General features: G+C 31.7%; 2 protein-coding genes across 2 annotated transcripts; one reads left to right on the top strand and one right to left on the bottom strand.

The window, feature by feature from the left end:
* Positions 1 to 36,506: 36,506 nt before the first annotated feature.
* On the top strand, positions 36,507 to 40,022 carry LOC139866278 (trihelix transcription factor GT-4-like). Its single transcript, XM_071854470.1, has 5 exons — positions 36,507 to 37,157; positions 37,253 to 37,291; positions 38,344 to 38,475; positions 39,158 to 39,382; positions 39,574 to 40,022. Exons 1-5 carry the CDS (start codon positions 36,551 to 36,553, stop codon positions 39,780 to 39,782), a joined length of 1,212 nt encoding a protein of 403 aa, XP_071710571.1. The 5' UTR covers positions 36,507 to 36,550; the 3' UTR covers positions 39,783 to 40,022.
* A 1,998-nt stretch (positions 40,023 to 42,020) lies between these two features.
* Positions 42,021 to 45,339, bottom strand: LOC139866621 (prohibitin-3, mitochondrial-like). Its single transcript, XM_071854910.1, has 2 exons — positions 44,436 to 45,339; positions 42,021 to 42,228 (listed from the first exon to the last, which is right to left on the bottom strand). Exon 1 carries the CDS (start codon positions 45,280 to 45,282, stop codon positions 44,440 to 44,442), a length of 843 nt encoding a protein of 280 aa, XP_071711011.1. The 5' UTR covers positions 45,283 to 45,339; the 3' UTR covers positions 42,021 to 42,228; positions 44,436 to 44,439.
* Between the last annotated feature and the right edge of the window lie 26,750 nt (positions 45,340 to 72,089).

The following is a 72,089-nucleotide window of genomic DNA, read 5'->3' as shown; positions in this document are numbered from 1 at the left end:
TGGACTTTTTCAAGTCTAAAATTCATGAACTTGATTTTTGAAAGATAATGCCATTTGAGACTTGTTTGATTGTTAGTAATGATTATTTTGACATGTTATTTGAGTTGAATGCTTATGAACTTGGCGAAAATTTTCGTATATGCTTATTTGAAAAAGTATAGATTTGATAAAAATGTGAAAATAAGCTTAAGTTTGATATAAATTGATAATGTCATTGTAATTATTTTGATTGATGATTTTGCTGACACTAATGCATATTTGGATGCACAAAAATTGTGTTTGATGTGTTTTGCAGAATGAAAGGGGTGAATCTTCATCCCAAGCCCGCAATGCTCCTGCTGAGAATTTGGAACAACAGGAGGTGGATAACTACTACAAGCAGGATGTACCTCATCCAGTCATGACCTTTTCTGATATGCACTTGGAAGAGTTGCACCCGAACCTGAGATTTGACAGACTTTGGATAGATTATCCAAAATATCAACGGGGTTTGCATACTCTTCATTCTAAGGTTGTTGAGGTACCGAGGGTCATAGAATGGGGACCCTTAGAAGCTGTAGAATTGGCCGGGCCAATTAGGGAATTACTTGTACAGAGGTATGGTAATTCTTCTTTTAATGACTGGATATGTTTATTCACCATACGTAGACCTGTATATAAAGTATGGTGTGAAGAATTGTTATGTAGTATAGAGTTGAATGATCGGGTAGCTAGTTTAACCGATCGTTCTTTTATTAGATTTTTGTTAGGCGGTTCGATGCGCCACATGTCTTTACTGGACATGGCTCAGGCTTTACGTATATATACGCCTGAGGAGTTAGCGTCTGCCGATTGTAGAGGATTGATACTAAACGGTAGAAAGATAGATGAGAATTTTGATACACACGGTGTGTGGAGTCAAATGACAAGCCATCACCGTTTCAAAGGGGGAAATTACTCTTATTTGGATATAGATAGAGCCGAATTAAGAGTGATACATAGGTTTTTAGCTAATTCGATTACACAAAGGGGTAAGAACAAAGAAAAAGTAAATGAACAGGATTTGTTTTACCATATGTGTATTCGAGACCCACAAAGCGCTGTAAATATACCATATTGTGTGGGTTATTATTTATCAGCTATGGTTCGGGGGATGCGACCACATAGCATAATAGGAGGTGGTATTTTTATTACTTTGATTGGTGAATATCTCGGTGTGGATATAAGTCGGGGGGGATTATTACTAGAAGAGCCGGAACCCCGCGATACTATAGGTTTAAATGTATACCATGGTGCAAAAGTTTTGAAGAGGCGAAATAACGCCGCAGTACGATACCATGGTAGACATCCACAGGTGGAGAGAAACCAGCAGCAAGGTAATGTAGGAGGGGGGAATGAGATGCAAGAAATGCATAGGTTTATAGCTTCTCAGGAATACGAAAATGCTAGACAGAGAGCATTTGAAGACTGGCAAGTTCATCAGAACCAGATCATAGCTCATTGCCAACATATAGGTAGAAACTATATTCCTACACCGAAACCCGTCTTCCCTCCTTGGTCTATAGAGATGCAGCCACCATATCCTACATATGACCCTGCCGAAGCATTCTATAGCACTTATGGTTATGCCTGGAACCCCTATTGGTACCAATATCATCCTTAGTTTACTTTTTATTTTTTTTATTTTGTAATTTGTAATTATTGATACGTTTAATACTTTTGTTAATATTGTAATCATTTTTATAATTATCTAACTTTTATTCTTAGATTTTAATAATTTTTGAATGTGGGGTAATATACCAAACTTCAAAAATATGTATATATGTTTGCAGTTTATCTTATGTACACAACAGGGTAAAACAACGCATTTTCAAAGACTGGCATTAAGTTCAGCAAAAGCAACTAATTTTGACGACAAGATGCAAAATATATGTGAAATAACAACAAGACGGAATGAACAAATGATGTGCACCATTTATCATTCAGCAAACAAACGCCAATATATTTGGAAACTTTGGTAAAATTTAATCATTTTCACACAAATCACCCTCAATAATTTAAATTGTTACTGATTTCTTGCAAATGAGGGCATTGCAAGATCTTAAGTGTGGGAAGGGGTTAAATTCTTTCGGATTTTAAAATTTTTATATTAAACACTTGGTTACCATTAAAAATACTAGTAAAGCAGTAGTTGTATTAGAATCTAGTGCTCTCTGATAAAAAAGAACAGCCCTAGTCTTATATACTGACTACCCAATTCTAGTAAAAAATTTTAAAATTTTCAATTAAATGAATTCAAAATCATGTTTATACATATTTATGAACGATAAAACTAGGTTTTAACACCGAAATTATTGTTACCTCGGAAAGGACATAAATTAAGAAACAAACTAAAATGTTAAAATTCATTTAAAATGGAATAGAGGACGATAAAAAGGAAAATAAAAGCCAAGTGTGGGAAAATTTACCAAGTTATTTTAAACATATGTCACATATATCTGTAACAAATAACTGAAAATACTTTTGCTTTGGACTAAACTAAACTGTTTTACCCGATGAAAGAAAAGAAGAGATGGATCTACACGATGAATCAATTCCATCATTAAAAGGAAGTAAAGTCTTCCGAAAAAGACACGCGCTTCTTGATTTAGGTCATGAAATTGTCGTCCAGACCAGCTGTAGGTTGACGAAAAATCTAGAAAAGTCATCACTAAAATCAGCAGGAAATCCACGGACCTCAGCATTAAACAGGGTCGCCAAGTGGTCAGATTTATCCTAACCATGAGAAGGATTTATCTCGTACAATGGGGGGGCACCATGCAAATTAGCTGGATAAGACTAATGAATCAGATCCCCAGAAAGGATAATCTCCTTAAAGATTAAAAATCAGCTTTTAAGACTGATATTACTCAATCCTAGAGATTGACCTTAAAGATTGAGAATTACAAACTCATGGAATTCGATGATATCTAAACTCGAGCTTAAACGAGAAAATATTTTGATCAAAATTATAAACCGATTTGTTTTCTGAAAACCCTATTTTCAATGCGTTCATTACCATTGAACGTAAAATCCTAGGAATTCACCTGGAATTCATTAGGTCACCTGAACTAAATCGGGTGTCAACCGTAAGAACGGTGGTTGCATAGCATGGTCAAAGACAGGACCTTGTGCCATACCGAAAAATTATAAGGGTGAGCTTTACTATTGCTCCTACCAAGGATAGTAATTGCATCCGACACGTTATAGACCATAATCAAAAGCATGTCACGGGACATTGCCTTAACAGTTGCTTGTTCAACGCTTTCCTTTACAACCGGACGGTAGTTTGCCGAAAGGTAATATACGGAACAAGTAAACTGGACGTGTTGCTTTCCAAATACAAGGTTAGCAAATGGGTGACACAAAACAGCAAGTTTTGAGCTAAAAATTTTCAAATCTAAAACCCACCAAACCCACAAAAATATTTTGCAAACACCGGTAAAGGGTTATTCCGGAAAACTTATCTAGGGTAAAAACTAGATTTAATTTTCAAAAGATCAAATGTTTTCATAAAGATCCAATTTCCTTAATGGATCTAAATTTTTATAGTCATGTGGGACTGTAAACCATATCGTTACTACCATTGTTTATACCGCCGTATAGAAATCACTGATGTACAAAGTGTGAAGAATAAAGAAGTGATTCTAGTATTTCAAGACGATATTGCTTGAGGACAAGCAACGCTCAAGTGTGGGAATGTTTGATAATGCTAAAAACGAACATATATTTCATAGCATTATTCCTCAAGAAAGACAAGCTTTTAGTTGCAATTGTTCTATTTACAAGTGATATTCGATTAAATAATAAAAGGTGAAGACAAAAGACAGATTCGACGAATTGAAGACGCAAACGACCAAAAAGCTCAAAAGAACAAAAGACAATCAAAGAGGTTCCAATTATTGATAAGAAACGTCTCGAAATTACAAAAGTACAAGATTCAAAACGCAAAGTACAAGATATTAAATTGTACGCGAGGACGTTCGAAAATCCGGAACCGGGACCAGAGTCAACTCTTAACGCTCGACGCAACGGACTAAAAATTACAAGTTAACTATGTATATAAATATAATATAATATATAATTAATTATATTAATTATATATATATTATATTTATAAATAAAAAACTGTCGGCAGAGAAAAACTCCAAGGACTGAGCTGTAAAAGTAACCTCCGCGACTCGCGGAGTTTGAAGAGGTTTTCACCGCGAGTCGCGGAGCCCCAAATTTCAACTCTGGCTATAAAGCAAACCGAATTCTGATCATTTTTCATATTCTATTTCTCTCATCTCTCTATATATACGATATATATATATATATATAATTTATATTTTAATTTTAATTTTAATTATAATTCTAATAATAAGGGTATGTTAGCGAATGTTGTAAGGGTGTAAGTCGAAATTCTGTCCGTGTAACGCTACGCTATTTTTAATCATTGTAAGTTATGTTCAACCTTTTTATATTAATGTCTCGTAGCTAAGTTATTATTATGCTTATTTAAAACGAAGTAATCATGATGTTGGGCTAATTACTAAAATTGGGTAATTGGGCTTTGTACCATAATTGGGGTTTGGACAAAAGAACGACACTTGTGGAAATTAGACTATGGGCTATTAATGGGCTTTATATTTGTTTAACTAAATGATAGTTTGTTAATGTTAATATAAAGATTTACAATTGGGCGTCCCTATAAATTACCATATACACTCGATCGGACACGATGGGCGGGGTATTTATATGTACGAATAATCGTTCATTTAACCGGACACGGGAATGGATTAATAGCCACTAGAATAATTAAAACAGGGGTGAAATTACATTCAAGGGTAATTGGTGTAATTGTTAACAAAGTAGTAAAACCTTGGTTTACACGCAGTCGATAACCTGGTGTATTCATTAAACAAAGTATTAAAACCTTGTTACAATTCGAATCCCCAATTAGTTGGAATATTTAACTTCGGGTATAAGAATAATTTGATGAGGACACTCGCACTTTATATTTATGACTGATGGACTGTTATGGACAAAAACCAGACGGACAGATTAAATAATCCAGGACAAAGGACAATTAACCTATGGGCATAAAACTAAAATCAACACGTCAAACATCATGATTACGGAAGTTTAAATAAGCATAATTCTTTTATTTCATATTTAATTTCCTTTATTTTATATTTAATTGCACTTCTAATTATCGCACTTTTATTTATTGTTATTTAATCGCACTTTTAATTATCGTACTTTTTAATTATCGCAAGTTTATTTTATCGCACTTTTATTATTCGCAATTTCATTATCGTTATTTACTTTACGTTTTAATTTAAGTCTTTTATTTATTTAATATTTTACATTAGGTTTTAACTGCGACTAAAGTCTTAAAATCGACAAACCGGTCATTAAACGGTAAAAACCCCCCTTTATAATAATAATATTACTTATATATATATTTGTATTTTTATAAAAGTAAACTAATATAGCGTTGAGCTTTGTTTAAAGATTTCCCTGTGGAACGAACCGGACTTACTAAAAACTACACTACTGTACGATTAGGTACACTGCCTATAAGTGTTGTAGCAAGGTTTAAGTATATCCATTCTATAAATAAATAAATATCTTGTGTAAAATTGTATCGTATTTAATAGTATTTTCGCACTAAAAATAATACTATTTTATATACACCTCGCATAACATCAGCATCCTAACAACTATCAGTTAGACACACTCATGCAAGACCTGGTTCACTAGGACCAACGCTTTGATACCAACTGTGACGATCGCTCCAAATCCATATGGACGAACACGTCATTCATCGATTTCATTGCGAGGTATTTGACCTCTATATGATACGTTTTGTAAACATTGCATTCTTTTGAAAAGGCACACCATAAATGAATATTTAAATCAAAGGTTTTCGACTTCTGATGATTTCTACATATAGACAATCACTGTAAATAATAGTTTACAATAGTACTTCCATTGACAATGCAGTCAAAATAAGATACATGGTGATGATTTGGTGAATGCAACGTTTCCTTGAAAAATATGCCATGTACGACTCCTTGCACATAGCTTGTCTAACATATAAGCAAACAGTGGAAGACTTCTAGGAACCTGAGAATAAACATGCTAACAAGTGTCAACACAAAGGTTGGTGAGTTCATAGTTTTAGTGTTTCGCATAATCTGTATATAAAGGTGGACCACAAGATTTCAGTTGTTTCATCCAGAAACGTTTATCAAAATATTCTACGAAATTGAGCACCCTGGTAACTAAACTTAACGTATATATAATTTGTACCCTTTGTATAATCATCTTAATAATACACGCAAACCAACGTGTATGCTTCTCAAATAGCATACGTCCATTAAAAGGCTATCGCTCTAGCTCGGACGGGGATATCAAGCCCTATGGATCCATATACCTCTATTCGCGCCAAGTTACTAGTTACCAAAGCTAAGGGATTTTCGGTTCAAACTCGGTGTAGAATTTAGTATGTACTTGTGTCCATTGCATTTAAAATAAATTGCATGTATTCTCAGCCTAAAAATATATTGCAAAAGCAATTAAAAAGGGATTAATGAAACTCACCTTAGCAGCATATAAAGTCGTTCACCAAAATCTGATTGAAACTCGGATTACCAAATAATCTTAGATCTCAACCTAGAGAACATATGTTGGTCAATAAATATCTATCAAGCTAAGTCAGGTCATAGTGTATCACAATCCTAATGCTCGAGATCGACATATAATAGTTATCCAAAGTCGTTTCAAAAAGTCAATTTTGACAATAGTTCAACAAAACGAGACGTGCCTTATATAAGGATTCATTTACTCGGTTGGTAATATTTAAAAGTTCACTTTATCAGTCTCGTAAACAAGTTGTTTAAATCTTAATTGTAGATTCAAAAGCAATTTTAATCAATGTCAAACATAATTCAGTTGATCATATCTTTTAATCCGTTCATCGAAACTATTCGATATCTAAATGAAAAGTTATTGATTTTTCGCCAGATTTCCAAAAACATGTATATCATATACCTTTTACCAGTAATATATGTATTTAATTAGTGATTCATTATAAACTGTTTAACGACAAAATTTAGCATACAAGCATATATAAATATATATACTCGAGCACTAGACATGGATACATAATTAATATATAAAAGATAAGATATAAGTGCTTACGTATCAGTATTGAGATTCAATATTGTAGGAAAGTACGTAGATGTAACGGAGATGATAAACACTAAGTTTGATTCACAAATATACCCCCGAACATTACCCATAACCTCCTTGGCAATAACCCATAATTTCCTTAGCTCTATCCAGCTTGAAAACTATTTTGAAAATGACACGCTCATGACCTCGTCGTAGTATTTTAAGTGATATAATTATTAATAATAATAATACTATTATTAATAATAATAATAATAATAATAATAATAATAATAATAATAATAATAATAATAATAATAATAATAATAATAAGTTAAATAAATAAATAACTTATGGAGTAATATATGTGTAAATAAACTCGAGCAGAAAGTGGACTTTTATAGGCAACTTTTTGGAATCTGATGCCCATGCGATCGCATGGGTTTTTAGTGTATTTTCCATGCGATCGCATGGCCGCCTGATCCAGCTTAAAATGTTTTTGTTTTCTTGTTTGTCGACATATTATTATATAATATATATAATATATATAATTTAAATAATTAGTTATATATTATATTAAATTCATGTGCATAGTTGACTTGTAATTTTCGTTCCGATGACTCGTACGTTGTCACTCGACTTATGTCCCGGTTTCGGTTTCTCGAACGCATTTTCGTACGCTTAGAAAACTCGCAATTTACGTTTTGTGACTCGTACCTTTGTCAAAATATAGTCTTAAATTATCAATAAACTATATCATTCAAAATGTATCTTAAAATTTCGAGTGTTTTGGTCATTTACTTCTATAAATCATTGTCTCACTATTTGTTAATATATATAATAATAAATCGTTTTATGACCAAGTTAATATATATTTTCAACATTCATAAACACGTTTTAAATATACGTCGCAAGTTATTCATAAAATTAATATTCCAACTTATCATATATATTCAAATAAATATTTAAACCAATAAGTTTAATGTAAGGTATCAAACAATTAATACATTGTTACGTTTTCAAATTATAGTATATATATATATATATATATATATATATATATATATATATATATATATATATATATATATATATATATCTCTATACACATATAATTGTTCGCGAATCGTCAAGAACAACCGAAAGGTATTTGAATATATGAAAGTAGTTCAAAAATTTTGAGATTCAACTTCATAGACTTTGCTTATCGTGTCGGAAATGTTAAAGATTAAGTTTAAGTTTGGTCAGAAATTTCCGGGTCATCACACATAGAATATCTATGCATAGTACAGAAGATCCCGTAGATTAAGGAGGAAATTAAGGAAACGTGTCAGACAAAGTCTACAGTAACAGATACGCTAAGATTTGAATTTTGTCTCTACACTATTCATGCAATCAATGCAATAAGAAGTGTCTAGACTAAGAATGATAAGCATGTAATTTCCTAAGGATGATAAGTAGATGATTTTCGACACGAAATGATAAGCAAAACTTTTGACATGCAGACACGGTCGAAGTCTAGACCCACTAATGCATCTAAACAACTATCAGTTAGACACACTAATGTAAGACCTGGTTCGCTAAGACCACCGCTCTGATACCAACTCTAACGACCCGTCCTAATCCATCTGGACGAATACATTAAATTTGGTTATATCGCGAGGTACTTGACCTCTATATGATACATTTTACAAACATTGCATTCGTTTTTAAAAGACAAACTTTCATTACATCGAAAGTTAATGGCATGCATACCATTTCATAATATATCCAACTATAATTGACTTAGTAATCTTGTTGAACTCAACAACTCGAATGCAACGTATTTTGAAATATGCCATGAATGACTCCAAGTAATATCTTTAAAATGAGCAAATGCACAGCGAAGATTTCTTTAATACCTGAGAATAAACATGCTTAAAAGTGTCAACCAAAAGGTTGGTGAGTTCACAGGTTTATCATAAACAATCATTTCCATAATTTTAATAGACCACAAGATTCTCATTTTTCATAAATATCATTACACTCGCAAGTGTATAAAAATCCATTCGTATGATAAACACCTGGTAACTGACATTAACATAATGTATATAAAATATCCCCGCATACTCGCAAGTATGTCATAAATATTGGTAATCGCAATCACCATTTAAATCGAAGTACTAAAGCATTCCAAATTCTAGAATGGGGTTTGTTAGGCCCATAGATCTATCTTTAGAATTCGCGTCAATTAGGGGCCATTTCCCAAATTCTTAGGTTACCAGACTTGAATGGGCGATATTCGGTATAATAATCCAACCATACAATGTAGTTTCACGTACTTGTGTCTATTTCGTCAAACATTTATAAAAACAGCGCATGTATTCTCAGCACACAAATATATATATTGCAAAAGCATTTAAAAAGGGAGCAAATGAAACTCACCTAATGTATTTTGTAGTAAAAATACATATGACGATATTGAACAATACAGGGTTGGCCTCGGATTCACGAACCTATATCATTTATATATACATTAACACATATAATGGGAATCACATAATTTCATTTATTAATATATTATTTATATTTTTGTGGTTATATAGAATTTATACTAAATTTATTTAAAATAAAACGTATACTTATATTATATCTTTATTTATATGTTATATAGAGTTATTCGTTAAAATGCTAGTTTTTGAAAATAAGGATATACTAATAATAATAATAATAATAACTTTATTAATAATGATAATACTGATAATAAATGATAATAATAATCTTTAATAATAATAATAATAAGTTATTTTATTTTTATAATGGAAACAATAATATTGATAATAATACCTAATTCTAATAATGAGTAATAATAATACTAACTATGATAATAAAAAAAATATAATAATTTAACTAATAATGTTATTCTTAATAACATGGTAATTTTAATTAATAATAATGATAATAATACTTTTGTTAATAATACTAATAACATTAATAGTACTAAAACTGATACTAATGTTAATATTTATAATTGTATTATTTTGATAATAGTTATAATAATAATAATAATAATAATAATAATAATAATAATAATAATAATAATAATAATAATAATAATAATCATAATCATAATCATAAGAATAATAATAATACTTAAAATAATAATAATTATATAAATAATACTTATAATGATACCATGATAATAATAATGATAATCATGACAATACTAATTATACTCATAATAATAACATTAATCATAATAATAACAATAATAATAATAATAATAATAATAATAATAATAATAATAATAATAATAATAATAATAATAATAATAATAATAATGATAATGATAATAATAATAATAATTTTTAAAAGTATGAACTACCTTCCAAAGCCTTATCAAAAAGAATTGCACCAAGACAGGTTTGAACCCGAGACCTCTCGCTCCTAAACCAACACACTAACCATCTAGGCTGTTCTGTTTTTCTGTTGTGTAACCCAAAATATATTTATTTAACCCATAATTTCGTATTCTATCTTCTTCTTCCTCAATTAAGTCGACAATACCATGACCCAATCAACTCAGTAATTTACCAAAATGTTTTGAGCCTTGTAATTGATTATGAACGACTTGTGTGATTATTATTAATTTAAAAAAAAATAAAAACGAATCTGTAACTGCAGGGTCTGCAGTCGACTTGAACACTCAAGAACACAAATCGTGATTTAAAAATTGAGACTGTTTTAGACAAAATTTACAACACATATTATGTTTCAAATCATCCTTATAAACTTTCTAAATCCTTGATTTAACTTAAAACCTCAAATTGAATTCTAATTTCTCGATGAACAACTCTGTTGACTTTTGCAAACCAAACTTTGACTTCAAAAATTCGTGATCAAACTGATGAATTGAGGTTTGAGAATTTACAGAGAGTTTGAGTAGGATATGCCAAACAATCCTACATTTATAGAATTTGGATTTGATTTTGAAATTGAACATTTGTAAAAAGGTGTCACGAACAAAGGTGTTGCTTCTGTGCGTTTCTTTTTCAGGCTCTTCCTCAATTTGCAGCATATAATTTATAAAGTGTAATTAGTAATTGTAGTGGAAACATGAATTGATTTTTCAATAAATCGTTTGATTTATGCAGGAATTATGTCTACAGCATAATCTAATCAAGGAGAAGAAGACAGAAGAAAATATATAAAGCAGATAAAGATGGAAATGGATATCGTATATTAATCAGATTTCGTACACTCTTGATTTTGATTTATAACGAATTTTGTTTGATATCAGATGGATTGGAATCAACCTGTAAACGAGAGCAAAACTTAATCACAGCTTGATTGTGATATAAATTACTTGGCGTAAAATTAATTATATGTATCTGTTATATATCTGTAATTTATCTGGCCTATATATCTGTATAGATTTATATATTTGTGTAATTATATACATGTATATAAATTAGTCTTACTTAATAATAATACTCTTTATATAATAGTAATGATAATATGATTATTATTGATAGTGATAAAGTGATAATAATAACTATAAGGTTTATCTCACTAATATTTTTAATAATACTAATACTAACTATAATAATGATAATAATATTAGTGATAACTACAACAATTTATATATATGTATATCAAATTTCATATCTATAGATAACAACATTAATATCACTAGTTTGATTTTTAATATTAACAGTAATAACAGTCTGTTATCACAATTATATTTAATATATTAGTTTTTACATATTATGTATTGTAACTATGTAATATATTATATAATAATGAGTATTAAATTTTTAATAATTATATTTAATATAAATCATAATAACTAAAATTATAATTTTTCTACTAGTTATAATAATAATAATAATATTAACAATGATAATTATAATATTAATAATAACAATAACATAACAATTCAAATGTATAAATTTTAGTTTATAATTTGTAATAATATTAATAGTATTGATAATAATATTTATAATAATAATATAACAACTAGAATTAACTTGCAATTTATATTTTACATATTAATATTACAACTTATTACTTATGTAAGATTTATTGGTTGTATAATATAAAATTTAACATTTATACACTATATATATATAGACTCATTGTGATATCAACTTAATTACTTTGTATATTTCCTTTCTTTTCCAATTCAAATGATTAAATTATATTTTATTAATTTCCATTATCACATAAACTTTTATTTATATTTATATATATACATATTTATCAACAATAATTTGTTCGTGAATCGTCGGTAATGGGCGAATGGTAATTGAATTTATGAACATAGTTTCAAAGTTTTCGAGACTCAACATTATAGACTTTGCTTATCGTGTCGGAAACATATAAAGATCAAGTTTAAATTTGGTCGAAAATTTCCGGGTCGTCACAAAATGAAGGTACTAATGTAAAACTATTATAGAGTGGTAATCGCGTATTATGCCATCTTATAAAGCACAGCGTCTGACAGTTTGTGAAAATAAAATTTTATCTGGATTTCCACTTCGAGAATCGACTAATTACATAGTGACTACCCGCTTTGCCGGTAATCTTGTATAATCACAGGTAACCTCCGGTGATTGAGGTCCTGATATGTCTACATATCATGTTTATACTTTAACTAGTCCGGGTCCGGCTCGCGCGATGCAGCGGGGGCTTTCGTTCTGCGTATTCATATTTAACGTAGCTTTATATATTTACAGAAGGAAAAATGGCCCATGTGTTATGCGCCATTGTTAGCGTCGTTGTTTTTAGCGTTTTTTAAAAAAGTTTCTGTTTCGAACGTAGTTAGTTTCGTTTTGTTGATAAAATTATTTCGATTCTGACGGTGCTGGCGAAAAAATATAACTCTCGGCGAGCAGGAAGATACGGGCTGTCGTTGTTTTTAGCGTTTTTTAAAAAAGTGTCCGTTTCGAACGTACTTTTTATCGTTTTGTTCATAAAATTATTTCGAGTATGACGCTGTTGTCAAAAAAATTTAACTCACGGCGAGCGGGAAGATACGGGCTGTCGTTATGTTTAGCATTTTTTAAAAAGTGTCAGTTTCAAACGTAGTTAGTTTCGTTTTGTTCATAAAATTATTTCGAGTTTAATGGTGTGGTCGGTGGCATTTAACTCGGAGCGAGGAGGAAGTTACGGGCTGTGAAAGGGTTTGGGGGGAGTTTTTTTTTTGTTGACTGAATTTACGTTTTAACTCCCTGGAGTTCAGGGTCGTTTTTGTAAGTTGATTATAGTTGAGGGGGGAGTTTTGCATTTTTTTGGGCTTGAGTTTGGGGTGGTTGTCGTTTTATATGGTGGGGGTGTTCAAAACTACCACAAACCACCACAATTAGTATATGTATAATATAATGACAACACATCGTAGATCGGCTAGTTAGTTGGTTAGAAACACTGTTGCAAAACACCCCGTCTCGAGCCACCTCGACGCTCGTTGCGACAGTTTGGTGATTAGCCCGTCCCGTCTCGAAGAAAACCGTCTAATATGACAGTCAACGGTCAAAATTCGGGTCAAATTTGAAAAAATCAGCTCAAAGTCTCCCAAAATTCGGAAAAGCCAGAAAGTTGGTAAAATCGGTCAAATTTGTCGTATTTTAGTTTGAATTTTATGTATTATATTTACGGGGATATCAATTATGAGTACAAATTAGTAAATTAAACTTTGTGGCTTTAAAATATGTACACATATATACATTTATATACTTATATATTTAAAAAGTCAACTTTGGTCAACGTCCGTCTCGACTGCCGTCTCAAACGTCTCGACCTTTTTAGGACTCAACCGTCTCGACCCCGTCTCATGTCTTTTTGGTTAGAAACGACTCCAAGATAACTCAGATTACACAACAATAAACAATTATGAGATAACTTGATGAAAAATCTTACTCTCTCAATCCTTATTTAACTTCGCTCTCACACAAAGAAATGAATAATTTTAACTACTTACATTAATGATAGTATTACTTTTAGTCGATTAATATAAAACTAGTGAAATGACCCGTGAAATCACGGGTTTATTTAAACGAAATAATTTAATGACATGTTTTAGGTACTAAGTGAATGTAAATGCTAAAGTAATTTATTTTAATGATCTGTTTGACTAAGAAACTTGTCGTTGTTGTTACAAATATATAGAGACATGTATTTTCGCATACATATATAACGTAATTAATTTCATAAAAGAAATCCATATTTGAATATTAATAATATAATAATTATAATTATAATTATTATATTAAAAGTAAATAATAATAATAATAATAAAGTTCGTTCAAAGTTGATTATTGATAAGGCTAAAAAGGAACATATATTTCATAGCATTATTCCCCAAGAAAGACAAGATTTTAGTTGCAATTGTTCCATTTTCAAGTAATAATCAGTTATATTAAATAAGTGCGAAGACAAAAGGCGAAAACGACGAATTGAAGACACAAAGGTCCAAAAAGCTCAAAAGTACAAGATACAATCAAAAAGGTTCAAATTATTGATGAAGAACGTCTAAAAATGACAAGAGTACAAGTTACAAAACGCAAAGTACACGATATAAAATTGTACGAAAGGACGTTCGAAAATCCGGAACCAGGACATGAACCAACTCTCAACGCTCGACGCAACGGTGTAAAAATTACAAGTCAACTATGCACAAGAATAAAATATAATATTTAAATAATTCATAATAAGAATAATATTAAATAATAAAAAGTTGTTAATTGAGCATAGTTCAGGGGTCGTAAATGAAAATTCAATTTCTAATTTCGCCTATAAAAGGCTATGTAACGATCAATTGAAATATACATTTTTCTATCCTAAATCTATATATCGATCCATCTATCTATTATCAATATCTATATTCTATATCTCTATCATAATGTTAACTTAATAAGATATAACAATAATCTTAATTTTAATTTTAAATTATGATAATAATAAGATTTATGATAGAGATCGTTTGAGTGTGTAAGTCGAAATTCTGTCCGTATAACGCTACGCTATTTTTAATCATTGTAAGTTATGTTCAACCTTTTTACATTAATGTCTCGTAGCTAAGTTATTATTATGCTTATTTAAAACGAAGTAATCATGATGTTGGGCTAATTACTAAAATTGGGTAATTGGGCTTTGTACCATAATTAAGGTTTGGGCAAAAGACCGACACTTGTGGAAATTGGACTATTGACTATTAATAGATGGGGGGTATTGTCTAATTGAGTGACAACTCATTGGAGTCTGTCGAACCTATCTTCAAATTAATTATCCTAATAATTAATAATGATTATGGTTGTCCTATTTAGTGACGTTCATATGGAATCTATTATAATCATTTAATTAATTATTCGGGTTGGGTAATTGATTATTCAAACTGATCAAGTGGGTAAATTAATATTCATATCTAATCAAAACAGGGGTAGATTACATACAGTGATAACTGGTGTAATTGTTGACAGAAGTGATAACTGCGTCACAGTTTAAATCCTTAATTAGTTGGAATATTTGACTTCGGGTATAAGGGTAATTTGACAAGGACACTCGCACTTTATATTTATGACCGATGGACTATTATGGATAAAAACCAGATAGGTATCAAATAAACCATGACAAAGGACAATTAATCCGAGTAACAATTAATTAAAATCAAAACGTCAAACATCATGATTACGGAAGTTTAAATAAGCATAATCCTTTTATTTCATATTCTATCGCAATTTTATTTACTGTCATTTTATTTATTGTCATTATTTTACGCACTTTAATTATCGTCATTTATCTTTACGCTTAAAATATAGAATCGACAAACCGGTCATTAAACGGTAAAACCCCCCTTTTATAATAATATTACTACTTATATAATTATATATATTTTGTATAAATATAGTTAAAAATATAGTAAGTATCACCAGCTCCCTGTGGAACGAACCGGACTTACTAAAAACTACACTACTCTACGATTAGGTACACTGCCTATAGTGTTGTAGCAAGGTTTAGGTATATCCCATCCGTAAATTAATAAAACTTGTGTCATATTTTGTAGTATTTCCTAGTAAAAATAATACTATTTCGTACCCTCACGCTACATCATCAAGTTTTTGGCGCCGCTGCCGGGGAGCGCTAAAACGCTATATTTTTAATTATAATAATATTGAAATAAAATATAATAATATAATAATATTGAAATAGAATATAATAATATAATAATATTTTAGAATCAAAATTTGATACGTAAAGTTTTAAAAAGTCGTATTTATTAAATACTTCAGGGGTATATTATGTAACTTATAATTAATAATTTCTATCATGTCGCTTTCATGTGAATAGTAAATTAATTAATTTATTTTCATTTACTATTCATGAATAGTAAATGAATTAAAAAAAAAGTTTTAAAAAAAAATTATAATTATAAAAAAATTATTAATTTGTAAAAAAAAAGCGTTTTTAAAAAAAAAAAAAAATCGTTTTGTTTTAAGAAAAAAAATTTCGTTTTTTTAAAAAAAAAAAAAAAAATTTGTGTAAAAAAAAATCGTTTTTTTTAAGAAAAAAAATTCGTTTTAAAAAAAAATTTGTAAAAAAAACGTTTTTTTTTAAGAAAAAAAAAATTCGTTTTTAAAAAAAAAAAAAAATTTAAAAAAAAAAAATTTTTTTAAAAAATAATAAATAATAATTTTTTTTAAGTTTTATTACCTTTAGATTTTTAGACTATAGTCGCAACTTTTAGTATTAAGTTTATTTTTGGCGTAGTTATTTTTTTTATTTCTAGATTTTTAGGTTTTGCCGTAAAATTCCTTAAGTGTTTATTCCTTAGACTAAGATTTAGGTGCTTTAGAATTTTGCGACGCCATTTTTCGTGCTACTTTCTTATTTTTATTTTTCGACGCCTATTTTTCAACCTTTTTATTTTTCGACACTTTTCGACGCGCAATCTTTTTCTCTCTTATTTCTCGCCATTCTAGTTTTTAGGACTTAGAATTTTTTCTACTTCTTCTCTAAATTTCTTAAAATTACGAAAATTTATTTTAAGTGGTTAAATTGATAGACATCAAAATTTTCTGGTTCGTAGTAATAGTTGGATTTGTACGTGGACCGGGTTATTGGAGCCAAACAGTCCTCAATTATATTGAGACCAAACGAATCCTGCCCCTCTGCTGCATCTTTTGGCTATTCGAAACGTGGGCAAAATCAGAAAAGTCTATTAATTGGATAACTTATATAATTTTTCTTTCCTTTTAAAAACTAATAGGATATTCTGTGAATGCACCGAGTAAAACGTTCACCACCTTTCATACGTTCACCACCTGTAACTCGATCAAGACATCTAGCAAATATTGTCGCCGTTGATTTTTCTTTAGAATCGTCATCTAGTCGAACAAGAACTCCAACTCAAATTTCCGATAATCCATCTTTTGAACCCGACTTCACAATTAAGAACCCGGAGCATATTCAAGGACAATTCCAAGATCTTGAACCACTAATTATTCCTCCTGAGCCACAAACCATTAAATCAGAATCCTCTAGTGATTCGTATTCAACAAATTCAATTATGGAAGTAACGGAACCTCTAAGTATGGAAGATCGAATGAGAGCCACACGCACGGGCCAAGGTCACTCCATTATTAAGCCAGAAGTTAATGCGCCAGATTATGAAATCAAAGGACAAATTCTACACATGGTAACTAACCAATGCCAATTCAGTGGTGCACCGAATGAAGATCCTAACGAACACCTTCGTACGTTTAAAAGAATTTGTACACTATTCAAAATCCGAGAAGTGGAAGATGAGCAGATCTATCTCATGTTGTTTCCCTGGACTTTAAAGGGAGAAGCCAAAGATTGGTTAGAATCGTTACCTGAAGGGGCGATTGACACATGGGATGTTTTAGTTGAAAAATTTCTTAAACAATTCTTTCCGGCATCTAAAGCCGTGAGACTTCAAGGAGAAATTGTTACGTTCACACAAAAGTCAAATGAAACTCTATATGAGGTGTGGACAAGATTTGGAAAGTTGTTGAGAGGATGTCCTCAACACGGTTTAGACACTTATCAAATAGTACAAATATTCTACCAAGGTGTCAACGTTGCTACACGAAAAGACATCGACATAACAGCTGGTGGTTCCATTATGAAGAAAACCGCAACTGAAGCTTACAAAATTATTGATAACACAGCCTCCCACTCTCATGAGTGGCACCAAGAGAAAGATATATATCGTTCATCTAAAGCGGCTAGAGCCGATTCTAGCCATAACTTTGATTCCGTTTCCGCAAAAATAGATGCTTTCGAGAGACGAATGGAAAAGATGAATAAAGATATTCACGCAATACGAATTAGTTGTGAGCAATGCGGTGGACCACACTTAATGAAAGACTGTCACATTGAACAAACGATGGAACAACGTGAGAATGTTGTCTACATGAACCAAAGGCTGGAAAATAGTTATCAGAATAATTATCAACCGCCAAGGCCAAACTTCAATCGAAATCAAAACATTCTTTACAATCCAAAAGGACCCGACAATAACTCGTATAACCAACAAGGTCCGAATAACCAACCAACTCAAAACAACACTTTCAATCAACAAAGACCTGGCTTGTATAAACCACCACAACAAACCGACGAGAAGAAGTCAAATCTGGAAGAAGTGGTATTTAAGCTAGTTGAATCTCAAACACAATTTATTGAAACTCAAACCCAAACGAATGAGAGGTTTGATCAGTCATTTAGAACTCAACAAGCTTCCATTTTGAATCTAGAAAAACAAGTAGGTACTCTTGTTAGATTGATGAGTGAAAGGGAACAAGGAAAGCTACCGAGTAATAATGAAGTAAATCCTCGGAATGAAAATGTTAACATGATATCAACAAATTCTGAAAAACCAATACCAGAAGATGGGAAAGTTTTAGATGTAAGTAACAATGAAGAAGTTACACCACCACCACCACCCGAGTATGTAAAGCCAGTGGTGGCACCATACAGACCACCCATCCCGTTTCCAAGAAAAGGAGTTGAGTATGAGCAAGTAATAGGTAATAAAGTTTGTGATACCTCTGGAAAGAAGAAGAAGAAGAATAAAAAAATGCAAGAAACAAAAACAGTAGAAGTAAACCCGGTGAAGACAGTTCCACCAAATCCTCCACCTAGGGTAGGTGATCCGGGTGAATTTATTGTTCCTTGTCTACTTAGTGACTGTGTCATGTATGATGCACTAGCAGATTTAGGTTCAAGTGTGAGTGTTATGCCTCTTTCATTATATAAGAGATTAGGTGTAGGTGAGTTAACTCCAACGGATATGAGTGTTCGACTCCTTGATCAAACCATTAAGCACCCAGTTGGAATTGCTGACAACCTACCCGTTCAAGTAGGTAATTTAACCTTTCTAGTCGAATTCATTGTCATTGACATAGAAGAGGACTCAAACATTCCTCTAATTTTAGGTCGACCATTCTTAGCGTCCACCGGGGCGTTATTTGATGTAAGAAAGGGTAGAATGACACTTAGTAATGATGAGAAATCGATCACCTTTATGATTCGACAGTCTAAATATCCACAAACCAAAACCGTTGAACCGACAAAAACGATTGGTAAGAACCATGTTGTTTTACCAACTCCAACGGTAATGCTTAACAATAATAGAACGCCTAAGTGTGGGGAAAATGAAGTAACACCTAATGATGACTTGATAATAAAGAACCCCATAGTTGATACGAAATTAAATAACCCCGTTATTAACAGTTCAATGAATAAACTTTTTAAACGGGTTATTGATGCTAAAAGTAAGGGAAACTTTAAGTTATATAACCGGTTAGTATCCAATCTGTCGCCTAAAGAAAAGGTGAAGCTAGTTGAATTTGTGGATATTACGGAAAAAGCTGGTCACTGGCTTAAAGCAAAAGTCACAGATATGCAAGTTGATTATGGTCCAAGAGAAATTGACGATAAAGTTAATCACAATTTCGACACCACATCTACCTAAGTGTGAGGAGATTCAAATATTCTAAAAAGAAAATGCTGTTTGGAGTTAGTTGTTCTGTTCTCGTGTAGTTTCGAGAATGGAATTCGATTGGTCTTTTCCGCTAGCAGACACTAAAGAACTAGTTTTCTCCCCCCATTCTGATTTTTTTTTATTTTGTAGGTTTTATATGAAATTAATATGCTTTTTAAATTTAAGTTTTGTGTGAATTTAAAAACAAAATTTACTTTATTTCATTAAGTAAAAAAATGATTTCTAAAATTCGTCGTGAGTTAAAGACTAGGTCGTTGAGCCGAAATTGCTTTACCCGAGGGCGGGATGAAAAATTTTGTTATCATTATTTTTAATTTTATTGATTTAAAGTATGCCAAAAAATACTATGTTTTATAAATTTTTGAACGTGGGGTTATATACCAAACTTCAAAAATATGTATATATATATGTTTGTATTTTATTATATATAAAACAGGGTAAAACAGCGCACTTTCAAAGACTGTCATTAAGTTCAGCAAAAGGTACTAATTTTGACAACAAGACGCGAAAGATCAAATGTGAAATAACAACAATATGATTGCAAACTCGGTATTTTTAATCACTTTTCTACGTTAATCACCCTCATGAATTTATAATTATAGTCTGATTTCATGCAAATGAGGGCATTGCATGATCTTAAGTGTAGGGAAGGGTTATAAATTCTCTCGGGTTTACACTTAGTTTAATTGCCAAATTTTGTGAAAATTTGAAAAATTTTCAACTAAACGAATTCAAAATCATGTTTATACATATTTATGAACGATGAAAACTAGGTGTTAATATCGAAATTATCGTTACCTCGAAAAGGACATAAATTGAGAAACAACCCAAAACGCTTAAATTCATTTAAAATGGAATTGAAGAGAATAAAAAGGCAAAGAAAGAAACTAAGTGTGGGGAGAATGTACCAAGTTATTTAATTAAAAAACTATATATCACATGTTTCTGTAAAGTTATTGCAGGTGCTTTTGTTTTGGACGATACTAATCAGTTTTACCCGATTTATTATAATACTTTTGAAAGAAAGATGGATCTACACGATGAATCAATTCCATCATTAAAAGGAAGTAAAGTCTTCCGAAAAAGACACGCGCTTCTTGATTTAGGTCATGAAGTTGTCGTCCAGACCAGCTGTAGGTTGACGAAAAATCTAGAAAAGTCATCTCTAATATCAGTAGGAAATCCACGGACCTCAGCATCAAACAGGGTCGCCAAGTGGTCAGATTTATCCTAACCATGAGAAGGATTTATCTCGTACAATGGGGGGGCACCGTGCAAATTAGCTTGATAAGACTAATGAATCAGATCCCCAGAAAGGATAATCTCCTTAAAGATTAAAAATCAGCTTTTAAGACTGATATTACTCAATCCTTGAGATTGACCTTAAAGATTGAGAATTCAAACTCATGGAATTCAATGATATCTAAACTCGAGCTTGAACGAGAAAATATTTTGATCAAAATTAAAACCGATTTGTTTTCTGAAAATCCATTTTCAATGCGTTCATTACCATTGAACGTAAAATCCTGGGAATTCAACAGAATTCATTAGGTCACCTGAACCAAATCGGGTGTCAACCGTAAGAACGGTGGTTGCATAGCATGGTCGGAGACAGGACCTTGTGCCAGACCGAAAAATCATAGGATGATCTTTACTATTGCTCCTACCAAGGATAGTACTAGCATCCGACACGTAATTAAACCATAATTAAAAGCATGTCACGGGACATTGCCTTAACAGTTTCTTGTTCATCGCTTTCCTTTACAACCGGACGGTAGTTTGCCGAAAGGTAATATACGGGACAAGTAAACTGGACGTGTTGCTTTACTAATACAAGGTTAGCAAGTGGGTAACACAAAACCACAAGTGTTGAGCTAAAATTTTCAAATCTGAAACCCACACAACCCACAAAAATATTTTGCAAACACCGGTGAAGGGTTATTCCGGAAAACTTATCTAGGGTAAAAGCTAGATTAAATTTTCAAAAAGATCAAATGTTTTCATAAAGATCCAATTTCCTTAAGGATCTACATTTTTATAGTCATGTGGGACTGTAAACCACCTTTCAAATGTGCACTTTGCTTTGGAAACCGAAAGTAAATCGGCTATTTGATTGCAAGTGTCGTTGACCTAAACCCGAGGCAACTGTGGATGACACACCCACCTTTAACCATCATTACTGTCATTGTTTATACCGCTATATCAAAATCACTGATGTACAAAATGTGATGAATAAAAAAGTGATTCATGTATGTTTTTATTTCAAGTTCTGTATTGCTTGAGGACAAGCAACGCTCAAGTGTGGGGATATTGATAAGGCTAAAAAGGAACATATATTTCATAGCATTATTCCCCAAGAAAGACAAGATTTTAGTTGCAATTGTTCCATTTTCAAGTAATAATCGGTTATATTAAATAAGTGCGAAGACAAAAGGCGAAAACGACGAATTGAATACACAAAGGTCCAAAAAGCTCAAAAGTACAAGATACAATCAAAAAGGTTCAAATTATTGATGAAGAACGTCTAAAAATGACAAGAGTACAAGTTACAAAACGCAAAGTACACGATATAAAATTGTACGAAAGGACGTTCGAAAATCCGGAACCAGGACATGAACCAACTCTCAACGCTCGACGCAACGGTGTAAAAATTACGAGTCAACTATGCACAAGAATAAAATATAATATTTAAATAATTCATAATAAGAATAATATTAAATAATAAAAAGTTATTAATTGAGCATAGTTCAGGGGTCGTAAATGAAAATTCAATTTCTAATTTCGCCTATAAAAGGCTATGTAACGATCAATTGAAATATACATTTTTCTATCCTAAATCTATATATCGATCCATCTATCTATTATCAATATCTATATTCTATATCTCTATCATAATGTTAACTTAATAAGATATAACAATAATCTTAATTTTAATTTTAAATTATGATAATAATAAGATTTATGATAGAGATCGTTTGAGTGTGTAAGTCGAAATTCTGTCCGTATAACGCTACGCTATTTTTAATCATTGTAAGTTATGTTCAACCTTTTTACATTAATGTCTCGTAGCTAAGTTATTATTATGCTTATTTAAAACGAAGTAATCATGATGTTGGGCTAATTACTAAAATTGGGTAATTGGGCTTTGTACCATAATTAAGGTTTGGGCAAAAGACCGACACTTGTGGAAATTGGACTATTGACTATTAATAGATGGGGGTATTGTCTAATTGAGTGACAACTCATTGGAGTCTGTCGAACCTATCTTCAAATTAATTATCCTAATAATTAATAATGATTATGGTTGTCCTATTTAGTGACATTCATATGGAATCTATTATAATCATTTAATTAATTATTCGGGTTGGGTAATTGATTATTCAAACTGATCAAGTGGGTAAATTAATATTCATATCTAATCAAAACAGGGGTAGATTACATACAGTGATAACTGGTGTAATTGTTGACAGAAGTGATAACTGCGTCACAGTTTAAATCCTTAATTAGTTGGAATATTTGACTTCGGGTATAAGGGTAATTTGACAAGGACACTCGCACTTTATATTTATGACCGATGGACTATTATGGATAAAAACCAGATAGGTATCAAATAAACCATGACAAAGGACAATTAACCCGAGTAACAATTAATTAAAATCAAAACGTCAAACATCATGATTACGGAAGTTTAAATAAGCATAATCCTTTTATTTCATATTCTATCGCAATTTTATTTACTGTCATTTTATTTATTGTCATTATTTTACGCACTTTAATTATCGTCATTTATCTTTACGCTTAAAATATAGAATCGACAAACCGGTCATTAAACGGTAAAACCCCCCTTTTATAATAATATTACTACTTATATAATTATATATATTTTGTATAAATATAGTTAAAAATATAGTAAGTATCACCAGCTCCCTGTGGAACGAACCGGACTTACTAAAAACTACACTACTCTACGATTAGGTACACTGCCTATAGTGTTGTAGCAAGGTTTAGGTATATCCCATCCGTAAATTAATAAAACTTGTGTCATATTTTGTAGTATTTCCTAGTAAAAATAATACTATTTCGTACCCTCACGCTACATCATCAATTATTTATATTTTCAATAATAATAATAATAATTATTAGTAATAAAAAATGTTTTTTTTAATTTTTTTAGAAAATTAAAATACGATTATTATATAAAAGTTGTACAATATGCTTTAAAATTTGGGTGTTCTGTAGAAGATTTTACAATTTAGGAGAGATTAGTATTTCCTTTTATAAAAGATTTCGTATTATTTTTTTAATTAAATTAATATAAAATTATGGCATCGTCATTATGAAAATTAAAGGATAATTAGCTTAATAATGACATCATCATTTTAGAGCTTTATATGACTATATAGATTAATGACGCTTTATAATTCTAAGACTAGTTAGACCAATTTTAACGCGGCGTCAAAGGGGTCCCGTCAGACAAGCTGGCGATGGGTGACGCCCCCTGACGCCTATAGTGGGGCGTCAGCCGTGACGAATTAGGGGCGTCAGTGAGATTTCCAACGGATGGTAACAGTAGCGTCAGGGCCATGTGTGGGCCAGTGGTCGGTCCGCGTCCCAACGGATACTTTGACCGGTTTTCAATTTTTTTTATTTTTTTTAATTTTCGTAAAATTTATTTATTTACTCTTTTTTATATATTCATCTTCATCCACAAACATCTATCATCTCCATCTATCCATTCCTATCTCCAACGTCATTTTTTTTTAAATCTATAAATAAACTATGTTGAATCCGAATCAACGACCACCAAACCCAAACGATTTTCGCATCCCGAACCAAAGACCACCATACCCGAATAAATACGTTTCGTACACCGATATGTTGAGGTACGGATCGTATATAGGTCAAGGTTCATCACACCCGAGCCATCTACAACAAATTCCAATTGTTTTGCCCCAACATCGTCCATTGACACCCGAAGAACAACATCAAGTTTGGTTGCAGCAAAACTCAATTTCTGAACAAGCCCGCAATTTCCACACTCCGCTTACTCCGGAATCTCCGCGTCCCGAAACTCCGCGTCCGGAAAGTCCGGTGACTCAAGTTGATACGGTGCCGGAAACGCAACAACGTAAACAACGAAAACATAAAAAAAAGGTAAAATTTGATTTATTTTTTACATATTTCGGTATATGTATATGTATATATTTGTATTAATTATGTTTTTTTTTTTACATATTTCGGTAAATGTATATGTATATAGTTCGGATATATATAGTTAAGATATACATAGATAGTTTGATTAATTATGTTAATAGAATAGAATATTTATGTGTATATATAGTTTGATTAATTATGTATATGTACGTAAGGTTGGATCGATTCAAAAAAATTGCCGAACAAGTTCCGATTATAGAATAGAATAATTATGTTAATTATGTATATATAATATATGTAGGTACCGAACAAGTTCCGATTCAAAAAAAGTGCACACTATGGACTATCAAAGAAGAAGAGTGGTAAAGAACAAGTTCCGATTCATCTCAAGATTCCCGAAAGGGAAATTCGCAAAAGTATGAGTAGTTGTGGGGTACGGTTTATAAGAAATTTAATAGCAACAAGCACGGGTGGTATAGAGGCAATGACCAATTGTCCTCAAAATGGAGAAATATCAACAAAAATTGTTCGGAGTTTAATGCCGCTTACAACGAAGCCCTACGAAATAGGAGAAGCAGAGAGAGTGACCTCGATGTTGAGAATAGAGCCCATGAAATCTATATACTAAATACCAAAGGAAAAAATATATATGATGGATGTTTGGCGGTTTTTGAAAGATAAGTCGAAGTGGTACGTTCCCGTATAACGACCCTCATTTTTCCATTCTATATTTTTCCAATATTAAATGCCCAAACAATATAATTAAAACTTAATGATTAAACTTTAATCAACAATTGTTAAGTGTTAAGAGTTATAAAACATATTAATTAACTTTGTGCAATAATTGACAAGTTAATAAAAGATGAAAATAATAAACTGTTAGTCGACACTCACTGCTAATTAATATTTATGCATTTATGTAATATTATAACTAATAACCTATAAGTAATAAATAAAAAGTGACATTTATATAAATAATAAAACAATTGGGAACTAAATAAAAAAAAAAATATACAAGTCATGAATTAGTAAAAAGAAAATAATACTTATCATGTAGTAAATGTAAAAATAATAATAATAATAATAATAATAATAATAATAATAATAATAATAATAATAATAATAATAATAATAATAATGAGACTAAAGAATCTTAAACAATTACATTCTTATGTTGACTAAAAAATAATATATATATATATATATATATATATATATATATATATATATATATATATATATATATAAACTAGTACCACCTATTGTTGACTAAAAATTATAAAATAAAATAAAATCATTAATTAGAACATCCTTATGTTAACTAACACTCTAATACTTGCACTATATAAACACCCCTAGACTCCTAGTTTCTCATTCACAAATCACACCAAAATCCTCTCTCAAAAACAATCTCTCCCTCTCCCTCTCTTGTGGTATTCGGATCTTCAAGCTTGTTCTTCATGTTCATCAAGATTTTCAAGCGTGTTCTTCATTATTTGGGTTATTTGATCTTCATCACCAAATTTTCTTCTTGTTTCTTGTTAATCTTCATCATCATTAACAAGGTATGATCCAAAATCTTAAAACTTTTAAATCTTTCTTTCAATTCATGTTTATATTCATAATCATATTCGTGCATGATCTTAACATTCATATTATTTAGATCCTCAAAACCCTAAACCCTAATCATTAAAATACTACTTTAATTAACTAACCCTAATTAATGAAACCCTAATACTACTTATACTATTAATTAACATAACATGTATACACTATTACTACTACTAACACCTATAACCTACTACTTATATTATAACACATAAAAACATTTTGAGATATGTATTAGAGATGTATAGATCTTCGAACTTTCTTGACGAATGGTTTCTACGAAACTCTAGGCGGAAGGGTTTGGATTTCCGATTTAAAGGATCCTATAGCTCAAGCCCCTAGACCTGAAATGGCCATTCGAAGGGAAATGGGTGATTGAAAGCTTATCTAATACGGAAAGTATCCTAAAATGGAAAACACTCTTAAAGTAGAAACTTTCTAGTTATAGAAACTTACTAAGATAAGAAATCTACTAAAAGTGAAAACTTTCTAAAAATAGAAACTTACTAGGAAAGGAAAATTAGTAAAACGAACTATACTTACAACACTATCATACTTAAACATCTACTTAAACTTGGGTAAAAACACTTACTACTCTTAAATGTCAATAGGTTGACTTTTCTGCTCACTCATCCAACTTTCTATTCCGAGGAATAACTCTCTCTCTCTCTCTACTTACTAAGGTGAATTCATAGCCCCACTCTTTATTGCTAGCAAACTTACTTACTTTTATTGGGGTGAGACACATGCTGTTTTTACATTTTACAACTTAGACACAAGTACCAAACTACTAAACTATGCTATACCCGGCTAAGTCCGACTAGGTCCCTATAGTGATATTTTTAATTGCTCGTTGAATGCATGCTTAATTATTGGGGGTAGGCCTATCGGGAGTAACGTCCCCGATACATTTGACTAAGTCTTTGTATTACTTAATAATAATTAAACCGACAAGAATAAACTACAACTTGTCTTTGGGGCAAACTTGAACGTTTAGTCTAAATATCACGCATTGGCATAACTTTTTGATTCTGCGGGAGATCAACTTTACAAACTAAATCTTGTGGTCTAAAAACAACGATAACTACTTTTGTTAAACCTATGATTTCACTCAACCTTTTTGGTTGACACTTTAGCATGTTTGTCTCAGGTGCTGATTGATTCAAGCTTACTTACTTACTGCTTATGTGATGCTACTTGGACTTAGGAATAAGAGATATCGCATTTACTATTCTTGCATTTGAAACATTTACTTTATTGTAATTTCAATTCTTGTAACGACATTTCATTTTCCGCTGCGTACTCTCAATAAAGTTTGATTTTATCATGTAGTATTGTTCTCGTATATTATAATATGTTGGTTTATTTGATATTAGTGACGTTTCTTCCAGGGCCTATCTGGAGGATGTTACAGAGTGGTATCAGAGCAAACCAGACTGTTATAGAGAACCAGGATTACATCTTTATGTGTGCCTTACTTGCTAGCTAGGGTGCCTTAGTAATCTAAAAAACTATAACTTTTCCTGCCTTAGACTTTAAAGCACTTAGGATTGCCTTATAATCTTAACAACCTTGCCTTGATAATCTTGGGTTAAAATGCTAATCAAAGTCTCTTTCCTAATGATAGGATGTCAAGCGTTAATAAAAACGACAAGACAATTCTTTTCAAACCATCTGAAGTAATGACTCACTTCAAACTTGCTATCGAAGAAGATACTGGATATCCTTCAACTGCAAGACCAGTCCAAAGTCCACCTTATGGCTTTGGTGGTCCTCCCTCACCAAACTATAGTCCGGATACTTTACCTAATTCTCCCGAAGACTACCCAACTCCAAGAACGGAAAGTAAAGGGAAACGCCCTACTGATTTTAAAGAAGATGGCCCGTCAAAAAAAAAATCCCGATCTCCTTCCTACGAAGAAGTTGATGCCAAGTACGAGATCATGAATCTGTGAAAAACTACCGATGGCCTAATTCGTCATATTGCAAGGATCGATGTTCAAATGAAGGAAAAAGACCTAGCGATCAGGAAGCTCATGGAGGAAAATGCTGAGCTAAAGAAGGAGATAAAGTTGGTGAAGCATGAAGGTGATAGAAATGCCCGATGAGGGAAGCAATCTCTTGCCTACCTAAGAGAAGATGTTAACTTTAGATTGAAGATGGAGGAAAACCACCTCGAGTTCCTGCATGAGAAACAAAAGGCGAAGAATGAGAAAGTTGAGAAGTTTATGAAGAAGGTTGAGGACGAGAAGAAGAAATATGAAGACTACTTCAATCCTAATATTTCCTAGTTTATCCTATTCCAATTTCTCATCTATGTAAAGGCTATGCCTTAAACCATTTCTATATCCGAATCGTGTATTAAAAAGGCTTATTTAATGCCTCGTTCTTAATAATATAAAGTGTTTCGTTTATATAATATTCATCTTTATCCTATCGGATTTATCAAACTTCTATACACCCTTATGTAGTGAAGAATCATGGTTCGTCCAACTACACCAACTCTTACCACGATGTTTCATAATTTCCTCGTCTGACTACGTCTTCCACAACTTCCATAACTATCAAAGATATGAAGGTTAACCAAGTCTATAAAGACTGCAACTTAAAACTAGCCAACCATAAGTTAGTAACTGTTTTCACGAATGGCATTTCGAACTGCTCCAAGAGTGATAAAGGACGTGAGCAACATTTACAAACTCATTCTTGAGAAAAACAACAACTATACGCAAACTTTTCCAAAGTGAAAGTTTTGGCTTAAAACCGACATGTTGTCGATCGAGCTAAGATTACTGCTGTCCTTGACACACTATATTAGAAGTCATCATTGATCACATATCCTGACCTTATGGAGTGATCTTGGAAAGAAAATATGAATTAGTGAAATATAATGACGGTGGCCAATGTGATTATATTACGGTAATTCATAGAGATATTCCAATATCATGACGTATGGAATAGAAAGTGAATCAAAGAAAAACTCTCAAGCTATCTGTTCAAAAACCCAAATGCAAGGGCATGAAAAGAGAAAAATGATCATCTTGATATTTAGTAGATACGAAACACTCATTCTAATCAAACTATATATCTATCTCATACTCATTTAACAAACTTTCATGTACCATAAAAAGTTGTAGACAATCGAATCTTGAAATTCATTCATCCTAAATGGATATCTCCTGATCATTTATACATAATCATCACTTGTTATTACACTCTCGGTGTAAATTCTCATATGACTTTCAAAAACCTATGTCATTTGAACCCTCCAACGTCGATATTACAAACACCATTACATTATCTATGTCGAGATGATAAATATCTCATATGCATAATCTTCTGAAGAATGGAACCTCCATACATGTATCGTTTTAACTATCATAGTCAAGAAACTTCTGTACTCATACATCTACTTATAATAGACTACTTGGCACCATGCAAGTAATGGTGCCATACTCAAACAATAATCGATCATTGTCAACTCAAAAACCAGAGGTGAAATACACTATCTCAAGTTGTGGCTTGAGCTAAACTCATCTGAAAAACTGATGTAACATTTGAAATGATTCCATCATACTTTAACGTATCCTCCTCTCAGACCAATTAAGGCTGAATTCTAACAATCATTACGTAGTTGAAAGTCACTGCTTTAGCATTTATTTATACTTTTCTATGCGACTGCCAGATTATTCATGCCGAGTTCTCGAACTCTCACTATCATTTGAACGATTCAAAGTTGCAAATCTTATTTGAAGTTCTTTCATACATAACTCTAAATACGAGGGATTTACTCATTTAATGATAATCACATTATCATCCTTCTAACTTTAATGTTAACATTTCGAGTCCAAGGACTCATGCCCTGATAAAAGTCGATCCATTAGTTTTCACTACCTTGAAACAATTATTACACAATTATCCTCCTGAATTTTAAAATCTTCAATCAATTTTTCTCAAACAAATAAACTCTTAAATACAAGTATCATGTTTTCCAAAGATTTCTTACACGAGTCTTTATTTTCAAACTATCTCGGAATTTATAAAAAATGATTTTTCACTTATGTGATTTATAAAACCTTATACATAAACTTAATTTTACGTACTTTGACTAGTACATATCAAATTATACTTTCACTTCTATAAATTTCCACTTTGATTAAATCGAAATTACTTTACAAAATTTTACGTAACCATTGTTGTACTATGAACATCATTTCGTCACCTCCTCTAAAATTACTTGCACTAATTATATAAACACTTTCGCATTTTTAGCAATTTACCTTTGTTTCATTAAATTAAACATTCTTTTAAACAACTCTTTTTTTCGCATTGTTCAAATTATTTCACAAAAAATAGTACGTGTTGTACATAACTCAAGTTTTACCAATAGCTCCGCTTCGTTTATGTTGTTATAACAAATGTCGTAACTTTTCAAAAATTACTTTGGTTTATTATTAAAACTTTTGTATTGCTCTCCAATATGATTGGATCACCTTTATTCCCCTTCTCCGTGCAAGAACGAGACTTACCTCTTTACGTACATCATCTCTTCCTTGCTATGTTATTCATTAAGAAGTTTCTACTTCCAGTATTTCACGGCCAAACCACGACGCTCTCGTAAACATCAATACTACGATCTTTTGAACAAGGAAGCAAAGGTTCCTTCATGGTAGAAACAATACCTTATAATCAATTATTTACATTTATTCTCATCCACATTTAAACTCATAAGTAAATAATAGACCGACTCGCCATTTGTGCGAAAACATTTTTCTTACTCTGAAGGAGTTACCTTAGACATTTATGAAGATACTCTAAACATTTATTTCTTTTTGGTTTGCAACTAGAACATCTAGTCAAGTTTTAATCTATGATTCGACATGAAACTGAAATCATAAATCTTAAAGCTACATTCTGAAACTATTTCTAAAGACAAGTTCTCATGTATACTGAACGATGTCTTAAATTTAATCGCTCGTATTATCCTGAGATCAACGAACTCTCAACTAACATCTCATTTGTCTATTAGACATCTCTTGAAAACTAAAGGTATTATGTTTACCTTTCAAAACTTGAAGCTGATACTATCTCTAACAAACACCAGCCATACATCAAACTACGTAACTGAAATCTGTACGTACTCTACTCTATTTTATCTGCCCTACTATTGCGGCATAAACACTCAAGATCTTAACGAGCTCAATAATACATTTCATGCTGTTATAGCATCATCTTTCCTTTTAAAGAAAAACTAGTCAAACGACACTCTTGTTATTCCTTGGAAAATTCTCCGCATTTAATGCACTTGTAAACGACCTATTAAGGTTAAGGATCATGAGATCAAACATGTAAACAAAACAATATACTTATTGTTAACACTCATTGGCCCCGACCGTACCCGGGAATGTAAAAATCAAACTCTATTGTTAAAGTCCGTTGGGATTCGCGTAGAAGCCCCTAACATACATGGGAACGCGAAGACTAAACGATACAGAAATACCCCCATCTCTTCTCAACTGCTGATGCAAACGAGAAATCTACTTAAAACTTCGGGACGAAGTTTCTAATAACGGGGAGGTACTATAACGACCCTCATTTTTCCATTTTATATTTTTCCAATATTAAATGCCCAAACAATATAATCAAAACTTAATGATTAAACTTTAATCAACAATTGTTAAGTGTTAAGAGTTATAAAACATATTAATTAACTTTGTGCAATAATTGACAAGTTAATAAAAGATGAAAATAATAAACGGTTAGTCGACACTCACTGCTAATTAAAATTTATGCATTTATGTAATATTATAACTAATAACCTATAAGTAATAAATAAAAAGTGACATTTATATAAATAATAAAACAATTGGGAACTAAATAAAAAAAATATATACAAGTCATGAATTAGTAAAAAGAAAATAATACTTATCATGTAGTAAATGTAATAATAATAATAATAATAATAATAATAATAATAATAATAATAATAATAATAATAATAATAATAATAATAATAATAATAATAATAATAATAATAATAATAATAATAATAATAATGAGACTAAAGAATCTTAAACAATTACATCCTTATGTTGACTAAAAAATAATATATATATATATATATATATATATATATATATATATATATATATATATATATATATATATATATATATATATATATATATAACTAGTACCACCTATTGTTGACTAAAAATTATAAAATAAAATAAAATCATTAATTAGAATATCCTTATGTTGACTAACACTCTAATACTTGCACTATATAAACACCCCTAGACTCTTAGTTTCTCATTCACAAATCACACCAAAATCCTCTCTCAAAAACAATCTCTCCCTCTACCTCTCTTGTGGTATTCGGATCTTCAAGCTTGATCTTCGTGTTCATCAAGATTTTCAAGCGTGTTCTTCATTATTTGGGATATTTGATCTTCATCACTAAGTTTTCTTCTTGTTTCTTGTTAATCTTCATCATCATTAACAAGGTATGATCCAAAATCTTAAAACTTTTAAATCTTTCTTTCAATTTATGTTTATATTCATAATCATATTCGTGCATGATCTTAACATTCATATTATTTAGATCCTCAAAACCCTAAACCATAATCATTAAAATACTACTTTAATTAACTAACCCTAATTAATGAAACCCTAATACTACTTATACTATTAATTAACATGTATACACTATTACTATTACTAACACCTATAACCTACTACTTATATTATAACACATAAAAACATTTTGGGATATGTATTAGAGATGTATAGATCTTCGAACTTTCTTGACGAATAGTTTATACTAAACTCTAGGCGGAAGGGTTTGGATTTCCGATTTAAAGGATCCTATAGCTCAAGCCCCTAGACCTGAAATGGCCATTCGAAGGAAAAGGGGTGATTGGAAGCTTATCTAATACGGCAAGTATCCTAAAATGGAAAACACTCTTAAAGTAGAAACTTTCTAGTTATAGAAACTTACTAAGATAAGAAATCTACTAAAAGTGGAAACTTTCTAAAAATAGAAACCTACTAGGAAAGGAAACTTAGTAAAACGAACTATACTTACAACACTATCATACTTAAACATCTACTTAAACTTGGGCAAAAACACTTACTACTCTTAAATGTCAATAGGTTGACTTTTCTGCTCACTCATCCAACTTTCTATTCCGAGGAATAACTCTCTCTCTCTACTTACTAAGGTGAATTCATAGCCCCACTCTTTATTGCTAGCAAACTTACTTACTTTTATTGGGGTGAGACACATGCTGTTTTTACATTTTACAACTTAGACACAAGTACCAAACTACTAAACTATGCTATACCCGGCTATGTCCGACTAAGTCCCTACAGTGATATTTTTAATTGCTCGTTGAATGCATGCTTAATTATTGGGGGTAGGCCTATCGGGAGTAACGTCCCCGATACATTTGACTAAGTCTTTGTATTACTTAATAATGAAATTAAACCGACAAGAATAAACTACAACTTGTCTTTGGGGCAAACTTGAACGTTTAGTCTAAATATCACGCATTGGCATAACTTTTTGATCTTGCGGGAGATCAACTTTACAAATTAAATCTTGTGGTCTAAAAACAACGATAACTACTTTTGTTAAACCTATGATTTCACTCAACCTTTTTGGTTGACACTTTAGCATGTTTGTCTCAGGTGCTGATTGATTCAAGCTTACTTACTTACTGCTTATGTGATGCTACTTGGACTTAGGAACAAGAGATATCGCATTTACTATTCTTGCATTTGAAACATTTACTTTATTGTAATTTCAATTCTTGTAACGACATTTCATTTTCTGCTGCGTACTCTCAATAAAGTTTGATTTTATCATGTAGCATTGTTATCGTATATTATAATATGTTGGTTTATTTGATATTAGTGACGTTTCTTCCAGACCCTATCTGGAGGACGTTACATCCCGGCACGTGTAGTCATATTTCTTTAGATGCCGACGATGAAGAGTTTGATGTTCCACTTTCTCAAAACGATCTTTTCGAGAATGATCCTTTTCCAAGGCCAATGGGGCGAGAACGGGCAAAAAAGAAGGCTCGATCAACAAGCACTGACACCGACAAAACTCGTTCATCAAAAGCGGATGAGGCTTTGGAAGCTATTTCAAGGCATAAGGAAGCAAGAGCATCGGGTATAGAACATGCGAAAAAGGAAGCAACACTCCAAACCGCGTTTCAAGGAGCTAGCATTTTAGCCATCAACCCCTCGACAATCGGTGACCAAGTCCGGAAACAAATGATTGAAGGGCTTCAAAAAGTGTTCCTCGACAAATACATGTACTTGCTCCAACCAACGCCACCACCTCAAAACAACGACTCATCCGAAGACGACGATTAGTTTTTAAGTTTTTAAGTACCGAATATTTCTTTTTTTTTTCCGTATTATGTATGTTTTTTTGTTTTTGTTTTTTTTATATCCGAATGTATGTTTTTAAGTTTATTAATGTTTAAAATATTTTAGTGTTTATTAAATAATGTATTAAATTTAAATTGTAGAAAACTGGTGGAACATATTTGACACTGGAGGGGGCGTCTGGGTTATTTGAGTGTCAAATGCTGACACTGTCATGTCACAGGCAGATTGCACTTTTTGGTCAAAAAGTAAACACTCTGCCTGTGACGTCATAGGCAGGGTTATTCATGGTCTTAGAAACAATACATTAATGACAATATAGGTTTATTTTCTTGTACTGTATTTGTTAGAAACTCAAACTTGTTGATGGAATCTGAGCTGCAACCACCGTCATCTCAATTCGATTAGATACCCCGACCCTTTGATGGAATCTGTGCCGCCACCACCGCCATCTCAGTTTGATTAGAAACCCCGACTCGTTGATGGTTCGATTTTAAGTCTTTTTCTTTTTAGAACTATCAACAACCACCACTGTCACCGTCGACCGGCTCACTTGCAACATCTCCGCCGTCACTATGATGATACGACGATGATTTTTTGTTCAAACTTAGACTTTTGCTTGTTAGAGCAAAAATGGTATGATGTGAATGAAACTGATGGAGTGTTTGATATTAATTTGGGTTGTTAGATCTTTTTGATGGAGAAGGAGTGGAAGAAGAAATTGGAAAGAGATACAAAAATAAATGAAGTAAATGAAATGGGATCAGTAAAAAAATGAGTTTTTTTTTAAATATAAATTAAATTATTTAAATAAAAAATTATAGGACTAAAATACCCTTATGTGTCTTGCACATGTAATGATTTAACGGAAAAATTGGACAGAGTGTTGACGGAGGGACGACCGGAGTTACAAACTACAAATTCAGGGACGACGCTAGCAAAAAAAAGTTTAGGGATGATCTGAGAAGACTGGATACAAGTTTAGGGACGACGAGCGGTAATTTTGTCTACATTAATTTATCAAAAGTAGTTTCTTATAAATTAAATTAAATTAAATTAAATTAAATTTGATTTGATTTGATTTGAAAAATATTTTATTAAAATTAAAAAGAGTCAAAATCCGTTCCACTCCACGGCAACAGCGTCATTATCACTTCATTCTATCCAACTCAATTACCCGAAATTAGGGTTTCTGAATCAATCATGTATCTTTCTTCCGATAAACCTCGCAATTCACCAATCGATTTCTACAAAGAATCATCCGTAACTGATCGTTCTTTACTAATCGAACCAGAACAACATCCACCACACAATCACCAACACCAATTTCAACAACACCAACAACAGCATCAGTTAATGATCATGAATGATAACAATAACAACAACAACACAAGTAGCGGAGATGATCACGAACTTAGGGCACCGAAAAAACGAGCTGAAACATGGGTACAGGAAGAGACTCGGATCCTAATTGGACTCCGACGTGAAGTGGATCGGTTTTTTAATACTTCGAAATCGAATAAGCATTTATGGGAACAGATCTCATTGAAAATGAGAGATAAAGGTTTTGATAGGTCACCTACTATGTGTACTGATAAATGGAGGAATTTATTGAAAGAATTTAAAAAAGTCAAACATAAAAATGGTAAAGGTGGTGGTGGAAATAATAAAATGTTGTATTATAAGGATTTAGAAGAGTTGATTAGAGATAGAAGTAAGGTTGGAACTTGTTATAAGCCTGCTGCGCCTGCTGCTGTTGGATCGCCTGCTTCTTCTAAACTCGATTCGTTTATTCAGTTTTCGGATAAAGGTTAATGGATTGTTGTGGATTTAACTTATCTTAGGATAGTGTTGGTGGTTGGAGTGAGTGACTGAAATTTTAGTTGTTTGTTGATTGTTTTGCAGGGCTAGAGGATGCGAGTATTCCGTTTGGACCTATGGAAGGTACAATGATGACATTTTATTTGATTATGGAATTGGTTTTATGGTTTGTGAACTTTTGTTTATTTTTAATAATTGGTTATATTATATATATCAAATGACCCAAATGTTGCATTGGTGTATATATTGGGATCTTTAAGAAAATGAACGGTAAGGTGGTGTTTGTCTCTCAGTCTGCATATCTTATTATTATGTCTTCTACGCGCTCTCATACATTTTATTGCAGACCGTTTGTTTTTCTGAAGACATAATATAAAATTATGTCGTATGACTTAGACATATGCTTCTAAGTGTTTCAGACAAGATTAAGTTATTTTGCAGATATAAAAACAAACCGTCTTCACTATTCAACATAACATACAACCTTTTGACTACATGTTTTTTATTTTACGGACATTGTCCGCAGATCTTCTGACAAAAGCATCTTAAAAAACAAACACCTAATTGTAATTGTAGATAAACGGATGCTATTCTGGATATGTTCGGCTAGTTTGTTTTTAAGTGCATTAAATAAAAAATTACAATAGGTCTTCGTTGTAAACTAAAAGATGGTCATTGTTAGGCACATGTAATTGGGTAATATACCAGTCAACCATGAATAATTAAATGCAGATTGTGAATTTTGGACCCTTTATAGTATTGAACCAAAGCATAGTTATGCTGTTCAGGGTAATGATTGATTTATAATCAAACAAATGTTTGCTTTCATGTCCTAATGATGTGTTTTTGTACCACTAGAGGTCGTAATTATATTTAGGGTTGACATTATAGTTTTGGAACAACTGGACTTATTGGATCACTTACATATATCATGTGACAACTTATATAAATGATGTGCTATACTGGATTATACAAATTGTCTTCTTGTGATGAGAATTAAGCACACTATCAACACTTACCATAGGGTTATCGAGCCTAAAATTTTCAAAATTTAATTTGTTTTTATTATTTTGTAGATATACAACGTTAAGAAAAAATGTTCCGAAGTCATAACGTTTAATGTTGTCTCATGCTTATTCCTCATTATTCTATAAACTGTACTATTTGGTGTTCAGCTAATGCTCGATCAACAGTAAATCTTGAAAGGCCTTTGGATGATGATGGTGATCCACTTGCCATAAATACAGCTGAAGTAGTTGCTGCAAATGGAGTCCCTCCATGGAACTGGAGAGAAACCCCTGGAAACGGTATTGGGCTTTATTTTGCACTATAAGGGTGTCTCTGACAGTCCGGCCTATGTATATCTGAAAATGGGTCAATTTAGGTTACAATACTAGATAAAATAGGTAAAAAGGAAATGGGTCAAAATTGCAAAATTTGCCCCAAGTAAGTGGATAGTTTTTACTACAGAGTACCTCCTAGTTGCTTTTAAAACAGATAATATGATCGTTTAAGTGATCACTTAAAAATATTATCTTTTCGAAAATTGAGGACAAAAAAATGCGGGCACTTAATGACCTGTTTCTGTACAGTTAATTCAGTAAGTAAAATTGTTGTTTCTTTGTAAGCCACTTAATCTTAAAATTGGCCTGTTTCTAAGAGACATAGAATCAAACACCCCTCTAGAATAAGAGTCAAATGGAAACATAGGCAAATTCAGAAAAAATAAATAAATAAACAGCCACTAAGTTGTTGTCACCTTTTTGCCCGTTTTTATTGGGATACCTTTTTACCCATTACCAAACCCACTTGTCCCTCATGAGAAAATTGTACTCCGTATCTGACTATCCATTGTGCATATTAGATTTGAACTAGAGATCTTGCGCATAAAATAAAATCCCATTTCACCACCCTATACTATGTACCTTGTTCGTAATAACAAGGCGGTGAGTTATCATGCCTTTTACATATTTTGTTATCCTACTGCAGCTGCTGAAGGTCAGTCTTGTTATGGAAGAATCATAACGGTGAAGTGGGGAGAATACACTAGAAGAATTGGTGTGGATGGATCTGCAAAAGCAATAAAAGATGCAATAAAATCTGCTTTTGGCATAAGATCTAAACGTGCCTTTTGGTTGGAAGATGAGGATGGCATAATCAGGACACTAGACAGAAACATGCTTTGTGGTAGTTATAATCTCCACCTAGACGAAGGTATTTGAAAAGTCCAAATTAATTGATTACAATGGATTGTTTCTTTTCGAAGCCAACCACCTGCACAAATAGTTTAACTGTTTTGACCTGAACTTGTGACCCAGTCCACCCATGTTGTGACCTCATGCTCCAAGTCTTATATTTTATATTGTAATACATACTGTATACCCTCATGTTTTATCTATATGCAGGGGTATCTATAAAAATCTGCCTTTATGATGAGACAGAACGTATAGCTGTTCGTACTGAAGACAAAACTTTCTATAGTGACGAAGACCTACACGAGTTTTTGAGTCGACGTGGGTTGTCCGGATTAAGAGACGGGTATAGAAGTGTCAACAATGTGGATGACTTACGCCTTGGTGCAGTTTACCAGGGGGTGAGACTCGTTGGCGAGTAGAATTTGTTTGTTGTTTATCTAATAATCCAATATAGTCTTTAATAGGTAGTTTTTTATCGGGTTCCATTTTTTATAGATCTGTATGAGTGTTTATGCTGTCTTGTACAAAAATACGAGACTCTCTAGCATAAGGTATTAAGGTAAGCGCATTTTTGTACTTGTTGAAGTTGTAGTTGTGTCTTGTAACCTGGACGAGAGATTATGGGCAACTGCTCAATGTGCTGAGTATGCATTTAGGTATTTGTTGTATGACCTTTTAAAGTTGAAGATATATATAATATATAATATATATAGTATAATAATAATAATTAATATAATTAATATTAATAATTTAATAATAGCAATGATAATAAAACTGATATGATCATGTCTTATAATCTAGTTATCTAATCTAATAGTAGTATCTAATACTATGCATTTTGACCATGATCTACGAAAGGTCCGAGATTTAAACCTCACTAGCATGATATCTAGTGAAAATGTTAGAAATAGTCACATGATAACCCGGATCTACTCGCACTTCCCACAACAGAAAACTTAAAACTTACAGTGGGTAAATGTCTACATGATGAAAAAAAAGTGATTACATTAGACAACACATTAAAGTTCTACGAGTATCTTTTAAGACGTGAAACCTAAGTGTTAACGGTGTTGTTTGTTTTTTCGTCTGCAAATTTTATTATGTCTTATGTATGTGGGTGTGCAAAAGTTTTTACTGCAGACTGTTTGTTTTTCTGAATACATAAAATACAAAATTGTCTTCAATTGTCTGCCAACTCGCAGACTTAGAAATATACCTCTGAATGTTGGAGACAAAATTAAATTATTGTTCAAACATAAAAACAAACAGTCTTCAGTAGGGGTGTGCATCATTTGATTTCAAACCGAATAAGACTTAATAAAAAGGGGCATATTCGATTTCGATAATTCAACCATAGAATGTAGTTTCACATACTTGTGTCTATTTCGTCAAACATTTATAAAAACAGCGCATGTATTCTCAGTCCCAAAAATATATATTGCAAAAGCATTTAAAAATGGAGCAAATTCTAATGACCCGTCCTAATCCATCTGGACGAATACATTAATCGAATCCAAACCTAAAAAAACTAAACCAAATTTTTTAAACGGTTTTCAGATCGATCATAACCGAAACGAAATTCGTAATTCGATTTTGGGTTAGGTTCTAGGTTTTGAAAAATTTAAATTCGGTTAATCGAAAACCGAATTCAGATTAATAACATACTAAAACATATTTATATTTATATTATATTTGATGTATTATTTTATTATTATTAAACAACAAACTTGTTATATACTCTCTATACTTTAATTAATTACACAACGACTATTCCTAAATTATATGTAATTAATTATGCTGGTTACGATTTTTATTTTTAGTGATTTTCGGTTTTAACCAAAACGAAACCGAAATCAAATTCGATTTTCGGTTCGGTTTTGGTTTCGGTTTTGATATTTAAATTTGGTTTCGGTTTGGTTTTCGATTTTGATTTTATAAGTTTCAAAATCGAAAATATCGAACCAAATAAACCGAAAAACCAAAAAACGGACCGATGAACACTCCTAGTACTCTTCAGTATTCAGTATACAAACTTTTTACGTCAAATCTTCTTTATAGATATGGCCCGCAGATTTTCAGACAGAAACATCTGATAAAACAATCAGTACCTTAAAGTCTATTTGACTTCTAACATAATAGTGTCCTAACTCATTAAAATGTTTAAAGTTCGAGAATAAAGTATTCATGTTTCCAGATCTAATAAATCAATATACGGAATAATCTCTATTATCAAGACCACGCGAGATTACATATTGATAACCGTTTCAAATCTTTCCCTGTGAGGAATGGAAATCAAAGCCATTTTGTGACACGATGTGTAATAGCGGTGTTGAAACAAATGACCACAAATTATTTGTTTGTGACACGGCTGAACGATGCCAACTTTTCAGTAATATTCTGTTGTAACGATTGTGAGCAGTGGCTTGGAAACTAAGACTGTTCCTATCGCGACCAAGGATCGAGGCTATCTACTATTGTTTGGCTAACCTTATGCCACCAACGGTTAATAACCGCACAGATCAAAATGTGATGTTCAATCATCAATTGTCATTGACTAGCAAACACAGTCGATTCCATATACTCAAATAACCATACAAAAGCGAAATCTTAAGACGTAAACGTGGAATGCATAGAAACGAAGTAGATTTCATACTACTTGCCATATTGTATCACAAATTGTCAATCACCAGAAACACCGCCATTTCCATGTTCTCTCAAAATCATACAAAAAGGATATATTTTAAGTTCCAACTTCTTAAATCTAAACCATTAAAAAGACAAGTATAAGATGAGCAAACGATAAAATGAAGTAGGAATCTCAGCTTTAGACATTCATCCTCCAACACTTGTGATCAACAAAATCCTCTGCACATAAAACACAAATCAGGAGATAAGTATCTTTCTGCACCGTTATAACTTACTACCAGGGTCAAACCCAATTCTAACTGCCAGATGTAAATGTCAAGTGCATGCAGAAAGATAACTAATAATGCAGATATCTTTCAATTTACATATAAAAATTTATATGCAGAAAAAAAGAATGTTATAATCAACATAATATTGGGTGCATCCACAAAGCCAAACTCGTCTTACAATTGATATTGAGTGTTAAAACTTCATAAACAACACAGATAGCTAACAGGCTGACAATGAATCGTCAAATAAAGAAGATAACAACTACACTTATTTCTAGATGCCTAAACCATCACGACTACACTTATTCATGTGTATATAATATATTGATGTCATAGACATAACCTTATGTATCTTCTCTATCTTAGTCCCGGATTTTAAAACTACTTTTCAGCCTTTTAGTCTTACCTAATGATACATATCACCAAGGTTGGAGAACTCGATCTCATTTGGACATTTTTGGGGAGGTCTCGGCATCTCAGGAAAATCTCGGACGTTGACTTACATTGACTTTTTAGTTTTTTTAATATAAATATAAATATAAATTAATATATGTATATTTATATTCATTTTTACGAGATTTTACAAGAAAATCCGAGAAAATCTGAGAGTTTACGAGAAAATTCGAGAAATTAGCGAGAAAATCTGAGAAATCGTGGCTTTAACCAACTCGTCTCGGATGCCTTCCAAAAACGATATCTCGGGGAGAAATAACGAGATTTACAACACTGCATATCACAAAAAAAGCACAAACCCAAGTGAGGTGTGATTTTCCTTATAATCTCAACCGTCTTGTTTACACAAGGATGGCTGAGTTTATACAATTTTCGATTATTAAAACAACCATTCCTATGTTCTAAACTTTTAGCCTTTTATTAAACAGAATGTTAGCATATATGCTATAAATAACTAGCTATATAACTTTATTTCACAAACAAACTATGCGTCTTTCGAAAAATGATATTGGAACATGTTCAAATAAGGGTTAATGGCATGAATTGGTAACATAGGCTCACTTTAGTCCCAAGATAAGTAACAAACAAACCAATTATAATATCAAGGTATTAATGTACAAGTAAAAATTGCTACCATCAGCAATGAACATTACATTTATTTTTAAGGTGTGTAATGTAATTATCAATTTATCATTACCCACCGACACACTTTCTACAACTACAATACATACATTAATATTATAATTGTTTCATTACTCACCATGGTTGCAATTGGTGACTAGCCCGTCCCTCTTCGGAAAAAAAAAACTTTTAATAAGTCGGGCAACAGTCAAAGTCGGGTCAAATTCGATCAACGTCCGTCAAAAGTCGATTTTTTGTCTAGCCTTGTTCTAAAGTAAACGAAAATCCCAAGCCCATATAACAATTAATTGGTAAATGCACTGACTTACATAATATCCCTTAAGATAAGTTAATAAATACATTATAATTATAGAAAACATTATAAAAAACCTATTTTTAAAGCATATATATTATTTAAACACCATATCATATTACTTGTAAATCATTTATTTTTTAAAAAATATTTATGTCTGAAAAATTTATAAATTTAATATATTTATAATTAAAAGTTAACGTTGGTCATCATCTGTCTCAACCGACTCGACCTTTCAAGGTCTTGACCAACTGTCTCCCTCTCGCGTATCTTCGACAAAAGTGAGAGCATGTTTCCCATCCATACCATTAATCCTTCAAATAAATTACAAAAAAGTGCAAACAAAAGAAAAAAAAGGTTGTAGGTGAAGGCATGCCAAGGCACAGTAAAAAGAGTGGGTTTCCAAATCTTATGCATGGGTTTTATGCTTACCCACCGTATCTTGCATGTAACTTGTCTAAAGTAATGCGTTCGGCTTACACTAACAGTACATGTTTATCACTGATTTCTTCGGTGTCAAGCCTTTGTGGTTGACAATACATCTCCTAAGGGCTTATCTAGGCAAGTTAATTTATTGAAGTCATATATTACTATATCTTCATGTGTTTACTAAAGCAAATGATGTACAGGCATAACTTAAACATTATTTGTACCTGCATAATTCATTGCATTATCATATTTGTTAGGATAGTATATCACATGTTATTGTTGAATGAAATACGTCAAAAATGCATACATTTCAAACACACTTGCACGAAAGTAAAGATTACCAATTTAGCGAGACGGATTAATCCCTAAAAGCATCTGACTCCCACTGTTAGGAAGATACATAACATTCCCACTTCTAGCCAAAGTCGATGAAATCTCCCTCGAAGCTTCAATCCTCCTAAGCTCAATCAATCCATTACCAGCTGCTTGAGTCGCATCAGATATCAACTTAGCAGACTCACTCTCACCTTCAGCCCTAATAATCGCTGCCCTACGTTCCTGTTCCGCTTTCGCAACTACAAACTTAGACCTCTCAGCCTCCTGCTGAGCCACCTGCTTCTGTTCAACCGCCTTCGAAAACTCAGTACCATACGACAAATGCGTAATCGCAACATCATCTAACAGAATGTTAAAATCCTTAGCCCTACGAATCAAACTATCACGAACCAAAGCTGAAACACGTGGACGCTCAGTTAAAAGCTGATCAGCGTTGAATTGAGCAACAACAGCTTTCAGTACTTCGTTTCCGATTGATGGAAGGACCTTATCGTCGTATTCGAGACCTAGGGTTTTGAAAATTGAAGGCAATTTGGTGACTTCAGGGCGAGACAACACACGTAGGGTTAGGTTAACCATTTGTAGATCTTTAGTACCGGAAATTGAGCTGAATGTGTGGGGACGTGTACGGATATCAAATATGAAGGGTTTTTGAAGCCATGGGATTAAGAAATGAGTACCTTCACCGACTGTATCGTCAATTACACCACGGAAACGGTCAAAGAGGACGGCACGTTGACCGCCGTCGACGGTGTAGAGAGAGGAGTTGAGGATGGTGGCAGACGCGCCGAGACCTATGGCGGCGCGTGCTATATTGGTTAGGAAGGAAACTGCTGCTTGATTGCTGCCCATTTTTGTAGTATGTGAAAATTAAATAAATAATGGGGAAGAAGAGGGTTTTTAGATATGTAGGTGATTTTTGGTTTGTTGTCCAAGTCATCATCTTGTAAAACCCTGATGCTTACCGGATATGTTGTGCCGGGTATGGGCCAGGGAAATATTTTGGATCGGGTATGGGTTATGAAAAGTTCACAAGATCTTTTCGAATTACATATTTTTTTTTGAAAATGTCAACTCACACACTCAATATTTATTGTATTAGTATGCTCACGTCAGAGCTTGAATCCCAACCTCATTAGTTAAATGATTCATCGAACATTGCTAGGTTATAAACCCTTCAATACTAAAAGTATTCAATTGATTCATATTCAACATCTAGCAATTTTGGTGTAGGATTGGTGTTTGGCTTGGTATTTCTTTTCCCATTTTGAATTCGGTTGAGAAGCTTTGGTCATGGATTGACTCTTTCTCAGCGTCTAGTACTAAAAAATTCATTATCCAAATTGTTGTTACCTCCACCCTTTAGAATATTTGGAGGTTAAGGAACGGTATCATCTTCAAAGATCATAACATTTGGAAATCTTATGTCTTTGATTATATTGAAATTTCCGCTTTTAATTGGATATTTTTCGAGGTACCGCAAGTCCTCTCTTAATTGGACTTCGTGGTTACACTCGCATTTGTACTGTTTGTAATGTTTTTCGAAGTTCGTGCTAGTTTTCATATAATTTCTACCGTTCTAAAAAAAAAAACATCTTGCAAACTAATTCTATGATGTATTTGATTACACTATTCATCTAGACCAAAAAAATAAACCAAATATAACACATAGATACATCGCTAACTCTAATCTAACTATTTTATAACATCAAGCAAATTGATGCAAGCATGTTATTAATTATTAATCTATATACTAATTTGCATAATTAATAATTTAAAAACTAATGCTATTGGAGCAAAGTGGCGGTAGTAATGCTAATGATTGAAAGTCATAATAATAAATTTTTATAATTAATTTGCGTAATTTAAAAACTACTGTAATATTATTGGAGCAAAGTGGTGGTGGTAATGCTAATGATTAAAAGTCAATAGTAATAAATTTTTATAAATTTAATATACTAACTAGAAGGTGAATATTTGAACTGCGATGAAATTAAAAATGGATGAATTAGTGAAATGTACAACCAAGTAGCTTTCAACTTTTTAATGTAGTTTTTGTAGTATTTTTTGATGAATTTTTAGGCATCATCATTATGGACGAAACATATATATATATATATATATATATATATATATATATATGTGTGTGTGTGATGACCCGTCCTTATCCACCTGGACGAAATCGTCAACATTTGATCTCATTGCGAGGCGTTGACTTAAATATGCCATGAACGACTCCATGTAATATCTCTAAAATGAGCAAATGCACAGCGGAAGGTTTCTTTCATACCTGAGAATAAACATGCTTAAAAGTGTCAACCAAAAGGTTGGTGAGTTCATAGGTTTATCATAACAACCATTTCAATATCTTAATAGACCACAATATTTCATATACACAAACGTTTTAATAAAAAATATTCTAAATGGTTGAGCACTTGGTAACCACACTTAACATTTAATCAAAGTCGCATATTCCCTTTATTATGAAATCTCACTACACTGTACCAAGAGTAGTCACCGAAACGAAGTACTGTGCAACCGTTGAATACTGGTCGTCCAGTCCGGTTGGGGTTGTCAGGCCCGATAGATCTATCAACAGGATTCGCGTTTACAATACCACATGTAAATAGTAGTTACCAAGCTATTAGGGAAGATATGCAGGGTGGTACAACTCAACGTAGAATATATTTTAAGTATTTGTGTCTATCTCGTAAACATTTATAAAAGCAACGCATGTATTCTCAGCCCAAAAATATATATTGCAAAAGCAATTAAAAAGGGAGCAAATGAAACTCACCATACTGTATTTTGTAGTAAAAATACATATGACGTCATTTAACAAGTGTAGGGTTGACCTCGGATTCACGAACATATATCATTTATATATATATTAACACACACAATTGTAATCGAACAGTTTATATATATTATTAGTAATTTAATTATTATTTTAATCATGTGTTTCGTTAATAACTTAATTAATTATATTTATTATCATTTTATATACTTTAAATAATTAATTAATATTTATTATAAAAATTATTAATATAGTTATGTTAAGTATAGTTTTATGTGACAAATAATTATATAATAAAATAAGATAATATTGATAATAATAAATAAATAAAATTCTTTTATTTTATAACAATAATAATAACAGTTATTATAGTAATAATAATGATACTAGTAATAATAAAATGATAGTATTAATAATAATGTTAAAAATAATAATAATAATGATAATAATTGTAATTTTAATGAAATTAATAATAATAGTAATATTCTTAAAAATAATAATAATATAAATATACCTAAAAATGAATTGGGTCTCGATGGTAGTAAGAAAAACAGCAGCCCACTATCGGAAGCCCAACCATAATGCAACACAAAATCAAATTACTTAGCCCAAGTGTGTTTCAAATGGATCCACAAGTAGCCCGGTTATATCAATCAATAAGGTTCTGTTTATATTAATAATTGAGCAACACGGGAGCAGCTTTATCTGCGAGTATTTGCAGCTGTACAGGGAAACGAATAGCAATAGTAATCCTCTTTAAAACAGCAGTAAATTCAGGTTGTTAATCGAACAAATAACAGCAGAAGTTTCGCTTGGGTTTATTATTTGTCTCCTTCGTTTACAGTTCATCTTTATAAACATAAAGTGTACAGCATGCTTCGTTTGCAGTTTTTCACCATATTTATATCTTCATTCGAATTTGAAGCAGCCTCCTTCATACCCATCGTCATCATCTCATCATACACATACCGTCATCATTCGTTTGTATTGTTTCTTGTAATTATTAAGTATTACTATGGAAGTCCATTAATAGCCCAAGGAAAAGGAATAACCTATTTATTTAAAAGGAGCCCAACTCAAAACCTAATTTGTACTTGTGGCAGTTGAGTTATCATAGGAACTCGGCTGGAAAAGAATAATAATACATATACTAATTTCCAAGGAGCAATTCCTTTTGTCTGCCACTTCCCATCGATTTGATTAAACAATTTAGAAGTGGCCATTATAAATTGTTTATTATATTCAAAAGTTTATCCATGATACACCTTATTAGTTTAAGCGAATTAGGTAATAGCAGCAGGTGGCCCAAATAAATTCGCAGAAATAATAGTGAGCCACCTTAAAAGGTGGTGAATTGTTGACGGCTAAAACAGAAAAAAAAAAATGTAGCGGCTGCGGTAGCAATAACAAAGACGAGCAATTAGCAGGTATAAAGTGGTTTTTGATGATGATTGATCGGACAGAACAAGTCAGTAGCAAGACTGAGTTGTATGTGAGGGTTTTCGAATAACATAAGTGGGTTTAATGGTGACGGGTTGTGGTGTTCGATCCAAAGCAACAAACAGAAGCAAAGTATTACAACAGCATCATCAAGGTTATGTTCGATGTTTATGGGTGTGAGTTGTCTTGGAGGGTGACGATGGTAGGGTGAGCTGTAGGTGGTAGTTGTAAGGTGGTCTCACAATGGTGATTTTTTCGGTTAGTGAGAGGAAGAGAGAGAGATAGAACTAGGTGACGGTTGTTGATGGTGGTTATCAAAGTTGAAGATGGTGATGGTACACAACCGATATAGTGGTGTTTTGTTGGGTTTCGTTCGTGATAGCAACTTGATGTCGCAGTTCTATAGTTGTTTCGGTGGTGATGATGGTATTGAACCAAAACAGAAATAGAAACACAAGTGTGTTGTTCGATGGTGAGTTGAGGTTGGGGTCGAATGGGTGATTCTTGGCGATCGTTTGTGTATGGGTTTGATGGTTTAAGATGAAGGTGGAGTGTGTGATACTGAATATGTATCGATATGCATCTGTATATATGGGGAAAAAGATAGTGATTCATTATAACATGTGTATATGTTATTTATATAATGAAATGATAGTGGATAAGAAATTCGACTAACAATAGTAACATTATATAATGAAATGATAGTGGATAAGAAATTCGACTAACAACAGTAACATTCACTCAATTTCCGAATGAGTTTAAATGAAAAAAAAATGGGTGATGTAATCGAATATGTAATTGTATATGTATATTATAAGATAGTGGCACTGAAAAGCAAACACAGTAATATATAAATTAATCATACATAATAATTTATCAATCATAAAGATATAAGCAGCCAGATATTTTGTTCATTTGAACTGGTTTTCACGGGGTGCTATATCGTGTCCATTGTTAAACGGTTACGGATAAATTTAATTTAGAAAAAAAAAATCCTAGATTTTAAAATTAAGTCCATTTATTTATTTCAGTCATTAACTGTTTGAAGCTTGATTAATAATGTTCGTTAATTATTCATTTTCTGTACCAATTAATATGTACAGAGTACTAATATTTAATCTAAAAAGATAAAAATATTTTTATCAAACCTTAAATCTTCGTAATCAAATTACTGACTAACTTTTATTTTAGATCTTTATGAACTCGTTTTAGATCTATATGATCACTAATGAAATGTAACCGAGTATTACAATCAATTAATAAATATATTCAGCAAACTTCTATATCTCTATATAGATTCATTTTTAATAATAAATTTTATTATATCCTATATTATTTTATTTTACAAAATTAATTCTAATAATATATCTATATATATTTTTAAATATATATGTATCTATTTACAAATAGTTGTTCGTGAATCGTCGAGAACAGTCGAAGGTCAATTGAATATATGAAACAGTTCAAAATTTTTGAGATCCAACCTAACAGACTTTGCTTATCGTGTTGAAAATACAATATCGTATCGAGAGTTTGATTTAAAATTAGTTGAAATTTTCCGGGTCACTACAGTACCTACCCGTTAAAGAAATTTCGTCCCGAAATTTGAGTGAGGTCGTCATGGCTAACAATAAAAATGTTTTCATGACGAATATGAGTTAGAGTTTTATCATTATTGATTAATATAGATAAAACGATTCGATCATGTGAAGCGTATGAGTAAAGTTATCACAAAAGAGTGAAAAGTTTCGTCTGAACTTTTGACGTAGTCATGGCGGATTTCCGAAATTCAAGGAATTTAAGGAAATCTTCTAATCAGAAAGAAAATGTAATATCATGATTAATTAGAAAATTGCTGGAATCACGGTAAGGATAGAACTATCAAGAAAATAATCTCTTGATATGTTTAGAGGTTAAGTAGAATGAAAGAGTTATGTATCATGGCACATGATGAGGGTTAGATCTGTGAACCATCATCACGTTCCATTAGAAATTCAGCATGACTTACTGTAATATAACCACGTTGGCCTGATGTCATTATATTATACTAACTCATGCTTCAATTTCCAACACTTCTCCAGAAACCATTCATAATTCAAACTCGAATTTTAAAGAAATTTAGAAACTAAGATAGTTTCTTTTATGACGTAACACGGATAGCACGAAGAGATAGATAATTTCGAATAAAGATATTTATGAAAGTATCTTCAGAAATATCTAAGATATTTATAACAAAAGATACGATGATATCTTTAGAATTTAAAATATTTAAGATCAGAATATGATGAAGAAATTCGTCCGAAGGATTTAGATTAAGGAGCAAGGTATTCGCTAAAGATTTCATCAGCTTTTTCAAAACTCAGAAAACTGATTCATAGACTAAAGCGCTTTTCAGAAATTCAGAATTGAAGTTTTGTAATTCCAGGAGATAGAATATATATGTATATACTTATATATATATATATATATATATATATATATATATATATATATATATATATATAATTGTTGTCGTAGAATCACTGAGGAATTCGAGATTATCGATTGATGCCTCCCGGTATTTGGTATGGTAATTATCGTTACAAGATGCCGATGAGTTCATGATAAGACTTCAATAGATAAATATAGTGATTTGTCAGAGAGATTTAAACCAAGGAGCAACGAGGTTGCTTGTACATCTGCTGGTAATATGGGGGAATATAAAAGGTTCTCCGATAACAATAAAAGAGCACACATATATATCAAGGTTATAATAGGATTGTTTCGAACGAAAAGTCGAAGTTGACTTGCTGGAGCTGTGACAAAATTTGCTACTTTGAAAGGGTTTACCAAGTTATTTTGGGTAATAATAACACTAAGGAATTAGCACAGCTACGCATTAAATGTTTACTCAGTTGCCGAGAGTTTCTCAGGTGCATAACTATATGCATAAATCTTTCCTTCCGTGGATGAAGTGCGGTTGATTCATCCTATCGTTTGAGGTGTTTTCAAGAATCGTGAAAGGTTTGAACGCAGATTGTAATCGTCAAGATACAAATGAGGTTTAAGATGAAATCAAGTGGCAAACTTGAAGAAATGTTTAGTTTCATATGTTATAATCAATATTTTAATTCATTTTAATTGTCCAATGTTATTAGTCCACAGTCGATAATCCGCAGTTAACAATTCAATAATTCATATATAGTGTAATATGTAATATTCGAATTAATTAATACGTATCGTGACACGTGTACATGTCTCAGACTCGATCACAACTCAAACTATATATATTATTGTAGAATCAACCTCAACCCTGTATAGAGAACTCGATCATTACTGCATATAGAGTGTCTATGGTTATTCCAAATAATATATATAGATGCGTCGATATGATATGTCAAAACCTTGTATACGTGTCCCGATATTTAAAGTGCGTAAAATAAATAACAGAAATTAAATGACGATAAATAAAATTGCGAGGATTAAAATTACGATAAATAAAATGCGATAAATAAATTGCGATAAAATAAAATGTAATCAGTTAGCTAGGAACAGTTAGCTAGGAACAGTTAGCGTGGATTCTTAACAAAATTTCTCATAATTAATTTGTTTGTTTCTAACAAGTTTTATTTTGTCCAATGTTTTTCTTCATTATGCCACTTGTTGGATTCTGATAGGTCAAAATCCAAATATGAAATTGAATGAAAAATGGTTATTCTGTAGTGAACGGATTCGTATATCTATGGATGTAAGTAGGATAGTAAATGATCGTTGAATCAAATTCGAAGAATGTACAGTGTAACTTACTAATGTGAAATCTAAATATTCCTCGGGTATTACCTACCCGTTAAAATATTTTCACCATTAACAGTTTGTACAAAAGAATTTTTAATTACAATCTTTATGAAAAACATATATGCATATATATTTTCTTCAGATGTAATCATGGATTTAATGAGTCAATATGATATTAAACTCATTTGATTTACCGTTAGAACAAGAATATATAATCTCTAAAACATTAGAGATTACATAATCGCTATGTTGAACGAAGATAAATGATGTAGAACGTCATGTAGAACGTTGATTATACTCGAGGTACAGAATGAGATGTCGAAACTGGTGACGCGGATGTTGTTGTTGGTGGTACTAGTGCTGTTGGTGCTGAGGCTGGTGATGTTACTGGTGTTAGTGATATTGCTGGTGCTTGCAAATTGTGTACCGTGCTCTCTAAAGTTAACACTCGATCTCGGAGTTCTTTAACTTCTTCTACTAACCCTGTTGGTTATCAGTGTGAGGTAGAGGTCGGATATCTTCTCTAGTTCCGTTAATGGTAGCCTCAAGACGAAAAATTCTTGCAAAAAGGGTATAAACGGTGTTGCGAACAGGTTCGCCGGTGAGCGAGTCGAGTACTCCAAGATTAGGTGGTATATTCGGTTCATGATATGGAGTACCTTATTCCCTTTTCCATAGGGTGAGTACGTCGCGAACCCACCCCCATTTTATCCAGTAATCACGGTAGTTGATTGGTTGGTGTGTTCCTGTCACGCTGTCTTCGGAATCAGAGGAACGTGGTTGATTTGTAGAGGCCATCTTACGCGATCTCAGGAAAGATTTTTGGTATGAAGAGTTTAGTGACAGTAATTGATAGTGGGATGGTATTCTCAATGCATAATTTACATAGGTATATATATAGTACCAGGATCCCTTAAATTAAGGAGAAATTTACGAGAGATATCAGGCAAGGTCTACAGTAACAGATATGCTAAGATATGAATTGTCAAATACGCTAAGATATGAATTTTGTCTATACACTATTCATGCAGTCAATGCAGTAAAACGTGTCTAGACTAAGAATAATGAGCAGGTAATTTCCTAAGGATGATAAGCAGATGATTTCTGACAAAAATGATAAGCAAAACTTTTGACATGCAGACACGGTCGAAGTCCAGACTCACTAATGTACCCTAACGACTATCAGTTAGACACACTAATGCAAGACCTGGATCACTAAGACCACCGCTCTAATACCACCCGTGATGACCCGTCCTTATCCACCTGGACGAAGTCGTCAACATTTGGTCCCATTGCGAGGCGTTGACTTAAATATGCCATGAACGACTCCATGTAATATCTCTAAAATGAGCAAATACACAGCGGAAGGTTTCTTTCATACCTGAGAATAAACATGCTTAAAAGTGTCAACCAAAAGGTTGGTGAGTTCATAGGTTTATCATAACAACCATTTCAATATCTTAATAGACCACAAGATTTCATATACACAAACATTTTAATAAAAAATATTGTAAGTGGTTGAGCACTTGGTAACCATACTTAACATTTAATCAACGTCGCATATTCCCTTTATTATGAAATCTCACTACACTGTACCAAGAGTAGTCACCGAAACGAAGTACTGTGCAACCGTTGAATACTGGTCGTCCAGTCCGGTTGGAGTTGTCAGGCGCGATAGATCTATCAACAGGATTCGCGTTTACAATACCATATGTAAATAGTAGTTACCAAGCTATTAGGGAAGATATGCAGGGTGGTACAACTCAACGTAGAATATATTTTAAGTACTTGTGTCTATCTCGTAAACATTTATAAAAGCAGCGCATGTATTCTTAGCCCAAAAATATATATTGCAAAAGCAATTAAAAAGGGAGCAAATGAAACTCACCATACTGTATTTTGTAGTAAAAATACATATGACGTCATTTAACAAGTGTAGGGTTGACCTCGGATTCACGAACCTATATCATTTATATATATATATATATTAACACACATAATTGTAATCTAACAGTTTATATATATTATTAGTAATTTAATTATTATTTTAATCATGTGTTTCGTTAATAACTTAATTAACTATATTTATCATTTTATATACTTTAAATAATTAATTAATATTTATTATAAAAATTATTAATATAGTTATGTTAAGTATAGTTTTATGTGACTAATAATTATATAATAAAATAAGATAATATTGATAATAATAAATAAATAAAATTGTTTTATTTTATATCAATAATAATAACAGTTATTATAGTAATAATAATGATACTAGTAATAATAAAATGATAGTATTAATAATAATGTTAAAAAAAATAATTGTAATAATAATTGTAATTTTAATGAAATTAATAATAATAGTAATATTCTTAAAAATAATAATAATATAAATATACCTAAAAATGAATTGGGTCTCGATGGTAGTAAGAAAAACAGCAGCCCACTATCGGAAGCCTAACCATAATGCAACCCAAAATCAAATTACTTAGCCCAAGTGTGTTTTAAATGGATCCACAAGTAGCCCGGTTATATCAATCAATAAGGTTCGGTTTATATTAATAATTGAGCAACACGGGAGCAGCTTTATCTGCGAGTATTTGCAGCTGTACAGGGAAAAAAATAGCAGTAGTAATCCTCTTTAAAACAGCAGTAAATTCAGGTTGTTAATCGAACAAATAACAGCAGAAGTTTCGCTTGGGTTTATTATTTGTCTCCTTCTTTTACAGTTCATCTTCATAAACTTAAAGTGTACAGCATGCTTCGTTTGCAGTTTTTCACCATATTTATATCTTCATTCGAATTTGAAGCAGCCTCCTTCATACCCATCGTCATCATCTCATCATACACATACCGTCATCATTCGTTTGTATTGTTTCTTGTAATTATTAAGTATTACTATGGAAGTCCATTAAGAGCCCAAGGAAAAGGAATAACCTATTTATTTAAAAGGAGCCCAACTCAAAACCTAATTTGTACTTGTGGCAGTTGAGTTATCATAGGAACTCGGCTGGAAAAGAATAATAATACATATACTAATTTCCAAGGAGCAATTCCTTTTGTCTGCCACTTCCCATCGATTTGATTAAACAATTTAGAAGTGGCCATTATAAATTGTTTATTATATTCAAAAGTTTATCCATGATACACCTTATTAGTTTAAGCGAATTAGGTAATAGCAGCAGGTGGCCCAAATAAATTCGCAGAAATAATAGTGAGCCACCTTAAAAGGTGGTGAATTGTTGACGGCTAAAACAGAAGAAAAAAAAAATGTAGCGGCTGCGGTAGCAATAACAAAGACGAGAAATTAGCAGGTATAAAGTGGTTTTTGATGATGATTGATCGGACGGAACAAGTCAGTAGCAAGACTGAGTTGTATGTGAGGGTTTTCGAATAACATAAGTGGGTTTAAAGGTGACGGGTTGTGGTGTTCGATCCAAAACAACAAACAGAAGCAAAGTATTACAACAGCATCATCAAGGTTATGTTCGATGTTTATGGGTGTGAGTTGTCTTGGAGGGTGACGATGGTAGGGTGAGCTGTAGGTGGTAGTTGTAAGGTGGTCTCACAATGGTGATTTCTCGGTTAGTGAGAGGAAGAGAGAGAGAGATAGAACTAGGTGACGGTTGTTGATGGTGGTTATCAAAGTTGAAGATGGTGATGGTACACAACCGATATAGTGGTGTTTTGTTGGGTTTCGTTCGTGATAGCAACTTGATGTCGCAGTTCTATAGTTGTTTCGGTGGTGATGATGGTATTGAACCAAAACAGAAATAGAAACACAAGTGTGTTGTTCGATGGTGAGTTGAGGTTGGGGTCGAATGGGTGATTCTTGGCGATCGTTTATGTATGGGTTTGATGGTTTAAGATGAAGGTGGAGTGTGTGATACTGAATATGTATCGATATGCATCTGTATATATGGGGAAAAAGATAGTGATTCATTATAACATGTGTATATGTTATTTATATAATGAAATGATAGTGGATAAGAAATTCGACTAACAATAGTAACATTATATAATGAAATGATAGTGGATAAGAAATTCAACTAACAACAGTAACATTCACTCAATTTCCGAATGAGTTTAAATGAAAAACAAAATGGGTGATGTAATCGAATATGTAATTGTATATGTATATTATAAGATAGTGGCACTGAAAAGCAAACACAGTAATATATAAATCAATCATACACAATAATTTATCAATCATAAAGATATAAGCAGCCAGATATTTTGTTCATTTGAACTGGTTTTCACGGGGTGCTATATCGTGTCCATTGCTAAACGGTTACGGATAAATTTAATTTAGAAAAAAAATCCTAGATTTTAAAATTAAGTCCATTTATTTATTTCAGTCATTAACTGTTTGAAGCCTGATTAATAATGTTCGTTAATTATTCATTTTCTGTACCAATTAATATGTACAGAGTACTAATATTTAATCTAAAAAGATAAAAATATTTTTATCAAACCTTAAATCTTCGTAATCAAATTACAGACTAACTTTTATTTTAGATCTTTATGAACTCGTTTTAGATATATATGATCACTAATGAAATGTAACCGAGTATTACAATCAATTAATAAATATATTCAGCAAACTTCTATATCTCTATATAGATTCATTTTTAATAATAAATTTTATTATATCCTATATTATTTTATTTTACAAAATTAATTCTAATAATATATCTATATATATATATTTTTAAATATATATGTATCTATTTATAAATAGTTGTTCGTGAATCATCGAGAACAGTCGAAGGTCAATTGAATATATGAAACAGTTCAAAATTTTTGAGATCCAACCTAACATACTTTGCTTATCGTGTTGAAAATACAATATCGTATCGAGAGTTTGATTTAAAATTAGTCAAAATTTTCCGGGTCACTACAATATATATATATATATATATATATATATATATATATATATATATATATATATATATATATATATATATATATATATATATATATATATATACTAGGTTTTGAGCCCGTGCGTTGCACGGGTGTGTAAAAAACCGTGCAAAAAATTTAATTTGTTGTTCATATTAGCATGTAAATAGCGATACTAAAAAATAGAAAAAATATATGAATTATTTAAGAGCCCGTGGTGTTGACAAATTTTAAAAATTCTTTTAAGTTTAAGAATCCGTGGTGTTGACAAAATTTAACAGTTGTTTTGAGTTTAAGAGCCCGTGATGTTTGACAAATTTTAAAAATTTCTTTTGAGTTTAAGAGCCCGTGGTGTTGACAAATTTTAAAAGTGATTTTGGGTGGTGTTTTTTAAGCCCGTGCGTTGCACGGGTGTGTAAAAACCGTGCAAAAATGTAATTTGCAGTTCATATAAATATGTAATTAGCGATACTAAAAAATATTAAAAGTGTAAGAATTATTTAAGAGCCCGTAGTGTTAAAAAAGTTTAAAATTTTCTTTTGAGTTAAAGAGCCCGTGCTGTTGACACATAATAAAAGTTCTTTTGAGTTAAGAGCCCGTGGTGTTGAAAGATTTTAAAAGTTCTTTTGAGTTTAAGAGCCCGTGATTTTGACAAATTTTAAAAGTGATTTTGGATAGTTTTAGTAACTTAATGTCTACAATTTTTTTTTCTCACAATTAATACTATTTTAATTATTATAAATTATATACTACGTAATATTTAGAGACAATATGAGTAATGCAATTTAAGGATCGTGGCTAAATAGAATGATAGATAATCAACCTTCTCGGCTTGATTGTATGAAGTAAACATTCACTGTTTATGTTGATAGAAAACCTTCTCGGCTCACTTTATTACTCACGAAAAATTATAATATCAATACTAAATATTACGTCCAAGTGCTAGTCAATTAAATACAAACTAGAAAACATAAGATAATGTCAAACCAAAAAAAGATAAGGATAATGACAAATCAATTTTAAATTCAAAGTAGACTATTTCAAATGTGACTTGTGATTTGCTCGGTACGTTCTCTCCAATATTGCATATATTTCTCTTTTAATGTGTCAGCCCACATGTGCTTAATAATAGCACCCATTTAATCTAGTAAATTCAGCCCATGCTATTTGTTTGACTCAAAAGACCAACCCAAGTAAGCTTCAACTGCAATTGAGCTACAACCACCTGGATCATACACATATACATCATTCTCCCCTTCTTCAAAGAGACTCGTCCTCGAGTCAACATCCTTTCGGGAAAAAACTTTAAAAGTCACCAAATAATTGTAACTAACCGGGAGTTCAATCTTGCATGCATTGTCGTGAATTTTTTCTAACACACGAACCCGTGGCTCAAGCTTTTCTTCAATGATGGCATTACGTCTATCAACAAGTACAACATAATTTTCATTTGGCTCAGTCAAATTCTTATGAATCTCACCAACAAAGTTCAACTGCTCAACACAAGATTCGACCTTTGGGTCTTCACCCGCCACTTTAGATTTTACACCAGAAACATAATTGATGTCAATATTATCAACATCATTGTAATGCAGAAAAGTTACATCCTTTTCACTATCTGTATCATAGATGGATTCTTCATCCTCACCATCCGTATCATATATGGGTTTGGAATCTTCATCTACAACAGGTTCTGGAATGTATTCCAGATTAAAAAAAAATTCAACCTTCATACCGATGGTCTGTAAGGTATCATCATGATGGTCCCATCTGAATCCGCTCGACGCATCGGCGAATGGATTCATACTTTTCCACTGGTTTTCTGTTTGATCCGAAGCATAGCGTTCATCATATTTATGATGTCGGCCCCGTTCTAATTTTGCTATTCTTCGTTGCAAACGTTCGATTTCAGCATCTCTCGGATCAATATAACTGCCTCGTCCGGCGTATCTGCTATAGTCACCTCGGTAGCTGTTGTTAGCCAGTCCTGGAATCTGATACCACATAATGCGGAATTAAGGACCGATGACTTAAACAGAAAAGATAGAATCGTTAAACCTTCGCAGTTTAACTTGGAACAAACCTTCACGGTTTAATAAGACTTCACGTCTTTTCTTTTTTATTTATCCAAACTCAAAAAACTGCAATAATACGTAAACAAGGAAGCAATATAAATACTAACAATATAAATTCTTTTCTTTTCTTTCCAAATCTTGAATCTTGCGATTCAATCTCTCAAACTCTGCTTGTTTAGTACTAGCCATGCCTGGCTCTGATATCACATAACGTAGAATGAAGGATCGATGGCTAAATAAAGAATGGATAGTAGTTAATCCTTCTCGGATCAACGGTGGAGAACCTTCTCAGTTCATATAACCAAAAAACCTTCACGGTTTAATTTTGTTAACTCACAAAATAATAATCCAAAAACTGAATGAATACTACGTCGACCATAGTTCTTATATTTATGGTGCTATGCTAACTAATAGATAAGGCTATAACTTAAATTCAAACTAAAAGATAAACATGTGAAATAAATCATAACAAACTTTCACTGCCACACACACGTTACTATGTGGTCTTCCCATGCGTTTCAACTCTTATTCTGCTATCCATCTATTTTATTAACTTCCAGTGCATATCCCTTGGCACTAACAGATTACGATATTCACCATAAATAATTTGGCCCATCTTGTAATTCAACCCATTTTACCTTTTCTTGGCCCAAACTTGCGCAACCCATTAACTAAAACTAGGTCCACCCGGGTCATACGGATATGCATCAATGAGTACTTGAAAATTTATCACGGAACGTAACATTAGTAAAGTCTAAGTTATTTTTTGAATAAAAGTGTAATCCGCAAGTTTAATTTTAAAAAAGTTGTTAGTCATTTCAGCAGAATAGTGATTCTCGGGGGAGTCATCATGCATAATTAATATTATAATAGTTATATTTGGGTGTTCGTAGATATATTTAGGACTTAAACTGTAAAGTTAAATCACTTCCATATTTATTGTTAAAAATAAATGCTCCGTTGGTAGCACATCGAAGCTCCGTATCGAATACAATTTATTGCGTTTAGTTCGTAAAATTATTTCGAGTTGAACGGTGATGGCGGTGGAACCTAACTCGCAGTAAACAGAAAGATAAATTCGTTAAAAAAAATTTAGTGAGTTTTTATTTGGTGGGTAAAAAACAAAAAGGAATGTAAATTTGTAATTAAATTATAACTAATCTTTATATGGAAAGTTTAAACCTAGTATATTATATAGAAATTTAAATATTAATTAGAAATCATAGAAGATCAAAGAAAGCATACATACATTTTTTATATCGACGTTATTATATAAATATAAATAAATAATTAAAATAAAATAAAAATTTAATATATATATATATATATATATATATATATATATATATATATATATATATATATATATATATATATATATATATATATATATATATATATATATATATATATATATATATATATATATAAACATCCATAAATAACTTTCAACCACAATCAAGAAAAACTTTTTCTTTTATATATATATATATATATATATATATATATATATATATATATATATATATATATATATATATTCAAATCAAAACTTTTTTTGTGTAAGAATCCTGAGAACTTCAAAATACCCCAAATGTGAAGACCCGTCCTTATCCACCTGGACAAAGTCTTCATCATTTGGTCCCATTGCGAGTTAATCTCCTAAGTATGCCATGAAGGACTCCAAGTAATGTCTTTAAAATGAGCAAATGCACAGCGGAAGACTTAATTCGTACCTGAGAATAAACATGCTTAAAAGTGTCAACCAAAAGGTTGGTGAGTTCATAGGTTTATCATAACAATCATTTCAATATGTTAATAGACCACAAGATTTCCGTTTATAAATATATGTACACTCGCAAGTGTATAAAAGTAATCTATAAGTTGTAGGCACCTGGTAACAAGCCTTAACGTTCATGTTTTACCCTCTAAAGTACACCAGATCAGGTGTGTTTAAAATAACCTCGAAGTACTAAAGCATCCCATAGTCAGGATGGGGTTTGTCAGGCCCAATAGATCTATCTTTAGGATTCGCGCCTACCGTACATAGAAAAGTAGTTTAATGTTACCAAGCTAAGGGTATATTTCTGGTTTAAACCCACGTAGGATTAGTTTTAGTACTTGTGCCTATTTCGTAAAACATTTATAAAAACAGCGCATGTATTCTCAGTCCCAAAAATATATATAAAAGGGAGCAAATGAAACTCACGATACGATATTTTGTAGTAAAAATATTCATACGACGAAACTGAACAATGCAGGGTTGGCCTCGGATTCACGAACCTATATCATTTGTGTATATATTAACACATATAGTAACATTTAAACAAGTTCGTATATTAATATTTATTAATAAATAACTTAGTTACATCTAATTAGATATGTTAAATAAATGCTTAAAATTTAAATATTAGATTCGTATTAAAGTGTTATAATTAAAATATATAATGTATTAAAGTTTATATATATATATGATTATATTAAGATATTTTCATATATTATGTGTAACTTAAATAATAATAATATTTTAGTTTTAAAACATTATTATTTAATATGATATATGTATATAATATATATAGTTTTATAAAAACATTATTTATTTGATAATATAATAATTATAATAATACTAATATAATGATAATAGTAATAATAACAAAATATAATGATAATTCTAATGATAAATTTAATAAAGAAAAGAAATAATTTCATTAATAATTTTAAATTTAATAATAAATGATAATTTTAACAATAATGATAATTTTATTACTAAATAATAATTTTAATTTCAATAAAAATGATTACAAAAATATTACTTTCAATAAAAATGTTAATTCTTATAATTTTAACTATAATGATAATAATGATTATAATAATAATAATAATAATTCTAATAATAATAATAATAATAATAATAATAATAATAATAATAATAATAATAATAATAATAATAATAATAATAATAATAATAATAATAATTATGAAACTAACTTTAAAGGCTTTAAAAATAATAAACCGCCTGAGCCGGAACTCGAACTCGCAACCTCTCGCTTACCAACCAAGCATCCAACCATCCACTCTACTTAACATTTTTGATTTTTATTCCTATCTCTATTTTATTTAACCCGATCTCTTAATATATCATCATCGTAATCAATATCATTATAATCATGAATCTCGACAGGCCCAGCTAATTGATACCAAGGGTTCACGGCCCAACAGTGTGTTCACAAGCCCAATTAGTAAAACCCACTTAACAACCGAAGTTTCATCACTTAAAGTGTCGGTGATTGCGGCTAGAAAAGAAGAAAAAAAAATTTATTCGATGTGCAACAGGAGGACACAGACACGATCAGGAGGTGGTTAGGGATCGAAAGCAACAACAACCAGGAGGTTTGCAGGTGTCGTTGAGTGGGGGTTTAAACAGAAAAAGTCGTGGAAACAGATTGATCGAAACAGTAGCAGGTTAATGGTGTTTTAATGGTTGTGTTGTGGTGATTTATGGGGTCTCCAGTGGTGGAAGTGGTGTCAAGTTAGAAGACAGGAACGAATAAGTGGTGATTGTTTTCAAGGTGGTTTGATGATGAAGTTGGTGGTTATTCTTGTAACCGTAACTATTCATCATCTTCTCCATTTGATTATCACTATTAATTTCTTAATTGAACGGTTGCAGAAGAATCATCATGATATCAGCAGTAAGAATCGTACAGTGATAGTTGCAGTCGTTAACAAAAACAACAAAGCAGTTGAAAGTTAATATCTCTAGTCGATGGGTGTTTCAAACAGAAAAATATGGCAACTACTGTAAGTAAACAGTAGCAGTAAACAGTTATGGGTTTTGATGGTGGTTGTTTGCGGCGGTTTGGGTGGTTTGTAGTTGAAGGGTGATGAAAGTGGTTCGATGGTGGTGGTTTTGATCGTAACAACAACATGAACTAGCTAGTGGTGTTTGATGAGAGTTCTGGTTTTCTTGTATGGTTCGTTGAAAATGATAATATTCTACAACAGTTGTTCGAATTAGCAGATGAGATTAACGATGGCAGTTTGGTTCGTGGTTCATGATGATATTGTTTTTCGGCTTCAAAACAGAAAAAGGATAGAGAAGAAAAAGGGAAAGAGAGAGAGAGAGAGTGTATTCAAGGTGATGGTTCTTGGTGTCATGGCGGCAGATGGTGGCAGCGGACTACGGTGGTACTTGGGTGGTGAAGAAGGTAGTTGAAGCGATGATTTCTCAGAGAAGAAGAGAAGCAAGAATTTATGGTGTTTTGTGTTAGTGTGTATGTGCCTATCTATAGGTATATGTATATTATATATATAATAAAGTGATAATGTTAACTTGTTATGATTTTCAACAACACACAGCAACCTATTAAAATTCACGTGAATATCCTTTGTCTTTAAGGTACCAACAGTTTTTACGGGAAATATATCGAGTCCATTGCTAAACAGTTAATAAATAAAAGTGTTCCAAAAAATCCCAAATTTTTAGATTAAACATATTTAATTATTTCACTCATAAACTGTTTGAAACCTGATCAAAAAAACTGCGTCTACTATTTATTTTTAATTCCAAATAATCTGTACGGAGTGTTAAAATCCAACTCATCAAAGTAAAAAAAATATATTTAATAACTCTAAACTTTACATAACTTAATTATAGATCAATAGTTAATTCCAACTTCTCATAAGTTTGAGTCTTAAACTTGTTTAATATCGTTCATAAAAATTGACCTGTCATTCGAGCTCGATCTCAACTAAAAATTTAATATTTTTAAAATTAATAAAATAGATTCTAAATATATTTTTAATAAAGCTAAAATTGATACAACCTATTTTCGGATCATCGTTTATTCTAAAATCACATAAATTCATTTTTAACCCGTTTACTATCAATCGAATGACAATTGAATGTTACCTTTGTTTCCTAAATAACTTCGAACCCTATATATATATTCTATATAATAGATACTTTTTAAATCATAATTATTATATATTATTATTATTTTTCATAATTAATTCTAACAATTTCAATATATAATATTTCATTTAGATATATGCATACATATTTACAAGTAATCATATCGTGAGTCGTCTGGAATTGTCAAAGGTGAAATGATAACATGAAATTAGTTCAAAATTTTTGAGACGCAACATAACGGACTTTTCTTATTGTGTCGAAAATACAAAATCGTATCTAGAGTTTGGTTTAAAATTAGTCGAAATTTTCCGGGTCATGACAGTACCTACCCGTTAAAGAAATTTCGTCCCGAAATTTGATCGAGGTCGTCATGGCTAACACTAAAAATGTTTTCATGACGAATATGAGTAAATAACTAGAGTTTTATCATCATTTAGTAATAGTGGTAAAACAATTCGATTATGTGAAGCGTACGAGTGAAGCTGTCACAAAAGAGTGAAATGAAGTAAATAGAGGTTCGTTTTAACTTTTGACGTAGTCACTGTTGAATTTCGGAAATAAGGTGAGTCTTAACTTTTGACGTTGTCATGGTTGAATTCCAGAATTCAAGGGATATAAAGAAAATCTTCGAAATCTAAAAGATTTGATTCTTCTGCGAGTAAGGAAATTAATATCTTATAATTAAATACGGAGATCTGCCTTCATTGCTCTGTCGGATATTCTCATTATAAATAAAACTTTTTCCGTTCCATTAGTTTCACCGTTCCTATACTTTCTTTCTTAGTTCACATATCCCAAAAGATTGTAAAAATGCTTAATCCAGTTCTGATCCTTGTCCTTGTCCTTATCCTTATCCTTACTTTTGCAACAATCATTCTCCTTTTCCAACTTCCACTGGAGGAATCTGCTTTCTTCTACTTCGCACTTGAGGTTATAGTATTTTTAATTCTCCCGTGTCTTTATGTTGCGATAAACACTGATATACACGGTTTGTAATTTCTACGTTGTTGTTGGGTTTTATATCTTCCCTTATATTTTGATGTCCTTGCTTCTGTCTCCTATAATCATTGTCATCTATAGTTAATGCGCTCTCCTATTTGCTGTGATTTATACTTCCTTTCTACTTCGGAGCTTCATGCTTTTATTTTCTTTTCGCAAGTAATGGTCCAGACTTCATAGGTATGGAGTTTCGATTTATCATAATATACAAGGTAGAAAGGAAAGGTAGTAGCACGATTTGATTTGTCAAATTACCAGAATCCCTGAGGATGGAACTATCAAGAATATATATCTTCTTGATATGTTCAGAGGTTAAGTAGAATGAAAGAGTTATGTAACATGGTTCATGATAAAAGTATGATCTGGGATCCTTTATCAAGTTCCATTAGAAACTCAGCATGACCTACTGTAATATAATCACGTTGGCCAAGCGCATTATATTATACTAACTCATGCTTCAGTTCCCAACACTTCTCCACAATTCATTCATAATTTATACTTAGACTTTACAGAAGTTTCCAAGATAATGGAATACATAAATACAAAGAGGTAGATAATTTCGGACAAGAATATTTATGAAAATATCTTCAAAAATATCGAAGATATTTATGATGATATTTTGGAATTTCTAAGTTCGATGGTTAATGAAGAAAGATTTTCCGCAAGATTTTAACATGACTTCGGAGCAAGATATTCTCTAAAGATTTCGGCGGATCCAGAATTACCTGGATTCTTTGAATATAGGGTTTGGTCCTTGTATTTGTCCTTGGTCTCCTTCATGGCTTGCTCAATCCATTTTTCAGTACCAAATTTTCTATCGAGTGCTCCCAACACTCCATTCTTTTATCGACACTTTTGGCCATTAAGACCATTTACTACATGCTGCTTCGTTAGCATTTTTAAAGTTCCAGATCTGGATCATTGGTTATCAAACCGAGGGGTTTTAGGATAATTGTGCTTTTAGATGATTAAACGCTGATGGTAATGTGGTGGAATATAAAAGGTTTTCTGGTAACAATAAATAAGCACGTATATATTATAATAAGGTTGTTTTGAACGGAAAGTCGAAGTTGACTTGCTGGAGCTGTGACAAAATTGGCTACTTTGGAAAGGGATTGCAAAGCGATTTTCGGTAGTAACATCGCCAAAGGAGCTAGCGCAGATACGTGTTAAACCTTTACTCAGGTTCCAAGAGTTTTTCAGGTGCATAACTATATTCATAGATCTTCTTTTCCGTAGATGAAGTGCGGTTGGTTCCTCTTCTCGATTGAGGTGTTTTCAAGAATCATGAAAGATTTGAACGCGGATTGTAATTGTCGAGGTATAAATGAGGTTTAAGATGAAATCAAGTGGCAAACTTGAAGAATGGTTTAGTTTCATATATTATAATCAATATTTTAATTCATTTTAATTGTCCAAAGTTAGCAGTTCAATAGTCCAATTGTCCAATAGTCCAATATATTCATATATAATTTAATATATAATATTCGAATTAATTAATACGTATCGTGACCCGTGTACTGGTCTCAGTATTGATCACAACTCAAACCATATATATATTTTGAAATCAACCTCAACCCTGTATAGCCAACTCTAACATTCACATATAGAGTGTCTATGGTTGTTCCGAAACATATATATAGATGGATCGATATGATAGGTCGAAACCTTGTATACGTGTCCCGTTATTTAAAGTGCGTAAAATAAATAACAAAAATTAAATGACGATAAATAAAGTGCGTAAAGTAAATAACAGAAATTAAATGACGATAAATAAAATTGCGAGAATGTAAATTGCGATAAATAAATTGCGATAAATAAAATGTAATCTGTTAGCTAGGAACAGTTAGTTGGAACAGTTAGCATGAATTCTTAACAAAATTTTTCTCATAGTTAATTTGTTTGTTTCTAATAAATTTTATTTTGTCAAATGTTTTCTTCATTATGCCACTTGTTGGATTCTGAGAAGTCAAAATTCAAATATGAAATTGAATGAAAATGGTTATTTTGTGGTGAACATATTCGTATATCGGTGTAAGTAGGATAGTAAATGACTGTAGAATCAGATTCGAAGAATGTACAGTATAACTTAATAATGTGAAATCAAAATATTCCTCGGGTATTACCTACCCGTTAAATTATTTTCACCATTAACAGTTTGTACGAATAAATTTTTAATTACAATTTTTATGAAAACATATATACATATATATTTTCTTCAGATATAATCATGGATTTAATGAGTTAATATGATATTAAGCTCATATGATTTTCGGTTTGAGCTAGAATATGTAATCTCTAAAACTATTAGGAACTACATATTCTTCGCAGAATATCAATGAAGTTATGGATCAATACTTCATTCTTCATTGTTGTTGGTACTCCTTGGTATATATGGTGCGTATGATGTTGATGTTTGTGGTAAAGATTTTGATATTGAGATGTGGGATGCAGATATTGTTGTTGGTGATGGTGGTACTGGTTATGCTGCTGGTGCTGCTGCTGGTGTTTGTAACCTTCGCACCATATTCTCTAAAGCCACTACTCGAGCGCGAAGCTCATTGACTTCTTCTATTATACCGGGGTGACTGTCGGTTCGGACGAGTGGATAAATAAGATCTAGAATTTGGTATAATATGTGATCGTGACGAGATACTCGGGAAATGAGAGAGAACATGGTGTTTCGGACAGGTTCGCCGGTAAGTGCTTCAGGTTCTTCACCCAGAGGTGAATTCGGTTGGTGGAAGGGATCACCTTCTTCATGCCTCCAATGATTAAGTAGGCTACGAACCCATCCCCAATTCATCCAGAATTGGTGATGACTAACTGGTTGATCCATTCCGGTTACACTATCTTCGGAGCTTGAGTCGAAGTCCATATCGAAATAGCTGTGGGAATCTAAGGAATTTGAACTAGTTGCGAGTTTCGTCTTGTACGGTTAGATAAAGGATTTTTCGATATGAGATGATTTTTGGATATCGGTTGATATTCTAATTACATAGAATACATGTATATATTACAGAAGATCTCGTAAATTGCGGAGGAAATTAAGGAAACGTGTCAGATAAAGTCTACAGTAACAGATACGCTAAGATATGAATTTATCTGTATGCTATCTATCAAATAAGTGCAGGAAGTCGTGTCTAGACTTAGGAATGATAAGCATGTAATTTTCCACTAGAAATGATAAACAATACTTATAATATGCAGCTAAGGTCGAAGTTCAGACTTGCTAATGCATCCTAACAACTATCAGTTAGACACACTAATGCAAGACCTGATTCGCTAGGACCAACGCTCTGATACCACCTTGAAGACCCGTCCTTATCCACCTGGACAAAGTCTTCATCATTTGGTCCCATTGCGAGTTACTGTCCTAAGTATGCCATGAAGGACTCCAAGTAATGTCTTTAAAATGAGCAAATGCACAGCGGAAGACTTAATTCGTACCTGAGAATAAACATGCTTAAAAGTGTCAACCAAAAGGTTGGTGAGTTCATAGGTTTATCATAACAATCATTTCAATATGTTAATAGACCACAAGATTTCCGTTTATAAATATATGTACACTCGCAAGTGTATAAAAGTAATCTATAAGTTGTAGGCACCTGGTAACAAGCCTTAACGTTCATGTTTTACCCTCTAAAGTACACCAGATCAGGTGTGTTTAAAATAACCTCGAAGTACTAAAGCATCCCATAGTCAGGATGGGGTTTGTCAGGCCCAATAGATCTATCTTTAGGATTCGCGCCTACCGTACATAGACAAGTAGTTTAATGTTACTAAGCTAAGGGTATATTTCTGGTTTAAACCCACGTAGGATTAGTTTTAGTACTTGTGCCTATTTCGTAAAACATTTATAAAAACAGCGCATGTATTCTCAGTCCCAAAAATATATATATAAGGGAGCAAATGAAACTCACGATACGATATTTTGTAGTAAAAATATTCATACGACGAAACTGAACAATGCAGGGTTGGCCTCGGATTCACGAACCTATATCATTTGTGTATATATTAACACATATAGTAACATTTAAACAAGTTCGTATATTAATATTTATTAATAAATAACTTAGTTACATCTAATTAGATATGTTAAATAAATGCTTAAAATTTAAATATTAGATTCGTATTAAAGTGTTATAATTAAATTATATAATGTATTAAAGTTTATATATATATATGATTATATTAAGATATTTTCATATATTATGTGTAACTTAAATAATAATAATATTTTAGTTTTAAAACATTATTATTTAATATGATATATGTATATAATATATATAGTTTTATAAAAACATTATTTATTTGATAATATAATAATTATAATAATACTAATATAATGATAATAGTAATAATAACAAAATATAATGATAATTCTAATGATAAATTTAATAAAGAAAAAAAATAATTTCATTAATAATTTTAAATTTAATAATAAATGATAATTTTAACAATAATGATAATTTTATTACTAAATAATAATTTTAATTTCAATAAAAATGATTACAAAAATATTACTTTCAATAAAAATGTTAATTCTTATAATTTTAACTATAATGATAATAATGATTATAATAATAATAATAATAATTCTAATAATAATAATAATAATAATAATAATAATAATAATAATAATAATAATAATAATAATAATAATAATAATAATAATAATAATAATAATAATAATAATAATAATTATTATGAAACTACCTTTAAAGGCTTTAAAAATAATAAACCGCCTGAGCCGGGACTCGAACTCGCAACCTCTCGCTTACCAACCAAGCATCCAACCATCCACTCTACTTAACATTTCTGATTTTTATTCCTATCTCTATTTTATTTAACCCGATCTCTTAATATATCATCATCGTAATCAATATCATTATAATCATGAATCTCGACAGGCCCAGCTAATTGATACCAAGGGTTCACGGCCCAACAGTGTGTTCACAAGCCCAATTAGTAAAACCCACTTAACAACCGAAGTTTCATCACTTAAAGTGTCGGTGATTGCGGCTAGAAAAGAAGAAAAAAAAATTTATTCGATGTGCAACAGGAGGACACAGACACGATCAGGAGGTGGTTAGGGATCGAAAGCAACAACAACCAGGAGGTTTGCAGGTGTCGTTGAGTGGGGGTTTAAACAGAAAAAGTCGTGGAAACAGATTGATCGAAACAGTAGCAGGTTAATGGTGTTTTAATGGTTGTGTTGTGGTGATTCATGGGGTCTCCAGTGGTGGAAGTGGTGTCAAGTTAGAAGACAGGAACGAATAAGTGGTGATTGTTTTCAAGGTGGTTTGATGATGAAGTTGGTGGTTATTCTTGTAACCGTAACTATTCATCATCTTCTCCATTTGATTATCACTATTAATTTCTTAATTGAACGATTGCAGAAGAATCATCATGATATCAGCAGTAAGAATCGTACGGTGATAGTTGCAGTCGTTAACAAAAACAACAAAGCAGTTGAAAGTTAATATCTCTAGTCGATGGGTGTTTCAAACAGAAAAATATGGCAACTACTGTAAGTAAACAGTAGCAGTAAACAGTTATGGGTTTTGATGGTGGTTGTTTGCGGCGGTTTGGGTGGTTTGTAGTTGAAGGGTGATGAAAGTGGTTCGATGGTGGTGGTTTTGATCGTAACAACAACATGAACTAGCTAGTGGTGTTTGATGAGAGTTCTGGTTTTCTTGTATGGTTCGTTGAAAATGATAATATTCTACAACAGTTGTTCGAATTAGCAGATGAGATTAACGATGGCAGTTTGGTTCGTGGTTCATGATGATATTGTTTTTCGGCTTCAAAACAGAAAAAGGATAGAGAAGAAAAAGGGAGAGAGAGAGAGATAGTGTATTCAAGGTGATGGTTCTTGGTGTCATGGCGGCAGATGGTGGCAGCGGACTACGGTGGTTCTTGGGTGGTGAAGAAGGTAGTTGAAGCGATGATTTCTCAGAGAAGAAGAGAAGCAAGAATTTATGGTGTTTTGTGTTAGTGTGTATGTGCCTATCTATAGGTATATGTATATTATATATATAATAAAGTGATAATGTTAACTTGTTATGATTTTCAACAACACACAGCAACCTATTAAAATTCACGTGAATATCCTTTGTCTTTAAGGTACCAACAGTTTTTACGGGAAATATATCGAGTCCATTGCTAAACAGTTAATAAATAAAAGTGTTCCAAAAAATTCCAAATTTTTAGATTAAACATATTTAATTATTTCACTCATAAACTGTTTGAAACCTGATCAAAAAAACTGCGTCTACTATTTATTTTTAATTCCAAATAATCTGTACGGAGTGTTAAAATCCAACTCATCAAAGTAAAAAAAATATATTTAATAACTCTAAACTTTACATAACTTAATTATAGATCAATAGTTAATTCCAACTTCTCATAAGTTTGAGTCTTAAACTTGTTTAATATCGTTCATAAAAATTGACCTGTCATTCGAGCTCGATCTCAACTAAAAATTTAATATTTTTAAAATTAATAAAATAGATTCTAAATATATTTTTAATAAAGCTAAAATTGATACAACCTATTTTCGGATCATCGTTTATTCTAAAATCACATAAATTCATTTTTAACCCGTTTACTATCAATCGAATGACAATTGAATGTTACCTTTGTTTCCTAAATAACTTCGAACCCTATATATATATTCTATATAATAGATACTTTTTAAATCATAATTATTATATATTATTATTATTTTTCATAATTAATTCTA

The sequence above is a fragment of the Rutidosis leptorrhynchoides genome, chromosome 9 (assembly GCF_046630445.1).
Source record: "Rutidosis leptorrhynchoides isolate AG116_Rl617_1_P2 chromosome 9, CSIRO_AGI_Rlap_v1, whole genome shotgun sequence".
Taxonomy (NCBI): domain Eukaryota; kingdom Viridiplantae; phylum Streptophyta; class Magnoliopsida; order Asterales; family Asteraceae; genus Rutidosis; species Rutidosis leptorrhynchoides.
Note: the sequence above shows the minus strand (reverse complement) of the source record. Positions and strands in the feature narration are given on the sequence as shown.

Bases quoted from the DNA above. Each gene is read 5' to 3' on its own strand.
- LOC139866278 (XM_071854470.1), top strand. From the start codon at position 36,551: ATGTATCTTTCTTCCGATAAACCTCGCAATTCACCAATCGATTTCTAC. The intron at 37,158-37,252 runs GTTAATGGATTG...ATTGTTTTGCAG, and splicing joins TATTCAGTTTTCGGATAAAG to GGCTAGAGGATGCGAGTATT. The intron at 39,383-39,573 runs GTATTTGAAAAG...ATCTATATGCAG, and splicing joins TAATCTCCACCTAGACGAAG to GGGTATCTATAAAAATCTGC.
- LOC139866621 (XM_071854910.1), bottom strand. From the start codon at position 45,282: ATGGGCAGCAATCAAGCAGCAGTTTCCTTCCTAACCAATATAGCACGC.